We start from the raw sequence: 72,089 nt of genomic DNA on the forward strand, positions 1-72,089 counted from the left end.
GCCCCCTTCCAACTGTAGTCGTGCAGGCTTCAAAACCTGTCTGTGTAGCGCATACAACATGAACTCCATCTCCAAAGTAGACGGCCTTGTGAAGACATGAGGAATGAACCTGCAAATTCAGAAGGAGACATGGAAGCAGAAGCATACATAATTCCAACATGCAGTGTACAATACAACAACAATATACACAAGTAATGTCTACACAGTATTGACTACAGACTGCCCACACAGCTCATGGGAGCCCAACATCACTGTGTACATCACTGTCACTTGGTCACACCCTTTGCAAGCCCATGAAAACGGGAAGCAGGAGGGGTGTGTGTCTCACGAACCCAAGCATCGAACCCAAACTCAGGACAAGCCTGCATGTGCCCAGCCGGAATACAGTGGATGCCCACGGGAGCTACACAAGGCAACAAACTGTTAAAAAATAATCAAAAATCAAAAAAGCAAAAATCAAAAATCAAAAATGGCCATGTGGGGGCCGGGTGGGTGGTGGGGAGGCCCCCCAGGAGGTCCGAGGACAGGGTGCGCACCAACAGCCGCCTGTGTGGATGTTGGGAAAAAAAAAACACCTCCATGGGCTCATGGCCTGCACGGCTATGCCAATGTGGGAGAACTGCTGCTGTTGCTCTCATTACGCTCGGCTGCTGCCACAGGAGGTGGTGGTGATATGGGAGGCAGCCCACGCAAAGCCCTGGTATGGTCCTCCATGGCAGCAAGCATGCGGGTGTGGAAGGTCTTGTTCTGGAGGATTATAGTGCGGAGATCCCCATTCAGCACCTGACGTGATGCCCAGATCTCCTCCCGAGTTGCCTGCATCTCAGCTGAGAGCGAACGTGTGAGCCGCTCCAGCTGATGTTCTGTCCTCAAGTTAGTGGAAGTCTCAAGGTCAACAAGAGTCGCCCTGAGGTGATGGAGTTCTACCCCCAGGGCTTCCCTGTGGCCCTGGAACTCTATTGATATCAATTGGCGTAGAGTCTCCAGTGCCGCCCGTCTGTCCCTGTTGGACGCCAACATGTCCTCCCTGTGTGATTGGCAAATGCAGTCTGTTGCCTGCTGTAGTAGCTCCATCTGCCTTTCAGGGGGGACAATGGAAGTGGCCACCCTCTCCATTGCTTGAGCCATCATCTCAACTGATGCTGCCTGTTGGGTTGCCATACCGTAAATGGATTGTTCCCATGCGGTATTGCCTGGTGGCGTACGGCCACCGCGTCGGCGGGCACCACACCTGTTTGCGGCAAGGCGATCTGCGCCTTGCTCTGCCGGCACTGCCTGAGGCTGCAGGACTGCATTCCCCCTCTGATCTGCTGGCCCAGGAACAGGATCAGATGTTGTGGAGTGTGACCCTGCACCCGTAACCACCAAAGGCTGACTAACCAACACTGACATCCCCATAGAGGGTTCTACCCCTGGTGCAGGTGGGTTGGACAGAACAGAACCCCTTCCAGAAACACTTACCTGCAGCGCCACATAGATCTCATCATCCGAATCAACACCTGAATAGAGGTGTGGGGAGGTGCACCCAGAGACACCCCTTGACAGAATCGTCTGCAGCAAGAGTGGGTTCTCACCCACCACCACACCACGTCCCCCACTGGTGGCCGGTTGTGCCTCAGGTTCCTCCTGGGTCTGCACCATCTCCTCAACCTCACCAGCATCAAGTGCATCATCCCCTGCAAAAACATGAAAGACAAAAAATGGAAACAGGCTTTAGCACCATAGCACACAAATAGGCCTGACAAGCTACAGAACCAGTGCATGATTTACACATGTCCCACATGACTATAACCCTCCCATGCATGCACTGTCACAGAGTTGGAAGGGGAGGCAAAAGTCTGACACTGATGACACCAAGATCGAAGAGGAACACATTTGCTGCATACTGGGTAGCACTGCCATCACATATTGGCCTTCGAGTGGCATGTCCTATACACATAAATGACACATGCCATCACGCAGATGGCATGTACCATAGCCATAGTACATTCCACAAGTACATCCATATGTCAGTGAATGAGTACTGTCACCCATCCATGCGAGATGTACATGAAGAGATGAAAAATGCCACATAGTGTGAAAATTTACGCCATGTGCCACACACTGGAACACATCCAGTGTACAAAAATAAAGTGATTGCAGGGCCATGTACACATCAATGTTTGTGCACTTCAACATGACAGGAAACAACTAGCATGTTCCACATTCAAACAGGCCCCAAAACATCATGTGATCAGGACAATACTCATTCAGCCTGAATGCTCAAATCATTCATCTACCAAGGTGACACATGTGGGCCTATGTGGGGTTCTTCACTGAAAGAAGCATGTCACATATGTCAAAATAGGGCTGAGGAATGTGTTGCAAAAGTGGGAGAATCGAAACAATCAGCCTGAAAGAACACTGAAAAATACAAACAATGTTGTTGCATGATGCCACCTCAAGGGCAACTGCCGTAATGTTGCGCTAAATTACTACTGTGGGCAGAAGGGATAGTGTCACATCCAAATTCAAGGCCGCAGAATGTTTTGGATGAATCACATGGGCGACCCATACTACTCAGTCACACACACCCTCACCTGGCACTCAATCAGAACCCGTCACCCAAACAACGTACACATGCATTACACACACGCATGGGCACTCACCGGACAATGTGTCATAATCGGGTAGTTCTCCCACACCTCGGATCTGTTCCTCTGTGACGAAGGTCCCAGCAACAGACTCACGTTCAGTGAGTTCGTTGTCCTCTTGTGGAGACCCACCGCCAGTCACCAGAGTAGCGGCATGACTTGAAGTCAGCTTGTCTTTTGCTCTGCGTTTCAGGTCGTTCCACCGCTTGTAGCAATCATCAGCTGAGAGCCTCACAAATCCAAGGGCACTTATGTGGTTGGCGATGGTCTGCCAGTGTGCTTTACGTTGACCAGGTGTGGTCTTGGACCCTGCAGTCACCAACATTTCGTGGCTATGTTGCAACACATAGCTCACAAGTGCATTAAGCTCTGCATAATTAAAGCAAGGCTTCCCTGACGTGCCGGAGTGTGTAGCCGTGCCTGGGGTCTCAGCCTGTCGTGCCAGAGCACCCTTCTTCCTCTTTTTAGAAGGTGGAGCGGAGCCAGAGTGGCTAACGCTGCTCTGGTCAGTAGGGGCAGAATCACCGGTGGACTGGGTTGTTGGAGTGTGCAAATGCACATTCACCATAGGACTTGGTGCAGGCATTGTCTGAAGTGTGATGTTGGCAGGGGGAACATCAGTATGATGGACCAGGACCAACACTGTCCTGGCTGGGAGAGTCAGAGCTGGGGCGGATGGAGCTGCAGCTGCCCCTGCAGCCTCACCACCCTGCATACTTGGGGCAGCAGATGACATAGCTGCCCCAGATCCACATGGCTTGGTGACAACTTGCACCGCCACACGTGGCATAGACTTGCTGACCTGGAAGTCAGCCAGGGAGTCATCCTGTGCCAGGTCAGGTGCCACAATGGGCTGGTCCAACAAGGGCTGAGCTGGAATGGTCTCAGCCACGTTTCCCTCAACCATGGGGCGGGGGAGCATGGGTGTCCCTGATTGGTCCTCCACACATGGGAGTCTAGGGGCACCTTGCAAATCCTGGCCACATCCCCTACCACGCCCACTACGCCCACCTTTTGAAGGTCGGCCACCTTTGCTTCCCTTACCGCTTGGTCGCCTCCCAACCATGGCACTGATGTTGTTGTGCGTATGGGAGGAGCAGTAAACTATTGTCCTGGGCAATTGGGGGTCAAAGGGGTAGGGTACTGGATGGAATTCGTACCCTAGTGCTCTAACAAGGCTGTCTGTGACCCCTGGGGGAAGATGACGGGTCACGCAACGCACAGGCAGCCCAAAAACAAAAATAAACGTGCACGCAACCCCTCGTAGACCACGTGCGTGGAAAAATGAACCCGCACTACGCTGTGGCACCCAGAAACACAAAAATAAGCGTACGCGTAATACACGCAGACTACAATGACCTCTGAAGGGGTACGCGACACATGGGGCAAGCACAGTTGCTAAGTACGTGCGGAACTCACCGTCTGCCTGGAAAAAGAACGTGAAAAATACGCACATGTGCGCATTGGCAAAACCCCTGCCAAAAGAAGAATTGTACGCTGTCTGAGGAGACAGGACAAAAGGAGAAGTGAATACTGTTTGAGGAAACAGGCCCAAAAAAAGTAGAAAAATGAAAGCTGTCAGAGGTAACAGGGAGTACGAACTTGAAACGCTGTGAAGTAATCGCGTGTGAACCGACAAGAAGTACAGAATCCACCCACTCGCTCTCCACAAAAAGTATGTACAAGGAAATGGCGTTCTACACGTACCTTTTAAACCGGCCCACACGTACACATCACTTTCGCGTATACGCCCCCTTTCCTCCAATTACATGCGCTGACACTCGGACGTGCAGCTTTTCCACGTGTGCCCTGTCATCACGTGCTATGAGGGAAACACCCGCGCGCATCACGTCACAGACGCGCTTACACACTAAGGGCCTTTGGTCCAATGAAATCGCGTACGTGCGCTGACACGCTTACGCGCTAAGGGCCTTTCCTCGATTTACACGCTGACGTGCAAGATTTTCACGTGCCAAATCACTCCGTATCAAGCTGGCCACGCGTTCACACACGGAAGACCACGCTCCTGCCCAGAAGGCCGAATTACTGCCCCCCAGAGCCCTGAGCATGCTTCCACCTGCCATCTGCTGCTGCCTGATTGCCTGCTGCCCCACGTGCCCTGCCATTTGCTGCCTGCACGTCAGCCAGGGGTGCTGTTGCTGTGACCACCCCTGCTGGAACCGAAGACTCCTGACTGGGATTCCATCGCTCCACAGCCCAGCCCCAGGACCCAGTTGCCCACCCACTCCTGCCTCTGGGGTTGCCATGTCCAGCTCTACACCATCTGGTGGCACTGGCAAACCCCAGCCAGAGAGGCAGAGGGCCACCAGCTTCACTACCACCGAAGTTGGTGTCCTGGTGGAGCAAGTCCTGGGGCAGTATGATGCGCTCTTCCGAAGGTCGCGCGCCAACAAGGAAGGATGGACCAGGATCTGGACGGACATCGTGACTGCCATCTACGCGGAGGGGGTGGCAATCCGCGAATTCCATCATGTCAAGAAGCGCTGGGAGGACTTCAGGTCCAGGACCCTCAACAAGGCCCAGCGCCTGTTGAAGGCAGCGGATGCTAAGGGGCGCTGGGCCACCTGTCGGAAGACCAAATGAGGGTCCTGGAACACATATGCCCAGTGCTCCACGTCCAGGTCCTTGAGAGGCACACCTGTCTGGAGTCGAGCGGTAAGTGTACATACATACTGATTGGAAGCTGTGCGTGTGGTGGTGTGCCAGTAGTGTGCAGGTTGCACATGTGGTTTTGTAGGGCCATGTATGGATGTGTATGTACAGGGCCGTGAGGCTGACACATTCAAGTCCTTTCATGTGTGAGACACATGGATGGTGTATTTGTGGGTAAGCATGCAAGCCAAATTCAGATGTGTGAGCACACATGTTTGAATGACTGTGTATGTCAGTTGTCAAGGTTGTGGTGTCACACATGGATGTTGGTTCCAGCTGCATGTATCTGCACTGTGTACATGTGCATGCATGTGTATCTGACAAGTGTGCAACTGTCATGCAACATGGATGCATGTGAGACTGATATGTAGAAGACTGATTGCCAGATGTGACATGGATGGCGATCTCATCACTGCGACACTTGGTGGAGGTGTACACATGCATGTGAGTGTGGTGGCGTGTGTGCATGTCTAGTGCACTCCCTGTGTCTCATGTGATGTCTGGCTCACCTTTGCCTGCTCATGCTGTTGTATGTGTGTGGATGGTGCTGGCTGTTGCGATATGGCTGTGGAATAGCTCATGTGTGTGAGTTGAAATGACATGTGTGTTGGGGATTGCGATGCCATGTCTGAAGTTTGATCCTGCCACTCATGTGGAACTGTCATGTGTGTATCAGTCCATTGTACAGTGACCTGATGCCTGTCTCCTATCTCTCCCTGTCTGCAGCGTCGACTGATGAAGAGGGCGGAGAGGGTGCTGTGGAGCACAGCGGCAGGGATCGCACCGCCAGCCGGAGACGCAAGGCCCGGCTCCCCTCCTAGGTTGTCATCTCGTCGGGGAGTGAAGAGTCTGGTGCTGCGTCCCAGGTCGCAGCTGCCGAGGGGAGGTCCAAGAGGCAGAGGTTGGAGTTGGACTCCTCTGCAGCCTAAGGGGCAGCTGAGACCCCACAGGGCCCGACGGAGGAAGATGGCACAGAGTCATCCAGGTTGGTGGGGGGTTTGGTGGAGGAGGAGGCCGTGCAAGGGACAGAGACGGGTCTGGAGGTGGGGATTCCACTGGTGCTAGTGGTGCAGTGCAGGGGTAGGAACAGGAGGCAGCACAGGCCGCCACGGAGGTGCCTGTGTGTAATCGAGTCCCCGATCCTGTGATTGCATCATCTTGCACCAGCAGGGATACCTACGTCCAGACCCGTTCTCAGGGAGGGGATAGGTTTACACCAACTGGCCTTCCTCACCCTGTGGATGTGGCTATCTGGCACTGGGTTGAGCCTGTCCTGGGTGGGGTGGCGTTGCGTCAACATGCCATGCGAGCTGACCTGCAGTCTTTTCATGAGGAGACTGCACGTATTCTCGCATGGCTCGTTGACCGCGTTGACCCACTGGGACAGCTCACCAGGGCCGGATTCCTCTGTTTTCTGGACCTTGTTCCGACCCCCTCCTCAACTGAACCCCATATGCGCCAGTCGTCCTCCGTGCCATCTTCCCACCCATGTGTCACCTGGGTGCCCTGTGGAGCTGCCTCTGACCCTGCGGCCAGGCTGGTGGAGGACACATCCCTGCCACAGTCGGGAGTCGGATGTCCAGCAGGGGTGGCCACATCAACAACTGCACCCCAGCCGGAGGAGGATGTGCAGGCAGCAGGAGCCAGGGCACAGGCAGAGGCACAGCAGCAACAGGGTGGGAGCCATGATGGCTTGGGGCCTTCAACATCGGAGGGACAGGAATAGGCCAGAGGGCAGGAGGACCCAGGATGGGAAGTGTCTTCCGTGTGGCAGCGGTTGGGCCATGCTATAGATGCGGAGAGGCAGCGGGCGGAAGAGGCGCAGCTCACGATGGTCAGGGCAGAGAACTCCATGCATAGGGCCCTGAGGCGGGCCGAGTGCCTCGAGGCCATTCGCAGGGACCTGGAGGTCCAGATGTCATCGTCCCTGCGAACCCTCGGGGCCTTGTAAGAGGAACGCCTCTGGGACATCGAGCAGGAGTTCGATGATTCCCTAGCCCGGGAAATCAGAGAGTGAGCCGTTGGACTAGCCCGCTGCCATTGTAAATAGTTATAGAGTGTTAGGTTTCCTTTTGTTTTTCTTTTCATTTGGGGTGCTTGGACAATGCCCCACCTTTTTGTATATAGTTGTTCATTAGGAGGGGTTTTTGTAGATTTCCTTTCAATGGTTGGGCTCATGAACCCTGGATTTGTACTTTGTATATAGTTCCACAATGGATTTCACTTCATTTGCCATTTTTTTTAACCATGGATCAATAGATTTTTCTTTTTTTTCACTTTGGATTTGATTTGACGGACAGACTCTTTGGACCCATTTGCTTTTGGATTGATTTTTATTCTGGTTTTACACATCTTCTTTTTCATATTTTGGACATGCAGCTTTTTATTTATTATTTACATTATTGTGTGATTTCATTTCATTCCCTTGCTTTTGTGTCTAATACATTTTTATTTGATACTTCATTGTGTGGTATGCTTTCCTTGGTTTCCTGCATGTCACGATGCATGTTTTGTCATTCACTTGCACCCATTGTGTGTGTGTGATGGACATGTATTGTGTGTTTCGACTGGGGTGGCGTGGGTTGGGATTTGGGTGGCCATTAGGCCCATGATTGTGGATCGTGATGACTTGTTGTGGGGGACATGAGTGGAGGCCTGCTGGCAGGTGCCCAGCACTGCTGGGGGATGGGGGTGCAAGGGGACATGAGTGGGACATGAGTGGGGGCCTGCTGGCAGGTGCCCTGCACTGCTGGGGGGTGGTGGTGCAATGGCACATGAGTGGGGGCCTGCTGGCAGGTGCCCCGCACTGCTGGGTGGTGGGGGTGCAAGGGGACATGAGTGGGGGCCTTCTGGCAGGTGCCCCACACTGCTGGGAGGTGGGGGTGCAAGGGGACATGAGTGGGGGCCTGCTGGCAGTGCCCCGCACTGCTGGGGGGTGTGGGTGCAAGGGGACATGAGTGGGGGCCTGCTGGCAGGTGCCCCGCACTGCTGGGGGGTGGTGGTGCAAGGAAACATGAGTGGGGGCCTGCTGGCAGGTGCCCTGCACTGCTGGGGGGTGGGGGTGCAAGGGGACATGAGTGGGGGCCTGCTGGCAGGTGCCCCGCACTGCTGGGGAGTGGGGGTGCAAGGGGACATGAGTGGGGACCTGCTGGCAGGTGCCCCGCACTGCTGGGGGGTGGGGATGGAAGGAGACATGAGTGGGACATGAGTGGGGGCCTGCTGGCAGGTGCCCCGCACTGCTGGGGGGTGGGGGTACAAGGGGACATGAGTGGGGGCCTGCTGGCAGGTGCCCCACACTGCTGGGGGGTGGGGGTGCAAGGGGACATGAGTGGGGGCCTGCTGGCAAGTGCCCAGCACTGCTGGGGGCTGCGGGTGCAAGGGGACTTGAGTGGGGGCCTGCTGGCAGGTGCCCCGCACTGCTGGGGAGTCGGGGTGCAAGGGGACATGAGTGGGGGCCTGCTGGCAGGTGCCCCGCACTGCTGGGGGGTGGAGGTGCAAGGGGACATGAGTGGGACCTGAGTGGGGGCCTGCTGGCAGGTGGCCCGCACTGCTGCGGGGTGGGGGTACAAGGGGACATGAGTGGGGGCCTGCTGGCAGGTGCCCCGCACTGCTGGGGGGTGGGGGTGCAAGGGGACATGAATGGGGGCCTGCTGGCAAGTGCCCTGCACTGCTGGGGGGTGGAGGTGCAGGGGACATGAGTTGGTGATCAGTGGTGCAAGCGGACAGGTGGCTTGGCTGGGGTGCATGCCCATGGTGGATGGGCTGCCTGCGGGACATGACCAGGGGTGCAGGGTAGTCCCCTGTGCTGTGGTCTGCCTGCAGGGGCCGTGGAGGGTGTAGAGGGAATACCTTGGAGGACCCACACTGCCAATTCACGTGTAGGACTCCCCGCGCACCCCCGAAATTCACGTACCCCGCTCTGACAGATAAATCGCGTGTGAAACTTCCCGCGAATCCCTGAAATACACGTCCCCACTCCCACAGTGCCTATCGCGTGTGAAACTTCCCGCGAACCCCAGTAATGCACGTACCCCACTCGTACAGGGCCTATCGCGTGTGAAACTTCCCACGAACCCCAGTAATACATGTACCCCACTCGCACAGGGCCTATCGCTTGTGAAACTTCCCGCGAACCCCAGTAATACATGTACCCCACTCGCACAGGGCCAATCGCATGTGAAACTTCATGCAAACCCCAGTAATATTGGCCCTGTGCGAGCGAGCGGGGTACGTGTAGTTCTGGGGTACAGCGTGAAGTTTTACATGCGAAAGGGCCCTGTTGAGCGGAGTACGTGTATTCCTGGGGTTCGCATGAAGTTTCACCCGCGATTTCAGCAGGGTACGTGTATTACGGGGTTCGCGTGAAGTTTCACCCGCGATTTCAGCAGGGTACGTGTATTACGGGGTTCGCGTGAAGTTTCACACACGAAAGGGCCCTGTTCGAGGGAGTACGTGTATTTCAGGGGTGCGCTGCAAGTTTTTCATGCAAAAGGGCAACGCCCGTGCACAATACGTCACAGACGCGCTTACGCGCTAAGGGCCTTTGGTCCAATGATATTGCGTACGTGTGCTGACGCGCTTACGCGCTAAGGGCCTTTCCTCGAATTACACACTAACGTGCAAGATTTTCACATGCCAAATCACTCCGTATCAAGCTGGCCACGCGTTCACACACGGAAGACCACGCTCTTGCCCTGAAGGCCATTTTCCTGCCCCCAACAGCCCCGAGCACGCTCCCACCAGCCATCTGCTGCTGCCTGTCTGCCTGCTGCCCACGTGCCCTGCTATTAGGCGCCTGCACGTCAGCCATCTGCAGGGGTCCAGTTGCTGTGTCCACCCCTGCTGGAACAGAAGACTCCTGACTGGGATTCCATCGCTCCACAGCCCAGCCCCAGGACCCAGTTGCCCACCCACTCCTGCCTCTGGGGTTGCCATGTCGGGCAAATCTCCATCTGGCACCACTGGCAACCCCCAGCCAGAGAGGCAGAGGGCCACCAGCTTCACTGCCACCGAAGTTGGTGACCTAGTGGAGCATGTCCTGGGGCATTATGATGCCCTCTTCGGAACAAGACGCACCAACAAGGAAGGACAGGAGAGGATCTGGGTTGACGCAGTGGTTGCCATCAACGCGGAGGGGGTGGCAACCCGCAACTACCAACATGTCAAGAAGCGCTGGGAGGACTTCAGGTCCAGGACCCTCAACAAGGCCTGGCGACTCGCGGTGGGGGGCCGGGTCAGCCTGAGCAACATCCAGATGAGGGTCCTGGAACGCGTAGGCCCAGCGCTTCACGTCCAGATCCTTCGGAGGCAGACCCGTCTGGAGTTGAGCGGTAAGTGGCCAAGCATTGCTGAGTGAGACAGGGCATGTTGCAGTGTTCTGGTAGTCTGATACTTGCCTGTATGTGTGACATAGGCCATGTATGGATGTGTCTGTGCAGGGACATCATGGTCATGCATGTGGGACCAGTTATGTGTGAACCACATGGTAGGTGCATGTGTTTTCATGCAACATGGGGACCTCTATGTAGAATGCACACCTGAAAGCATGCCAGTCTCTGTTCCTGGACATGGAGGGGGGGTGAGGAATGGGTGCTGATGTCATATACATGTATGGTGTACGTGTGTGTGTGTGTGTGTGTGTGTGTGTGCGCGCCAGAGAAGTGTGTGTTTGACTTTGAAACGCCACGGATGCATGTGACTTTGAAGGCAACATCTTGGTTTACAGGGGCCCTTGTACATGGGTGTTGATGTTGATTGCAGGCGCCGGGAGTGTTTCTGCATGTGTGTTGCATGCATTGACCCATGTGTTGTGGAAGGTCAGGATGGAAGTGACATTTGACAGTGCCACTCATGTGTTATTGCTTCCTGTTCTATGTCTCCCTCTTCTCAGCGTCAAGTGAAGAAGAGGGCGGAGATGGCAGTGTGGAGCCAAGCGGTGGGGATGCCTCCACCGGGCGGCGACGCAAGGCCCAGCCACCCTCCCAGGAATTACCATCATCCGGGAGTGAGGGGGCTGGTGCCGCGTCTGCCACAACGGCTGTGGCAGAAGGGCCGGGTGAGCCCCCACAGGGGCTTCCAATGACGGAAGACGGTGTGGAGACATCCAGGTTGGTGGTCTCCACAGAGGAGGAGGAGCCTGCTACTGAGCTGCACATGGGGCCTGGTGGGGGTAGTACCACTGGTGCAAGTGGTGCAGTCCAGGGCCAGGGTCAGGAGGCAGAACATGTCACCACAGAGGGGCCTGTGCATGTTGCTGTCCTTGACCCTGTGACTGCACCATCATGCACCAGCAGGGAGGCCCTGTCCCAGGCCCGTCCACAGGTAGGGGAGAGTGCCATATCACCTGCCTCTCCACTACCTGCGGCGAGGGGTCCGGCGACTGTATGGGATCCGTCCTGGTGGGTGTCGCGTTGTGCACACGTGACATTCGTGATGACGTGCGTTGTTCCTGTGCGGAGAACGCACGCCATCACGAAGAGCAGCGTTGTGACGTGGCACTGCTGGGAGGGGCCCTGGTCGGTGGGTTCCTACATGTGACGCGCACTCTGGCGGACCTCTCCTCGTCTGTGGAGGCTATGCGCCGGTCGTTTTCCACATCGTCTTCCGGTCCAGATTCCACCAGGGCCCCCTGTGGACCTGGCCTGTCCAACACAGCCAGCTTGGTGGAGATCCCACCCCTGCCACAGTCGGGAGTTGGCGGTCCAGCATGGGTGGACACCACAACTGGAGATCAGCAGATGGAGGATGTGCAGGCACCATCCGACAGGGCACATGGACAGCAGCAGCAGGAGCAGGCTGTAGGTGGGAGCAATGATGGCTCGGGGCCATCAACTTCGGAGGGGCAGGCATCGGCCATAGGGCAGGAGGACCCAGGAATGGGAGTGTCTTCCGTGTGGCTGTGGTTGGGCCAGCAGATAGGTGCAGAGCGGCGGCGGGCGGAAGAGGCGCGGCTCACGATGGTCAGGGCAGAGAACTCCATGCATAGGGCCTTGAGGTGGGCCGAGTGCCTCGAGGCCATTCGCAGGGACCTGGAGATCCTGATGTCATCGTCCCTGCGAACCCTTGGGGCCATGAAAGAGGACCGCCTCCGGGACATCGAGCAGGAGTTCGATGATGCCCTGGCCCGGGACATCAACAAGCGAGCCGTTGGACTTGCCTGCTGCCCTTGTAAATAGTTAGTTAGTATTAGGTTTCCTTTTGTTTTTTCTTTATTTTGGACCGCTTGGACAATGCACCACATTTTTGTATATAGTTTTTTTATTAGGTAGTAGTTTTTGGTAGGTTTCATTTCTTAAGTTGGGCTCACGGACCCTGGATTCTTCAATTGTACATAGTTCTACATTGGATTAATCTTTTTTAATATTTTTTTTGTGTTCACCATGGAGCAATGGTTTTTACTTTTTATTTTCCCTTGGATTTGCTTTTTTGGACTGTGACTTTGGACAACATTTCTTTTTGGATTTCTTTTGCTTATGTTTTCTTGATTTTCATTATTTATCGGACATGGACCATTTCTTTTGTTATTCCCATTGTTGTGTGTTTAATTTGATTTACGTTCATGTTATCTTTAATATATATTTTTTTATACTTGCATTTGTGGTATTATCTCATTGGTTTCATGCATGTCATGATATGGGTTTGACATTCACTTGCACCCATTGTGTGTGTGTGACGGACATGTGCTCATTTACATACTTGCCATTGGGGTTGTATCATGTAATTGGCATTTCTATGTGGGTGGATGCAATACTTGGGTGGGTCTTTGGCCTGTGGAGGCTGGCCATAAGGGCCCTGGATCTAGATTGTGATGACGTGTTGGCTGGGGGACATGTGTCGGGGACTGCTGGCAGGTGCCTTGCACAGCTTGGGGTTGGGGGTGCAGGGGACATGTGTGGGGGCCTGCTGGCAGGTGCCTTGCACTGCTGGGGGTGGGGGTGCAAGGGGACATGAGTGGGACATGAGTGGGGGCCTGCTGGCAGGTGCCCTGCACTGCTGGGGGGTGGGGGTGCTGGGGGACATGTGTCGGGGCCTGCTGGCAGGTGCCCTGCACTGCTTGGTGTGGGGGTGCAGGGAACATGTCTGGGGGCCTGTTGGCAGGTGCCCTGCACTGCTGGGGGGTGGGTGTGCAAGGGGACATGAGTGGGGGCCTGTTGGCAGGTGCCCTGCACTGCTGGGGGGTGGGTGTGCAAGGGGACATGAGTGGGGGCCTGCTGGCAGGTGCCCTGCACTGCTGGGGGGTGGGGGTGCAAGGGGACATGAGTGGGGGCCTGCTGGCAGGTGCCCTGCACTGCTTGGGGGTGGGGGTGCAGGGGACATGTGTGGGGGCCTGCTGGCAGGTGCCCTGCACTGCTGGGGGTGGGGGTGCAAGGGGACATGAGTGGGACATGATTGGGGGCCTGCTGGCAGGTGCCCTGCACTGCTGGGGGGTGGGGGTGCTGGGGGACATGTGTCGGGGCCTGCTGGCAGGTGCCCTGCACTGCTTGGTGTGGGGGTGCAGGGAACATGTGTGGGGGCCTGTTGGCAGGTGCCCTGCACTGCTGGGGGGTGGGTGTGCAAGGGGACATGAGTGGGGGCCTGCTGGCAGGTGCCCAGCACTGCTTGGGGGTGGGTGTGCAAGGGGACATGAGTGGGACATGAGTGGGGGCCTGCTAGCAGGTGCCCCTGACTGCTGGGGGGTAGGGGTGCTGGGAGACATGAATGTGGCCCTGCTGGCAGGTGCCCTGCACTGCTTGGGGGGTGGTGGTGCAAGGGGACATGAGTGGTACATGAGTTGGGGCCTGCTGGCAGGTGCCCTGCACTGCTGGGGGGTGGGGGTTCAAGGGGGTAATGCATTGGTGATCACTAGTGCAAGGTGACATGTGGCTTGGCTGGGGGAGCATGCCCATGGTGGATGGGCTGGCTGCGGGACATGACCAGGGGTGTAGGGTAGTCCCCTGTGGTGTGGGCTGCCTGCAGGGGCTGTGGAGGTTGTAGAGGGAACACCTGGGAGGACCCACACTGGCAATTCACGTGTAGGACTCCCCTGCACCCCCGAAATACATGTACCCCACTCGCACAGGGCCTATCACGTGTGAAACTTCCCCGCTCCCCAGAAATACACGTACCCTGCTGAAATTGCGTGTGGAACTTCCCACGAACCCCAGAAATACACGTACCCTGCTGAAATTGCATGTTAAACTTCCCCCCACCCCAGAAATACACGTACCATGCTGAAATCGCGTGTGGAACTTCCCGCGCACCCCAGTAATACACGTACCCTGCTGAAATCGCGTGTTAAACTTCCCCGCACCCCAGAAATACACGTACCCTGCTGAAATCCCGTGTGGAACTTCCCGCGCACCCCAGTAATACACGTACCCTGCTGAAATCGCGTGTTAAACTTCCCCGCACCCCAGAAATACACGTACCCTGCTGAAATCGTGTGTGGAACTTCCTGCGTACCCCAGTAATACACGTACCCTGCTGAAATTGCGTGTTAAACTTCCCCGCACCCCAGAAATACACGTACCCTGCTGAAATCGCGTGTTAAACTTCCCCGCACCCCAGAAATACACGTACCCTGCTGAAATTGCGTGTGGAACTTCCCGCGCACCCCAGTAATACACATACCCTGCTGAAATTGCGTGTGGAACTTCCCGCGCACCCCAGAAATACACATACCCTGCTGAAATCGTGTGTTAAACTTCCCCGCTCCCCAGAAATACACGTACCCTGCTGAAATCGCGTGTGGAACTTCCCACGCACCCCAGAAATACACGTACCCTGCTGAAATCGCGTGTTAAACTTCCCCGCACCCCAGAAATACCTGTACCCTGCTGAAATCACGTGTGGAACTTCCCACGCACCCCAGTAATACACGTTCCCCGCTTGGCGTTTGCTGTTTGGCAGCACTGTATACTGGTCCAGGGTTAGCGCAGCCCTTTGTGCTGAATTGGGAATTTTGATGGCTTTTCCTTGCGCGAGGGCGTTCTTGGGGGCGTAACTGGCGCTGCTGCAGGGGCGCTGCGCCACTCTGCGCCACGGCTGGTTTTGGAGGCTAAAATCCATGAATACGCTGTGTGCGGAAATCGATTTTAGTGCACGCGGCTGGCGCAGTCATTCGCACGCGCACACTGTGCGCCAGCCGCGTGTGCCACTTTTGTGCGAAATTCTATGAATTACCCTGATGGTGTTTTCTACTTCTGTCATAGCTAATTCAGCTTCATTTTCTATTAGTGGCTGTCCCAGTGGTTCTTGGCTTCCTGTTTCAGAAGGTTGACTACTGTCGGGAGTGTCTTTATCTAGTTAAGCCTGGCGTTCTTCTTCGTGTTGCTGTTCATTGTGCAGCATTGTTTTGTACTGTGTAAAGTTTACATAGGTTATAGTGCTTTCATTTGCTTTGAAAGCGTCTTCATAAGAGTCATAGATACCTAGTATCTCTTCTTCTTTTCTCCATGGTTTAAAAAGTTGTAGCAGGGACATGTAATATAGTTCTTTATGTTGAGGAGTTTTTAATGACAATTATCTACCTTTGTTTTCATCAGGTTTTATATTATTTTTGTACGTGAAGTTTTGGGCTATGTGCTATAGACACATGGTTTCCAAAGTGATACTTCTGTATGGCTAGTGCGTGTCTAGTGAATTATTTTTCAAAATGTGTTGTCTGTTGGGATCATTTTTGGCTATTGTTTCTATGTTGGCATATGATTTTAGAACTCTTTTTCTAGATTTAGCAGGATCAAGACTTAGCCATACTATATTTTCAGATTTTCCATACAAAGCAGTACCGGTTAAATGATCTGCAGCTTCATAGCAGCCACATTCTCTATGTGAGAAAATTTTTATGCCTAAGCTGTACAATTTCTGAGACAGTGTTTTGTCCTATGATAGGTCATTCCAGAGGTCTTGCAACTCTGTTTTTTCTGCTTTGGTTAAGTAGGCTGTAACATATCGTGCAACTGCAGTGGAATTGTCTGCAATGTACTGCACATCTATTTTTGCATTCCATAAGAGGGCATTGATTGCATTGTAATCATTGATATATTTTGCTTCTTCTATTCTTTTTATGTAATATGTTTTCTTAGGTGATTTACCTTTAACACTATGTCTAACTGAAGGCATGAAGTTGTTTACGTCACCTATTTCTGTAACTGGTCTAGGGAAACCAAATCAGCATTTGGTGTAGTATTTCCCTTTGTTTTTGTATTTGCGGTGACAATATTTCCCACATTTGTGTCTTTGAAATTGTACAATTTGTGCATGAAGATCACTATTTGTTGCTTCTGATGGAATTTCACAAGTGACATATTTTTCGAAAAACTTAAAAACAGTGGCATCACTGTCTTGACCAAATTTAGGAGCATCTTTAATCCATAAAAGCATGTGGATATGTGGTGCTCCCCTGGCTTGGTATTCTTTACGAGTGGGACGGGTATGCCCAGACGTGGGTCCCGTGCCTGCTGGGCCTAGAGACCCAAGCTACTCCTCACTGATGAGCCCCAACAAGGGCGAAACATGTTTGGGGATGCTTGTGGTCTCGTGCAGAAGGGATGTAACCTAGCAGTTCGGGCTGACTGCCCCTTTTGGGGTGGGGCCAAGCCTGATTTGCGTATGGTCTTTCCCCTTCTGTAATGGTTTGGCAGGTGAAGAACGATGGTCTGGAGGGTTGCCCCGAGCAATGCCAGTGGTTAAGATTCAGTCTAAACCTTCCAGCCATCACCTCTTTGTTTTTGCTTGGTATTCGTTTCTCCAAAAGAAGTGTTGCACTTCTCCAAGGGGAGGAACAGTTTTATTACAAATAAAGTGTAGCATAGCAATGAAGCGATGATGGAAATATCTTGAAACATTAACAGGATCTAGAGAGCAAAGTTGTCCAGGTGTTAGTATATCTATGTTTGTTTTGTTTTTGTTTGCTATGCGTAGAAAATCATGTAAATCTTCCATGAATATTCTGCACAACTTAATGTAACAAATGGGTGGGCCAAGGTTTCTTATCATACAATGTACATCTCCGTGACATCTGAACCAGTACTCTTTAGTACCACGCACATTTGCTAACAGATTTGTTATGCTTGAATGTAGAACCTCATCTTTTTTCTTGTACTTTTTGTAGTAATTGCGTAGTTGACATATTTTGAAATTGGGTACCTGATTTTAATGTGTGTGCAACTCCGTAGCATAGAGTTGCTAGTTCACTTTCAAAGAGTAGGTGGAATATGTATTCCACATTTTGTCTAAATCTGGGATCTTCAGAATACAATCGTAACGAGCGGTATTCTGATGCTGTTATCTGAATGGGTCTATCATCGTACCTTCATCCTTTTCCAGTAGGAAAGAGTAAAGGAAAAGCACATGCTTCTATATTTTTTTCCCATATGCTGATTGGTGATCCTTTGGTTTGTCTCATTTGGTACGTTTCTAGTGCATCATCTGTGGTGTCACTAGAGTGTAATGGATGAATTGTATAATGATCTAAAATATTGGATACTGTAGCAGGATCTAGAAGTTCAAATTGACCACTTTCTGGTGACTCTTGAATTATTTTAGTGGTTTCCTTCAAGTTTTCTTCAATATGAATTTCTCTTTAGTATTCATTATTGTCTTTTAGATATTTCAAGGCTTGTCCAAATATATGTAAGTCTACGAGTTGTTGCCAAATGTTTTTGTCTTTTGTAGGTACACCATTTACTAAGACAATTAAAGATTGCTCTATTGGATGTTGTAGTCCCAGAGTGTTTACATTTTCTTTAAGATCTAATGGTAACTAAACAACTTTGCCACGAATGCCTTTCACTAATTCAGAGGGAGGTAATTTTGCTGTTTTTGGTTGAAGGCGTATTGTTGCTTGAAATGGGTGCACTGTTTGAATTATAATGCTCTCATATAAATTGAGTTGTTGCAGAGGTTTTGGTAGTGGGAATAATTCCAAGTTATTTGTGATAGCACATGAAGGAGTTTGGTTGTTGTCAAGTTTTGTAGTGGAGTAAGTGAAAAGTATTAAGGGGTCATTTATCTCATATTTGTTTTCTGCTTTAAGGTACAGAGCTAATTCAAACCATTTGGAGTCTTCATTGTCTTCTATTCCGTATGTTATGGCTACAGTTTTTGTGTTACTTTTATACAAAGTTCTGCAGCAAAACACACACACATGGTTTGGTATTTTAGCAGATGTACCAAATTTTAGCATTCTTTTTTTGTATGTGTGTAGTAGAAGGTTGCCATCTGTACAATTGTTGCTAGTTTATTGTAAAGGTATTGCATTTTGTAAGTGCCTTTCACTTCCAAAATATTTTCTCTGGATATGCTCTATTTGTTCAAGTAGATCTTTGGCTGTACCATGTCGAAGATTGTTATTTAAATTGGCTAGTGCTAAAGCAGGACTCTTAGCATAGTACAGTTTATAGACTAGATTTCTTATAGTTGAATGATGTGTTGACATCATTTTGATATGATGGAAGCTGCTTTTGCAAATAGGTCCTGAAATGCAGACTAATGAATGTCCTTGTAGTCCTGTGTGTTTGCGCACTGGACAGGTATCCATATTTTGTAATAGTTTCATTTTGATTTTGTCTTTTCCTTTCACATACTGATTGAGGAACTGGCGTAAACATTTGAAGAATTTTTTGGCAATATTACACATTGACGTGCACAGCCATTTGTATACTGGATGTTCTGGTTCAGTTGAATGGAGAGGTGATACTGAATTTTCTGGGGATATTTTTGTAAGCAGTATTTCTTGTTCCATCATGGTATTATTAAGTTTTTCAGACCCTCTTCCACTGCTATGCATGGCAATTATGTTTGTTTGCTTTTGTTTGTAAGCTTCTTCATTGAAATATGGTTCTGTGCTGGTGGTGTGACTCCATTCACCTCCACAGATATTTAAGAAGTTATTTATGTTGACATTCCGTTTATTTAGAAGTCTTATTTGTAATTTAGTAGTTAGTTTTGTTAGTGGTTTCATTCTGTTTAACACTAAAATAAATAACTTCCTTTTGAGAAGGATTGCACTGTCTATCAAAGCTTCTAAAATTAATTTTCTACTGTAGGTTTTAAGGGTTGTGCATGATTTCTCTCCTGTGTTTATAAGATTTTGAAGGACTCTGTGGCGGAACATTTTTTCTAATATCCTTTTTTTGGTATGGTTACTTGCCACTACATCAAGATTTATAGGAGCAGTGTTAGCAGTAGTGGTAGCTGAATTGTTGTAAATCAATTTTGGTTTTATTTTACATTTTGAAAGAGGAGGGAAAGTTTTTGTACTGGAATCTTGTTATGTTTCGCTTAATGACTGTATTAGATCTTTTGTTTTAACTTTTTGTACAAATTCTGCTAGAGATGGATGCTTATTTTGGAAACTTTATTTTCATTTACTCTACTTCTGCATTGCTTTCTACAGACTTGGTTCTTGGTAGGCATTCATTGGGGTCTGTTGAAAATAAAAGAAGGTATGGGTTGGGCTGTTGTGGAATGTATGTGTGCTGTGTGCATGAGTGTGTGAGTATGATGGTAAAGATGTATGTGGTGGTGTGTGATTGTACATTGGGCAGCTACAACTAGTTGGAAGTATATTCTTGTACTTGTGTGTTACTATACTTGGGGTCACATGACAGTACAAAGTAACCTAGTGGTAAGCAGAAGTACTAATACTAAATCTAATGGTATAGAATTAAAACAGTTCTTTGTTCTGTAATATTACCATTCTAGGGGCTGAGTTATGTGTATCGAAAAATGGGGATTTGTGTGCTATTCTGCCTGTGTATCCCTGTTTAAGAAATGGGGATTTGTGGGCAGAATGGTGTACAAATCTCTGTTTTTTGGTGCACAAATTCAATGAATCAACTGCACAGTGAGTTTGATTAACAGTAAGAATATTATGGTAGTATTGTACTTCCCTTTTTTGTTTGGTATGAGCAGGTTTCTTCTAAGTTCTAGTTTGTACTTCAGATGTTGCTGCTTTTCAGGATAGTGGTCTTCACTGCAATTGTAAAAGAAAGAAGTTAGTAATTTTGGGGGTTTATAGCATTGACGTTAATTTAGACGTTTATTCATATTTTTCTGTAGTAGTATTCCTGTTCGATAAGAGAACATAGTGTGTGAATGCAGTTTCCTTTGACTATGTACAGCCTTTATATTTTACTTACACTATGTTACTTCAATATGCTTTGCAAATGAGTAGAATACTAAGTGTATGAAACTCACTTGGTTTTTAAGGCTGTGTTATTGGATGTTGGAAGATATAAACAATAATGATATACTTATGTTGCACTTTTTATAAGGTAAATGGTAGAAATTGTATAGAGAAGCATGGAATATATGCATTTGTGAAGGTATGGGTAATAGAATAGAAGAATTTGATTTATAGGAAGTGGTGTTATTTCAGCTGGGAGCTTTTCAATGATACTGTATATCCGTGTGAGTGTATGAAGATACATAATCTTATCCTGACTGTGTGTAATTTTATAACACACTATTAAGTGTTTTTCTATAATTATACTGTTATTTCTCCCATCTTTTACTATTATAATTTTTTAGGTAGCTGTGTGTCTCAAAAAAAAAAATAGATAGCAGACAGATTTGGAAGTTAGAGATGATTATAGCAGATGGGAAAATTGACAGTAAGATTTTTTTTATAGGTTACACAGGTAAAGTGGACGTTACTCTGTTTATATGCATTCATTAGAGTTGTTCATGTACTGTGCAGAAAATATGCATACCTGTAGTTTGTATTCTTGCATGTGGATATGCTTGTAGCTGCTTGTAGCTGCAAGTAGAAATCTTGGAGACTTGTACAGTAGTTTTTTGTAGTAGCTGCTTTCCAATGATATGAGACTTGTACTCAGAGTGATCAACAGTACATTTGAGTGCTGAACTCTGATGATGGCGTTAGATGTAGAGGTCTTGGATGTGATTGGTGGATGGTTGTGTGACTGCTTAGCTGTATCCAGTGAGGGAATGGCACAGAGGGTGAAGTGGAAAGGGTCGAAGGGCTGTCAAGGTGTTTGTCAAGCATCTGTAAAAAAAAAAAACAAAAAAAACAAGCTCTTTTCAGAGCCAATCTCAAAGGGGAAATGGGGCACACTATTTACATTTAAATACACCATGCTCATATTTTACGATATGTCCGCGGACATGGTGGTAGTCCACGGAAATCACGTATCACATACAGGGATTTTAGGGTGGAAAGGCACGCAAATGAGAATGAGAAAAGCAAGGGATTGGTCAGTAAAGTTTGCTGGGTGTGTTGGTTAAGGAGAGAGTTTGTCAGAAAGTTTTTTTTCTGAGAGAAGAACAGATAGCTATGGCTGTGTGTTTCAGAAAACAGATTATATGGATTTTGGGAGACTCATGGATACATTGGTTGGAGGTGCATGCAGAACGGTGTGGAGTAACTTTAGATCTTGGATTCCCTCATGTGGAAGTGCACTGGCATGGAGTGGGTGGAATGAAGTGGTTGGACTTGGTACCTCTCTGTGCTAGTTTGGAGACAGTTCATCATCCAGACATAATTATAATTCATTGTTGAGGGAACAGTTTAGGATATGTCTATGGAATTTCTTTGCAATTTGCAATGAAAAAAGGACTTGGGAAGGTGATCGATATGTTTCCAAATTCCCAAGTATTTTTTTCCGTATTGCGCAGAGACAAATGTGGTTACGTTCTTCTTCATTTGCTCTACAAATGGAGAAAGTGAGGCGCAATGTAAATAAGGCTGTTTGTGCCTTTCTAAGAGATGTTGGCATGTTCTCTTTTCACAATGAAAATATTATGTTTTGTAGCACATACATTTTTCGCAGAGATGGAGTTCATCTTACTCATGCTGGCAATCAGATTTTTCTGAGAAAAGTGCAAAATGCATTATGACCTTTTACAGCCATCCATTCTGCAGTAGGTGTTGACCATTTGAAATTTTTCAAACACAAACACCACCAAACGGCTCTAGAGCCACCACTTCCTCCAAGAGAAAACTGCAATGGTTATAATAGGGCAGCCCCCCAACATTTTAGATGTCCACAAACTGTCTGCAGACTTCTAAAAAATGCACTATTTATTTGTCATTTTCTATTTTTGGACTATGAAAGGCGGCTCTGAAAAGAGCCTTATTTTCTTTAGATTTTTGTTGTTTTATATTTGTTTTGGTTTTTTACACACAACACACTAGGAGAGGAGGGGAAAGGAAGGTAAGGAAGGGACACCAACCACAGGGATAAGAAAGGGCAGGTGGAGAGAGGAAGATGTAGGGTGGGCCTTATTTAGGTAGGTAGCAGACCTTCTCATGCTCCTTGACCGCAGTCTCGAAAGCACTCCGAAGACTCTCCCCCCTGCAGAGTACTGCATCGCAGTACATACACAAAACTCTGACCCTCGAAAGGTAACGGTCAAAAGCATCGTGGATGGCCTGTGAGGCAGCTGGAGGGATGCACTGTCCCAGAGGAGTGTCTTTTATGGTGATAGGAGCGGAAACGGAGGATGTGGTAGAGGAACTCAACCTACTACGTTGATTACAAGGTACAACCTTGTGAATGGCCCATCATGGAACGACCTTAGGTGTCGCTTCATAGATGTCGTACCAAAGCTGTACGAACCAGGCCTCCTACGACTCAGCACCATGTGGCACTGATTGCAGGTGACCTTGTTCGCATGCGCTTTTGGCACTCCACCCTGAATGGTAAACAACCGCCACACCCAAGACTCACGGCGGGTGCTGGTAGTAGGGACTTCCACTACCTCATCCTCTTCATCCTCTTCATCCTCCTCTACATCCTCACGCCTGTTCCCCTCTTCAGGCGCTTGGATATGGTGGTGGTTGTTGCGGGTGTGGGGGTGGTGCTGAGGCATATGTAGCACCAGCTGGAACAACAGCAGCCATGGATGCCATCAGGTTTCAGCAAAGGCAGCACAGCAAAAGCAGGTAATCATCAATAGTGGGAAGACAGAATACAGATCAGCTCTGGGGTGTGGCCTTTTATAGGGGTGCTGGTGTGCGCTCCGCAGACAGCCGCGCTCTCCGCGGATAGATCAAACACCCCAAAAAGGCTTAAAAAGTTCCAAAAAGTATATAGAAAGTCAGGGTCATTGCCTGGGACATGTGCAATTGTGAATATTTACTGTAAAATACTTTGGATTGCCCAAAAAAGTACTTTGAAAATGTTTGTGGTTCAGAACAGTGTCCGTAATTCAGGAAACACGCTCAGCGTGGGTGCGGTCACATGATGACATCTCGAACACGTCCGCAAAGGGAACCAGTGTCCGCAGGACACCAAATGCACATGAACGGACGTGCGCATGAGCGCCAATGTTCTATGGACAGTGTTCAGGTCCTCAAACTAATTAAAAGTGCGACACAAGTAATACAGACAGTTACGGACTGGCGCGATGTTCATAGGACTTATGGGTGTGGTGCGCATGTGCGTAGATGTTCTAAAGATGGTACGGACAGGTATAGTGTCCTTACGAACCATCCATTTTGGGTTAATTGAGAACATTTCGGACACCCAATGTGTTCTAAGAACAGTTCCATGTTGCTTGCGGACAGTACGGACAGGTATAGTGTTCTTTGGACACCTCCATTTTGGTTAATAGCACACATTCCGGCCACCGAAAGAGTTCTAAGACCCGTTCCATGTTGATTGCAGACAGTATGGACACGTATATTGTTCTTAGGACACCTCAATTTTGGTTATTTGAGGACATTCCGGACAGGCGCGATGTTTGTAGGATTTATGGGTGTGGTGCGCATGTGCGTAGATGTTCTATAGACACTAGGGACAGTTAAAGTGTCCTGAGGACACCCCCATTTTGATTAATTATGGACATGTCGGACACATAGTGTGTTCTAAGAACAGTTCAATTTTGATTGCGGACAATACGGACAGGTATAGTGTCCTGAGGACACCCCCATTTTGGTTAATTATGGACAATCCGGACAGGCGTGATGTTCGTAGGACTTATGGGTGTGGTGCGCATGTGCGTAGATGTTCTAAAGACAGTACGGTCAGGTGTAGTGTCCTTAGGACACAACCATTTTGGGTTAATTGCAAACATATCGGACACCCAATGTGTTCTAAGAACAGTTGCATGTTGTTTGCGGACAGTACGGACAGGTATAGTGTTCTTAGGACACCTCCATTTTGGTTAATTGCAGACATTCCAGACAACAAAAGAGTTCTAAGAACAGTTCCATGTTGCTTGCGGATAGTACGGACAGGTATAGTGTCCTTAGGACACCTCCATTTTGGTTAATTGCGGACATTCTGAAAATGTTTGTGGTTCAGAACAGAGTACGCAATTCAGGACACACGTTCAGCGTGGGTGCGGTCACATGATGACGTTGCGAACACGTCCGCAAAGGGAATCGGTGTCCGCAGGACACCAAATGCACATGAACGGATGTGCGCATGCACGCGAATGTTCTACGGACAGGGTTCGGGTCCTCAAACTAATTAAAAGTGCGACACAAGTAATACAGACAGTTACAGACAGGCGCGATGTTCGTAGGACTTATGGGTGTGGTGCGCATGTGCGTAGATGTTCTAAAGATAGTACGGACAGGTATAGTGTCCTTAGGAACCATCCATTTTGGGTTAAATGCGAACATTTCGGACACTAATGTGTTCTAAGAACAGTTCCATGTTGCTTGCGGACAGTACGGACAGGTATAATGTTCTTAGGACACCTCCATTTTGGTTAATTGCAGACATTCCGGACACCGAAAGAATTCTAAGAACAGTTCCATGTTGCTTGCGGATAGTACGGACAGGTATAGTGTCCTTAGGACACCTCCATTTTGGTTAATTCCGGACATGGAGTGTGTTCTAAGAACAATTCCATGTTGCTTGCGGACAGTACGGATAGGTATAGTGTTCTTAGGACACCTCCATTTTGGTTAATGGCAGACAATCCGGACACCAAGTGTGTTCTAAGAACAGTTCCATTTAGATTGCGGACAGTACGGACAGGTATAGTGTCCTGAGGACACCCCCATTTTGGTTAATTACGGACAATCTGGACAGGCGCGATGTTCGTAGGACTTATGGGTGTGGTGCGCATGTGCGTAGATGTTCTAAAGATAGTACGGACAGATATAGTGTCCTTAGGACACCTCCATTTTGGGTTAATTGCAAACATTTCGGACACCCAATGTGTTCTAAGAACAGTTGCATGCTGCTTGCGGACAGTACAGACAGGTATAGTGTCCTTAGGACACCTCCATTTTGGTTAGTTGCGGACATTCTGAAAATGTTTGTGGTTCAGAACAGTATCCGCAATTCAGGACACACGCTCAGCGTGGGTGCGGTCACATGATGACGTGGCAAACACATCCGCAAAGGGAACCGGTGTCCACAGGACACCAAATGCACATGAACAGACGTGCGCATGCGGGCGAATGTTCTACGGACAGTGTTCGGGTCCTCAAACTAATTAAAAGTGCGACACAAGTAATACAGACAGTTACGGACAGGCGCGATGTTCGTAGGACTTATGGGTGTGGTGCGCATGTGCGTAGATGTTCTAAAGATAGTACGGACAGGTATAGTGTCCTTAGGAACCATCCATTTTGGGTTAATTGCGAACATTTCGGACACCCAATGTGTTCTAAGAACAGTTCCATGTTGCTTGTGGACAGTACGGACAGGTATAATGTTCTTAGGACACCTCCATTTTGGTTCATTGCGGTCATTCTGGACACCGAAAGAGTTCTAAGAACAGTTCCATGTTGCTTGCGGATAGTACAGACAAGTATAGTGTCCTTAGCACACCTCATTCTGGTTAATTGCGGACATTCCGGACACCGAGTGTGTTCTAAGAACAGTTCCATGTTGCTTGCGGACAGTACGGATAGGTATAGTGTTCTTAGGACACCTCCATTTTGGTTAATTGTGGACAATCCGGACACAGAGTGTGTTCTAAGAACAGTTCCAGTTAGATTGCGGGCAGTACAGACAGGTATAGTGTCCTGAGGACACCCCCATTTTGGTTAATTACGGACAATCTGGACAGGCGCGATGTTCGTAGGACTTATGGGTGTGGTGCGCATGTGCGTAGATGTTCTAAAGATAGTACGGACAGGTATAGCATCCTTAGGACACCTCCATTTTGGGTTAATTGTGAACATTTCGGACAACCAATGTGTTCTAAGAACAGTTCCATGTTGCTTGTGGATAGTACCGACAGGTATAGTGTTCTTAGGACACCTCCATTTTGGTTAATAGCGGACATTCTGGACACCGAAAGAATTCTAAGAACAGTTCCATGTTGCTTGCGGATAGTACGGACAGGTATAGTGTCCGTAGGACACCTCCATTTTGGTTATTTGCAGACATTCCGGACACCAAGTGTGTTCTAAGAACAGTTCCATGTTGCTTGCGTACAGTACGAACAGGTATAGTGTTCTTAGGACATCTCAATGTTGGTTAATTGCAGACATTCTGGACACTAAGTGTGTTCTAAGAACAGTTACATTTTGATTGCGGACAGTATGGACAGGTATAGTGTCCTGAGGACACCCCTATTTTGGTTAATTACGGACAATCCAGACAGGCGCGATGTTCATAGGACTTATGGGTGTGGTGCGCATGTGCGTAGATGTTCTATAGACAGTACGGACAGTTACAGTGTCCTGAGGTGACCCCCATTTTGGCTAATTATTGACATTCCGGACACAGAGTGTGTTCTAAGAACAGTTCCATTTTGATTGCGGACAGTACGGACAGGTATAGTGTCCTGAGGACACCTCCATTTTGGTTAATTATGGACAATCCGGACAGACGTGATGTTCGTAGGACTTATGGGTGTGGTGTGCATGTGTGTACATGTTCTAAAGACAGTACGGACAGGTATAGTGTCCTTAGGACACCACCATTTTGGGTTAATTGCAAACATTTCGGACACCCAATGTGTTCTAAGAACCATTGCATGTTGCTTGCGGACAGTACGGACAGGTGTAGTGTTCTTAGGACACCTCCATTTTGGTTAATTGCAGACATTCCGGACACCGAAAGAGTTCTAAGAACAGTTCCATGTTGCTTGCAGATTGTACGGACAGTATAGTGTCCTTAGGACACCTCCATTTTGGTTAATTGCGGACATTCTGGACAACGAGTGTGTTTGAAGAACAGTTCCATGTTGTTTGCGGACAGTACGGACAGGTATAGTGTTCTTAGGATACCTCCATTTTGGAATAATTACGGACATTCCTGACAGCGAGTGTGTTCTAAGACCAGTTCCATTTTGATTGCGGACAGTACGGGCAGGTATAGTGTCCCGAGGACACCTCCATTTTGGTTAATTATGGACAATCCGGACAGGTGCGATGTTCGTAGGATTTATGGGTGTGGTGTGCATGGGCGTAGATGTTCTAAAGACAGTACGGACAGTTATAGTGTCCTGAGGACACCCCCATTTTGGTTAATTACGGACATTCCGGACACCGAGTGTGTTCTAAGAACAGTTCCATTTTAAATGCGGACAGTACGGACAGGTATAATGTCCTTAGGACACCTCCATTTTGAGTTAATTGGGAACATTTCAGACACCCAATGTGTTCTAAGAACAATTCCATTGTGTTTGCGGACAGTACGGACAGGTATAGTGTTCTTAGGATACCTACTTTTTGGTTAATTGCGGACATTCCGGACACCCAAAGAGTTCTAAGAACACTTCCATGTTGCTTGCGGATAGTACTGACAGGTATAGTGTCCTTAGGACACCTCCATTTTGGTTAATTGCGGACATTTCGGACACCGAGTGTGTTCTAAGAACAGTTCCATTTTGATTGCGGACAGAACGGGCAGGTATAGTGTCCTGAGGACACCTCCATTTTGGTTAATAATGGACAATCTGGACACCCCCGGAGTCCGCAGACACCCTAACTGCCTTTTTAAAAAAAAGAAGACACAAAGGACTAAATTAAAACACACATATTTTTTTTATTATATACAGATACAATTTATGAAAGATACGGGGAAGCAGAAACTGACACAAACACAGGGGAATTAGGGGTTTGGAGAGGATGGATGGGAGGGGATGAAGGGATGGATATCTCATCAAAACATTTTTCTTGGTGTTGAGGGTTTGGGGATAGTTGACTGGGACATGTAGAGGGGCAATAGGTGTATGTGGGACCATGAAATTTATTTTTTTCTTTTATGTGGTCCTCCACAAAATGTTTCAAAACATTGAAATGTTCCATTAGCATGCCCATTTTCTGTTCCATGCGCTGTAGAGTATTTTCTAAAGTTTCTTTTGGGGTAGTATTTTCAATCTTTGTATGGTCTGTTAAAAAATATATATATATATATATGTTAAATACACATAAAGTAATGGTTATTAATTGGCTTATATAGAGAAGTGTCTACCATTAGTATCACTGTCTTCAGACATTTCCCCACGTGGTAAATTTTCCTCAAGCCATTCCAAAGTACTGCACATTTCTGTGTAAAAAAAAAAAAACATATTACTTTTACTGTACCAAATACAGAAAGTTTTGAAATATATAAGAAAAATTAAGTTTACTTACTAGTTTCTGGTGAATTGTGTTCATACTGTTGTTTAGGTCTGCTTTTGCTCTTAGCTATGCAGTTTCTGTCAGGTAATTATGTTGGAGGAATATCTTTTTTGTTGTGGTATATTCCATTTGAGTACATATGGTAATTAAATGGATGGTTTATGTGTTACATGTATAGGTTCCATTTTTTATTTATTATTACATATAATGTGTTTATGTGCTGCTTTTTGAACTTTTTTAGAGTTTATATAGCATGATAAAACAATCTAAGATACCCACTGAGTTTTTGGGTAATGTTGATGTTGTCCGCGGACATCAAAATCACTAGCAGGGGGTTCAGCATTTTATATATATATATATAAAGTAAGGGAATCCTAGTAAACATCTATCAATTTCACACTATGTATATGTGTATTCAGGAAAAAAAAAACGTTGGTAAAGGGACATTATGGTTAAGTTGAGTTAGTAAAACCCTATGAAATTCAGTAAAAAAAAAGCGTTGTTAAAGGGACGTTTTGGTTAAGTTGCGCTACTAAAAACCTATGAAATTCAGTTAAAAAGCTTTGTTAAAGGGACGTTATGGTTCCAAGTAAAACCGAAAACCCCCTGAAATTCACCGGTTATGGTAAGCTATGCACCCATAACTCACGCCACCACTGTGTATTGCTAAGACTAACACCCAGGACATCAAAGATGACATCACAAATGTCATTGATGACATCACTGACAACATCACATGTCTGGCTCCCTCTTTTTTTGTTCACTGACATATCTAGGCCAGGTGGTTTTCTTCACTGGCAGTCCTGGAGTAAGAATTCAAAAGATACTACATTTGCAGACCTTACCCTTCTCATATGTTCTTACACTACTTTCCATAGGGTTCAGGCACATCATATGATACATATACATAGGGGAAGAAGGCAGCATGAAATACAACAATCACTTCTGTGCATGAAGATAATCAGGTTATGAACACTTTCTGTGTGTACTGCAATTTTTTTTGCTTACATTACTTTCCCTGTTTATGCTCATATTTGTATGCGTTGTGGTCTCTTTATGTTTTGTGTATAGTAGTACAATTATGTAGTGAGTGAGGCATTCTTAGCGACTTATTACATGTTTCACAGTACACAACACTGTGAAACAAAGCAATCATCATTTTGCTATCCAACATGGGAAGATTTCGAATATTGCACCTCTACGATGCATGCTGCAGACAATGCCTTTGTTTCTACTTGAGGTGGTTCATGAACTGGAAAGAACTTTGTAATGCAAAGGTGTTTATAGCAATGCATTGGTTAATGAACTATTTGTGTAATTATAGTTCTTCCCATGATCTCTGATAGTTTTCTGCCAACATTACAATGAAAATCCCTTGTGGAGGCTTTTAATGAAAACTAAATACACATGTGATGTCATCAGTGATGTCATCAATGACACTTGTGATGTCATCTTGGATGTTGTGGATGTTAGTCCTTGCAGTGCACAGTGGTAGCACGAGTTATGGTTGCTTAGCTAACCATAACTAGTGAATTTCTGTTTTTTTTAGTTTTACCTGTAACCATAACATCCCTGTAACAACGTATTCCATTGAATTTCATAGGTTTTTACTAGTGCAACCTAACTATAACGTCCCTTTAACAACTTTTTTTCACTGAATTCTGTATGTTTTTACCAGGATACCCTTAGTTTGTAAAGATATACTGTAAAACATACTGAACCTGCTGGCACCATGTTAATGTGCACAGCAGTCATGGACTATGCATCTAATTGCGGACTTCGGGTGGCATCCAACCTGCTGAGAAAGGCAGTTGCTCTCTTACAAAATGGTACCATTCAGCAAACACAAGGAACATATACAAACAACACCATGTACATGAAATGCAAGGTGAAATAGAGGAGGTCTGCAAACTGTGTACTTATGAAACAAACTTCACAAGGGGCTTAGGAAGTACACCATAATGGAATGCACCAACAAGAGAAGTGATGTCTGCCTTCAACAATCTTACTGCACTGCTACTTTACATGGTAACAAAGAATGAACGGCCAGAGTAAGGACTGGAATGTACTAAGACCAGAACGTCACTAGAACATAGTAAGCACACTGAAGTTTGTCTGATAATTGCACAGGTGGTGCACTATACAATAGTTGAGAAGCATAATGTTTATTTTTTTACGCAGCAATGGCAAGCACCTTAGAGTGGCTGGAAGGAAATTTCTCCCATGAAGCAATGACTTACGATAGTAAGCCCATTGGTACGCACCACAGTCTGAAATGTGAAATATTTAATATCTATTGCTTCATGTACATCTAACAGATGTTTCTTTCTTTAAGAGAACATATTGGAAAGGAAAGCAAGGAAGCACAGCGGCACCCCTACCACAACAGCATACGGGCACAGGAAAGGAAAGAAACTCTGTAAATAGAAAACTGGACAGCCTGGAAGCCAAAATGGAAGAATTGGTGAACAATTTTGCCACCTTAAAAGATGACGTACAAGGACATATTATGGTCAAAATAAAATACCACTGCCTGACCTGCACGTGTACCCATTACCCATTTCACAGCCCGCCTTCCCCTCAAAAAATGTGTGCTTTGAGACGTTAAGCTGATACCTCAATCCCTTTCTCTCCTCACAACTGCAAATCCCCAATTCCTCACAATAAGTATCCACTTCTGCTAGCCCCTCCCTTTCCTAATGGTATGCATGAATCTGTGGAAGTAAACGTTGATATGCAAATTGGGGCTGAATGTATATGTAGCTTTTCCTTTGGTTTTAAAATGCTTTTATGACTCAGCGGTGCACAGTAGTGGTGGGAATGACCGCAATTAGGCAAAAGGGAGGTGTCCTATTGACACCGCACATACCGGTCCTATCCGCAATCACAATGGAGACATCCGTACCACGCCAGTATGAACCGCATGTCCGCACCTATGACTAGTTGTGGGAGCGGACGTTTGTCTGTTGCAGAAGTACAAGCATGCATATCTCTTCCTCTATCGCCTGGTAACACTGCCCATGTCCAGCATATGCAAAGAAACTTGTGACAAACTTTAAGTAGTTCGAGGCACCCACCCACGTCCTACAGGTATCTGTACACATAAAGATGCCACCTACTGTTCCCTACAAACACCCAGCGTGTCCCAAAATGGTCAGCGCACGTGTGTCACATTATTAATCAGTGCAGAGATCCCAAAGGTGTGCATAGGACACCTATGCACATGCGCACAAAGTATTCCACCCAAAACATGCCCTGCGGACAACCATCTCAATTGAGAACATGCGCGACATCCCCATGGGACCGCACCCATGCTGTGCGTGGGCCCTTATGTCGTGGGCACGATCCGGACCATCAAACAGTGGAAAAGTGCAATGTTCTGCAATCTACAGAATGTTATTGGGAAATTACATGCTTACAAACTCCCCACAATGTGCCATTGCACATGTATGTACTTGGTTCATCGATGTAGGCCGGTTGCTAGGTCTCCGCAGCAACCCTACAAAAGGCCACACCCCAGAACTGCTCCACATTCTGTTTGTAGCTTTTCAGAACAGAGTAGCGGCCCACATAGCCGTCAGCCGTAACTGAGTTTGGAACAATTTCTGCTATGCTACAATACCTTTGCAAGTAATGGCAACCATGTCAGCCCGACTCACTACACACAGTAATGGAGAGAAGTATTAACACCCCTTTCTGCGAACCACACCTCAGTATCAATAATAGCCACTATCCCATTCCCATGAACAGCATGCTGACAAAGGTAGTATGTGGCACGTGTGCTTCCCCAAGTACCGCAAGGGCTACACCCCAGTAAAGCAATAACAGCCCTTCTTCCATTTCCACTATCTTCTTTCCAGCACCCCATCATTTGGTACTGAAAAATAGTCACACATGCATCCACCAATCACAGGAAAGAACTCTCCATGTAACACTATCAAACTGAACAACATTCCTCTGCGTAGACACCACACCCAGAAATGTTATTGCGCAATCCCTTAGCCTCCACAGTCCCAATTCCATGCCTGCCATCCCCAAAAGCCCCAGTGTGCGTGCATGGGGGAATAAATTGCAACCAGGGTAGAGGATCTCGTCTTCAGTGGTAGCTCTGAAATAAGCCTTTTTAAAAAACATGTTTTAGAGATGCTTCTAGAGAAACACCTTTATTTTCGGTTTTTATAGGGTTTTATGCTTTCTTCTTACATTCTTACAGTACACTTTTCAATGCCTCCTGTATATGGGCAAACAAACGAGCATCACCAATGCTGGACAAAGAAATGCCATTTTCATGGAAACACACCACATTTCGAGAATGAAGGCTGTAATTGTTGCAGAAGAACATCTCACGAGCGGACAAAAAATCAAACACGCGTCTGTTGATGAGACCTCTGGCTGGGAACAACATACATTAGGATAGTCCCATACTCTTTCTGGTGGTTTGGCAGAGAAAATAATCTGCATCACTGCTTTCATCAACTTCTTCAGGTGACAGAGCAAACATCCACACAACCCCAAAACGTTGACCTCCATAATGCACCACACCAACATCAACAGTACCGACAGAGGCCACACATCTGCAAAGGTCCAACATAAAGCCATCATTGCACTCATAGACAGTGCCCCAAAAAGCCACCACTCTTTCCAACTCAAAATTAACAGCAATGCCTCTTTGCACGGCATACCTGTGCAGATCTTGCACAAAGGTATCACCCACAATCAGTACTTTGCATCTCTCCATCTCTCCATCTCTGCCAACCTCACCTCACTACAGAGTATTGGGAACAAATAGTACCACCCCTTCCTGTGAAGCACACCCTCGACACCTAATTGGATAATTCCCACAGTTCCATTTCCATGCCCCCCATGTTGAAAAGGGCAGAATGTGGCATGTGCGCTTTCCCAGCTACAGTAAGGGCCACAACCCAGTTAAGCAGGACAGGCCTTCTTCCTTTTCCACATTTGTTTTTGCAGCTCTCCCTCGTTAGGTTACCATCAAATAGTCACACAGGCATGCAGCAATCACATCCAAGACCTCTGCATCGAACACTATAATTTCTGTACAACATTCCATATGTACTGTTAGACACTCACAGTACATGTCTTTTGTGCTTTCAAACCACCTCTAGTTAAAAGTTTGCCACAAGTATCAACGCTTTTAGCCTCCAGATACACGCAGAGCGGCACCCACCACCACTAAGTACAGGTAGCAATATTTTTTTTCCTCCCAGCACTCCCGTGCAAAATACCAATACTACAGTGCATTACATTACAGTAGTCAGTAATCTGCGCAATGCACACTACCCAAGCACATAAAATATCCAATTCACCCCTATCCACGTCTGTACACACAATATTTCAACACAGCACTCACTGGACACACTGCAGGAGTGTTCACACCGTAAGCCCCAGCCATGGACTTAAAACTGTAGGATATTCTAACAACCACCACACCCATGGGACCAACAATGTATGCAATGCTCACAAACCACACACAGAACGCAACAATGGCAAACCTACTTGCAAGCAGGCCACATAGTTGTCGGTGCAAGGGCTCCAGCCATGCATCCAAGATGCCAGGGCCTCACCACAGACAGCACACCATAGTACACCCTATGTTTAAATGCTCATGTCATCTGCAATCCACTCCCCAGCTTCAATTGAGCCTGACAACTTTCACACTGGCCACTTGTTTGCTTGCATGGCTGTATGACGCTGCGTTGGGTGTGGTGAACGGTATGTGGGTGGCTGTGTACATTGTCCATATTTGAAATTTGTGTTGCTGAGGACTTCCTTTCATGGCGCAATATCTTAAAGAACTTCCTACAGCAAGGGTCTTATAAGAGGCACACCATAGCAAATGCAAGTGCTCACATGTGGCTCCCAAATGTGCAACACGTGCAATGACCTACACCATTTCATAATGTACGCATAGTACCTCACTTCAAGTGTTCTACCAAGTCTAAAATGTCCTCCACAACCATTCTTTAAAGGTCACCACAATCAGAGAGATGCAGAGTTAAACCTGCATGGCTGCATTATGTTGTGGTGGCTAACGTCAAGGCCTAGGCTCTTGGGTGCATGGCCTACGGACTACTGCCTTTGGCCATGCACCCAAGAGTGTAGGGCTTGCCCACACCCACCACAACATAATAAAGCCACGATTGTGGCCATGTACCACAATCCACAAAGGAAGGGTGTTATAAATGGCAACCCATAGCAAACGCAAATGGTCACATGTGGCTCCCTAATGTGCAACACATGCAGTAGCATACACCATATGGTAATGTGCGCTTATCAGCTAACTTCTGCTGTTCTACCACGCCTAAAATGTCCTCCACAACCATTCTTTGAAGGTCACTACCCTTGTAGAGATGCAGAGGTAAAACTGTATGGCTGCATTATGTTGTGGTGGCTGTGGTGAAGGCCTAGGTTCTTGGTTGCATGGCCTATGGCCTATGGCCTTTCGCCATGCACCCAACAGTGTAGGCCTTGCCCACACCCAGCATAACATAACAGAGCCATGCAGGTGAACATGTGGCCAGGTGCCACAATCCATGAACGTAACATGGGCAGTGACATTTCTACCCAACCCCCGCACCATAATACAGCGATGCATGCACATATGTAAAAGCAGAATCCACAAACATACCATAGGGTCCGGTACCCCTACCCACCTCTATTCACATAGCATTGTATTACTGCCAACCCAACTACAACATCTTCACAACAGTGGCCTTGCTCCCAGCACTCTAATAGGTGCAGAAAACCAATACTTCATAGTGCAGTACAGTAGTTAGCACTCTGCGCAATGGACAGTACCGAAGCCGATAAAATATGCAGTTCAACCCTATCCACTTCTATGCACACAGTACTTCAACATTGCACCCAGTGGACACACTACAGGACTGTTCACTCCATCTGGTCCAGCCATACACACTGTAGGATGCGCTAACAATCCGCACGCCCACTCAATCAACAGTGTTTGCAATGTTGACAAACCACACAGCCAAGGCAGCAGTGTGAAACCTACTTGTAACCAGGGCACATAGTTGTCGGTGCAAGGCCTCCACCCAAGCATTGAAGGGCCAAAGGGCCTACCTCACGCAACACACCATAGTACACTGTATGTTCAAATGTTCATGTCATGTGCAATGCACTCCCCTTCTGCCATTGATCTGCCATCAGTCACCATGGAAAAGGTCGCCGCACCAGCTTTAAAAAAAATAAAAAATAAATGTGCCATCAGTCACCACGGAAAGAGGTTGCCTGTGGAGGTACACGCGAATTGGCGCAATACGCACGGATACTGCCGGCACACCACCGTCTTCTTCCACCTAATGAGATATATCAGATGAACCAATTGTCACTCCGCCACCCTTTCGGTCCCTTCTTCCTACCACCACATGGCGTAAAGTATGTTTTCCAGGCCCTCCCGGTGCCGCACTATCCTCTGATGCACCGTGGCAGCGTTTCCCAAAAATGTTGATGCACAGCACGCTTCCCTCCAGCCAACCACCGGCTGCGTCCAATGTTCGCCGACATCACGGCGTACTGCAAGCCAATGAGGCTACTGACCGCAGAGCGAACAGGAAAATGGGTCCACAAAGAGGAGCCAGATATCACACATTTTTTGAGAAGCACATTTCCGTTCTTTGCAACACAAGTACTGGTCAGATGTCCACCAAACATACAAAAGCATGCTTTCGGAATCAATCCCCTGCTCCTGCCGCACATTTGGTTAAATTCTGTCCAGCCATTCGATCTGTAGAAATGCACAACATTTTTGCCTGTTCAGTCTGCGAAAAAAAGAAAATTGGGACCCCCTATAACTTTGCTCCCCTCCACGAAACCTCACCCAACTTCCTGAATAAATTCAGCAGGACCCATATACTTTTTTGCAAAATTTTAGTCAAATTCGTCCACGGGGAGAACAGTTATAAGCCGGCCAAAAAGTGGTCTTCCTATGGGTTTAGCAACTTAACCATAACTACACAGCTGCTACCGCGGGCCGTATAATATATATATTTTTTTGTATACATAAATAGGTCATGGCAATCCTGGCCAACACTAGAAGGGCTCTTCGGGAAAAAACTCTTGAGGCTCCCTAAATCTACCCCAATTCATGTTATAAGATTGAAGTTGGGCTTAATTTTATTCTATGCAGTGGTAACTTGGAAGAGTCTTGCATTATATAGGAAATGTATTTAACCACAGCCCCTACAGGCATTTGGCATGTCAAAGGTGCACTGGAAAAAACTCTGAGCTGTTGCTGGTAGAATGGAAATCAATTTACGGTGCAATACTGATGGATCTGAACACCACAGAAGATACTTTAATAATGTATCCAATGCCAGTTAAGTATAAACTGTGGTGTTAAGATTGGATTTTGACACAGCAACAAAGACAATCGTACAAATGGTACTCCCAGGTCATGCCGGATAACAGAAAGCTTGGCAATATACGAAATTTCCGAGCCAGGAATTTGGAGCATTATATATGCATTTTAGATTCAACTTGTATCCAACTAAATAAATAATGGTTACCTGTAGCAGAACAACATCGACTGATGTTACGTGTAGGTTATGTACAAAGGAGAATTTCATCGAATCCTAACAACATTTGGTTCTCTTTTGTACGGGCAAGAAAGATTTAGGAACAAAGCTGTTGGGCAAACATATTGATGAGCGAGGAACACTGTGTGCAGAGAGGTGGTGGCTTGCTTTTATGCCAGGAGAAAAATTAATCTGGACTTTTACTTTGGTAAGGTTTTTAAAATAAATATTTATATTAATTGAATCAATGAAATGAATGCTTTCTCTGTTCTTTTCTCTATACGTTCTGGGGATCCTTACAAGCCATGCTTCTAAAGGACCAACATGTAACACATTACTGATTTGGACTGTATGTTTTGTGTTGTGTCTTTTTCTTTTAATGTGCTGGTTTTATTACACAAATGTGTTTGGGTAAACGTTTCTTTTGTAAAAGCTAAATACCAAAAATAAAAAAAAGATATAATATATATATATATATATATACATATTTTTTTTTAAAATACATTTTTATAGCCACTGTTACACAATGCATGATGTGCCGGTGGCTGTTTATCATCCGTGGCTGAACAGTGCGTCACCTATACCCACATGTAACAACCCGTGGTGGCGGACGGGTTTGAAATAGCCGTGGCTTAACACCACCAGTCGGTGCTCTTCCTAAGCGTGATCCTCAATACACTAATGATGCCCCCTTTGTAAGTAGCTATGGCTATAGGATTGTTTATTTTTTTTAAACTGGCTATGGAATATGAATAACAAAAGAGACAGTAGTAATACAATGATAGCTAAAAGGACTTATGTAAGGTACATGATGATAAAAAGAGCACACCAAATGTGCTAAAATACTACACTCAGTGTAACCCAAAACAGTCATTTTAAGGACTACTTTTCACATAGAAATATACAAATACAATGAAATAACAGCAAAAAACATTTTCTAAAATAAATCACCACTCATAGCCGCAGCTAGAGTTAATTGACTTTTTTTCTAGCCGCTGCTACAATATTATACTGTGGGGAGAAGCCACATAGGTTTTCATACATATATATATTTTAACGAAATATATCATTCTTAAAAAGTGGTTCAACAAACCCACAGCTACGGCCCTCCCCAGTTGTTGCTGTGTTTAAGCATGCCTCCGAAATGCAACGCCCCATTGGCCGATACCGTAGCCGCACTTGTTCATCTATGTAAAAATGTAAAAAAAATATATATCCTTCTTTCTGTAGACAAATAAAACATAATTAATTAAAGAACAAACACACTTTAAGAAACACAATTTAATACAGAAGTTTTTATGACCCTCATATATTGTATGCATTGCATCGCAATCACTATAAGATACAACTATTGTGCATAAAACATTGTTGTTCCCTTTGCACATACTAATCATTGGGCCATTGGAAAACAAATCCAACTTGGATTAAAAACACCATACAATAATATAAAAAAGTCTTAAAACAGTAACTACAATAAATCAACAGCAATATATAAACTGAGTAAGAATAAACAGGGGAGAATATACTGGGTGGTTAATGTACACAGGATGTGTGAGGTTAAGTAAACTTGAAGAACAAGACAGAATAGGGTCGGATAAGTGAACTTGGAGAACAAGGGATGGAAGACAATCACACAGGTACACATACAAGTACTTTAAAAAATCTTTTTGTTTGCATTCTATTTTTGACCCTACAGAAAACAAACCTCTGAGAATTCCACTGCAGATAATTGGAAAATTTCAAGGTAAAAGAACCCTGTTGACATAAAAAATTGAGAAACTCATATGCACAATGTGCAAAAAGACACTAAGACGTCAACCTTCAAATGTTCCATTTCAAAGCTTGGAAACATTCCGTTTCAGTGGGACACCACTGACAGCGAATGAACCCTCAACTTCTGCAGCATTGTCAATTACACCTGTTCCAATGATCTGCTCCCAATGTTTCAGTTATGAGAGAAATGCATTGCCTACGCCACAATTGGTACATCTACTTTTTACCCAATCCTCTTTTCCCTTGAAAAGTTATTTCTTCGGTTTTTCTCCATCCACTCTTACATTTTGAATACAGGTTGACCTTACACTGAGGTTAACTGACCAACTTCGTCAGTAGCCAGAGAGCACCTGAGGTACTTGACATCCTATCAGCATCTGCCAACCATAGAAACAATAAATACCCAATCAGGTCCACAAAGAAGGCTTATCATAAACTGTCTACAGATGTGCTCCCCCCATCTCCACCACTACCACTGTGTTTTGAATATGGGTTGACCTTTCACAGGAGTTAACTGTACAACATCCGGTGCAAGTCCACTGGGATGATGAGAATGATGCAGCTACAAGAAAATAAAAAAATAAAAAGACAAAGATGAACTTGCAAAACACCATCAATTGTACTACCTCACAGAAAACTCAAAACAGCTAAGAGTACTGCACAGCTGAAAGTGCATTAAAATTACAACATATACAATCAAAGAAACCTTCAACCTCACTAACATGAAAACAAAAACGAGATGCCTGCATATGCATGCCATTAATTGACAAATCTAATTCTGTAGGTCCATGTTGGCTAAAGTAAATTAATAAAAAATAATACCTGCCACACAATCGGAGCAGATGAACAAAATTATAACAAACACCATCTGATAGCATTGATTAATATAACTGTCACTCACAACACTGCAAATAAACCTTCAAATATATGAACATGTATTAACACTTACTTTCACATCAGACACACTCCTGCCTTGTGCACAGTGAGAGTTCTGCAATCAAAAGGATGAAACTGCAGAAAATAGAGGCTTTTATACTTCCCAAAATGAATACCAAAATAAGAGAAGTATATACAAATAAAACTACTACAATGAATGACACATTTTTACCACAACCTATCACAGACACCTACACAAATAGAAAGGTAAAATCAACCAATAAAAATAAAATGAAACTCACAAAATCTATTTTTTCCCTGTCCCGCATCTTTCATTGCTGTGGCTGTTCAACGCAGCTGCAGATTTTGCTTTGTACCCCCATCTACACATCATTTCTTTGCTAGCCCAAAATCAAACTAAGCTGGCCTTCAAAACTTCAAACAAAATAAGAGAACGCCGAAGCAGATAAAATAGCACACAAATAAAATTATGTGCTGTATCATCCAAGAAACAATATGATTTTTGTGAAGAAAATGTATGTTTTTTTACACGCGGCTATAAATATGGAGATAACCAATAAAATAACATAAAGCGTTGATGCGCCAAAGCACATGCTTTTTTTTATAGACACGCATATAGAAAAGCCATACATGGCAGTTTGCTGTTAGCTGCGGCTATACGAAAAAACGACAAATACAAAAATGTATTTCCACTCCCCGAAAATCCAAACAAATGTCCCAAACACGCCTAACAGCCCCCTGCACTCTCAATGGTCCTCCAACACTTCCCTGGTCTCTCCCAATCCCCCAAAACACTAAATTTAAATATGATGCTACCCCACCCAAAATATCGGATAGCCGTGGCTACCACACGTCCACAACACACTCCGTGCCATTTGCCAGAATAGCCGTGGGTAACAATGCCGCACACTGAATGGATAGCCGCGGGTAAATACTCCAGTTGTTTTTGTTGCTGGGCGCAATCCTAAGTACACCAATCACCCTCCCTTTTTGTATATCCCTGGCTATCACAATTCTTTAAAAAAAATCTGAACATGGAATATAAATGATAAAAGAGACAGTACTGCTACAATGGTCCTTAAAAGGTGTCAATGCAATAATTAACTACTCATGACATTATTTAAAGTGGATGATGATAAAGTATGCATAGTAGTTAGGATATACAAGATCGGAGTTAAGTACGGTGGATAAAGTTCAAAAACAGGTACATGGGTTGGACACAAACAGTGAGAGTACAGTGCATAGACAGTTCTACAATCAGAAGAACAAAACTATATGAAGTGTTAGCGTTTATACTTTCCAAAATCAAAATCACAAAAAGAGGGCTATTTAGTAACCAAAATACAAAAATGGGTAACACATTTTGAGTACAACCTATCACAGACAAACACAGAATTACAATAGTAACATCAACCAATTACAAACACCAAACTACACAAAACATACATACCCTATTCATAGAAATAGTCATTTCCATGGAAACAGAGAAAGACTGCAGATATCATCACTGGTTTGAAAACTGTGTGGCTGATCGGACATAGTTGGCTGTTTTGGTTATTGGCTTTTTGTGAGAAACTAAATATTAACATGGACCTTGTTTTGAGAAATGTTACAATTAAATGGTTTGGATTGCTGGGAATGCGTTGGTTCCAAGATTTTCCAAAATTGTTCAGTCTGAAAAGTATGGTGCACCAAGACATCATACTAATTCACGGGGCAACCAGGCATGGACTCCCTGCTCACTGTGCTCAGAGAGGCACAGCTTCACCTCACTGATGAGGCCCAAAAAGGCTGAAACATGTGTATGGGGTTGCTGTTGGTACTCTTGTTCAGAGAGGAATTGCCATAACATTTCGGTGCTGGACTGCCCATGTGGGCGGAACAAAGATTGATATGCAAATGGGTATTTCCCATCTGTGAAGGGTACAGTGAGCAAAAAGCGTGTCCTGCAAACTCTCATCTCAGAACAGGTTATCATGCCATGTTCTTTCTGGAGAGGAGCGCCTGCTACCTTTTTTGAAATATTTGCAAGGAACGTGGGGTTGGTCACCCTGAGTTACCTGGGGGCAACCAGGGATGGACTCCCTGCTCACTGTGCTAAGAGAGGCACAGCTTCACCTCAATGATGAGGCCCAACAAGGCTGAAACACATGTATGGGGTTGCTGTTGGTACTCTTGTTCAGAGAGGAATTGCCATAGCATTTCAGTGCTTGACTGCCCATGTGGGCGGGACAAAGACTGATATGCAAATGGATATTTCCCATCTGTGAAATGTACAGTGAGCAAAAAGTGTGTGCTGCAAACTCTCATCTCAGAACAGGTCAACATGCCATATTCTTTCTGAAGAGGATCGCCTGCTACCTTTTTTGAAATAGCATACTAATTCATTTTGGAGGCAACAATTTAGGGAATGTAAGAGGTGTATCCCTTACTTTAATGATGAAAAAAGACTTGGAAATACTAATAGAACTTTTTCATCACACCCTCTTTATCTTTTCCAATCTGACTCAGAGCCAAAAATGGAGATGGACCACAAAATGTAATGGTAAATTTGAAATATCACGGTGAAATTTTAATAAAGTAGTTTTAGCATTCATGAGAGCCCACAACCAATTATGGACTTCAAACAACAACATACAATTCTACATGGCCTATTTCTACAGGCATGATCGAGTACACCTAACCGATGAAGGAAATAAGGTGTTCCTTCATAACATCAGAGCAGTACTCCAAATGTGCTAAAATACTACACTCAGTGTACCCCAGAACAGTTCTTTTAAGGACTACCTATGACTCTCTCCCTTCCCAAACATCAGAAACAGCCCGCCACACCTCTCCCCCAACCTTTGCCAGAAGCGCAGGCCTACTCACCAATGAAATACTTGTCCCACATCTACGAGTCCCAGCCCTGAGTGCCCAGTTTTCTAACAAGCCGAATGCACTGGCCCTCACTTTCAACTCTACTTTAACTAATGCAGTGGAGGACATTGCCCCACTAGCTGCCTGGAAACACTCTAACACATGGTTCTCCCTGGAACCTTTTGAGCTATGCTCCAAGAAATGGGCAGCTCTATCCACCTGGCAATCCAATCACTTGGAGACAGCCAAACTGGTGTTTAATCAACTCTCTAAGGAATACAAAAAAGCTATAATCCAGGCCAAAGCCAACTCTCGCAACACAAGAATTGCCAACGCCAACTCCGACACAAAAGAAATATTTGCCATCTTTAGGGAACTGGAAACCCCTGCCCCCCCTCCTCAGACCATTTCCAGGGATGAAGCCTGGTGCTCAGAGATACAAACAGCCATGCTCAATAAGCAAGGCACCCTCCACAACAGAATTCTTGCCAACCAGCACCCCCCTACCCTCCCAAACTCTCCCACATGCACACTCCTAACCTTGGGCCCCCACTCACACCACCCTTCTCATTCAAGGACATCAGTGAAACGGAAGACATCTCGCTCATAAAGAATATCAAACGTGCCATGTGCAAATAGGATATCTGCCCTGCTACCCTCATGAAAGAATGTACTGACACACTTGCACCCTTCCTCAGAGCATTCATTAATGCCTCCTTTGCCTCAGAATCTGTCCCACCCTGTCTTAGCGAAGGGTGGGTCCGCCCCCTCCTAAAGAGAAATCACTCGACCGAACAACCCCAATAACTACAGACCCATAACCATTGTCCCCTTCCTACTAAAAATCTTAGACAAATCAGCCTACTTACAAGACCAACACTTCTTGGAATCAAACAACATCGCAGTCTCACAACAATCTGGCTTCCACTCTGGTCACAGAACCGAAACAGCCCTGCTTGACCTTAAGAACCAAATTGATAACATCATAGACACAGGCAAACCTGCCCTATTCCTCCTCATAGATATTTCAGCCGCATTTGATCTGGTAGACCACAAGCTACTCTGTCAACACCTCTGCTCCTCAGCACACTTCTCCACCACTGCCATCGCCTGGAGATGGATCTCTTTCTTCCACCAAGGAAGAGCTATGCAAGTCTTCTCTGACCCAGCATCTGCAAAACTTGCCATCATCCAATTCAGAGTATCACAAGGCTCCTGCATTTCCCCAACATTATATAACATTTTCACTAGACCTCTCTTCAACACTCTTGACTCACTTAGCATCATGTACACCAACTATGCTGACAATACTCAATTCCTCCTCCCTCTGTCCGGTGGCTATGAGGAGGACACCAAGACCTCTAATGCCACTTATGCTACCATCCACACATGGATGGCTGAAAACTGGCTTTGCCTAAATGGTGAAAAGATAGAACTTCTTCTGCTAGGATCCACTGACACTCTGAAAAACTCAACATCTGATATTCCCCCTTCTACATTGATAACACAGCTATCCCAGTCTCCCAGGCAGTAACAACACTTGGAGTCTACCTAGACGACAGCCTATCCATGTACAGACAGGTTAGCACCATTGCCTCATCTGCAGCCTACTACACTAAACTCCTAAACGTGGCTAGGCCATTCCTCAGCACTACTAACTGCCTGGCTATTGCTAGAGCCCTAGTCGGGTCCATATTGTACTACTGTAATGTCTTCTTCACGAGTACCTCTGCAAAAAACCTTGACAAATGCCAAATCATCCGAAATGACGCCCTGCGTGCTGCTATAGGCATCCCTAGAAGGGAACAAATCTCTGCAGCCGACCGACAAGCGCACTGGGTGCCTGTCCATGAACGTGTCCTTTTCAAAATACTTGCCTCTGCCCACAAGTGCATCCATCACACTGCTCTGCCCTACCTCTCCAAGAGAGTTAATATACCCCCTCCTCCAGACCTACAAGAACACCTTACACCAACTTGCTGATGATTGTACCCAGAGGCAAGCGCGCCAAAGGGGGTGGTGTTACCTTCCCCTTCATCGCTGCCAGGCAATGGACCTCCCTCCCACTAGCCCTCAGATTGGAACCCTCACACCTGGCATTCGGCAATGCTATCAAACCAAGGCTATTCTCTTAAACTACCCACCAAAGCCAGCAGTGTCCTTACTCCATGCCACAATGTGTACACAGATAATATCAACTTTATGTAACATGCTCCAATGCGATAGGCCATACACTATGTTGTCTCTGTGTAGCCATATTGCCCTTATGTAACATGTACCCTGTACCCCACATTCTACATTTATTTGTAAATGTAACTAAGTTTTCCATGTAACAGCATCACGATGCTGGAGGGATGCCTGTGTGCTTTATACATGTAAATAAATAATAATAAATAAAAAATATAAAAAATATAAATACACAAATACAATAAAATAATACCCAAAAGCATTTTATTTTAAAATAACTGCAATTAGATTTCATTGACTTTTTTTTATAACCACGGTTACACATTGTTAGTTAAAGGGGGGCAGGCTCACTTCGGGTTTTATAAAACAATAGTAGTTCAAAGACCAATACAGTAAAACACTGCTCATGTACTTATGTAATGTAGATGAAGAAAAAGAAAGCACAATATAATACATGACAGTAATCTAGGTGGGGATATATTTATTAGGTACAAATACCCAAAATAAAATAGCATGGGTGACAACGCACAGGCTAAAATACAGTGTATGGGCATCTAAAACTAGAGTAGGTTGCCTCCTTTTTCTACTGATTTTTCCAAAACATTTTCTTCTGATTTTCTCCACAGTCTCACATGTAAGAAAGTCTGAAAACACACAGCCAAAATAAATGAGACTCCCAAATACCTACTGTGTCACTGACCATGGCCTTCAGCCAGCGCTACTGATTTTTCACCACTGACATCACTATACCCATGAAAAAGCCTTTAAAAAAGAAATAAAAAACACAGACACCCCAAAGTTTATAGCATCAAACTACTCTTACCCATGGGTATCTGTAGTCCTTCATAGCTTCGGATATAGCCGTGAATATCGGGAAAACGGCCAATTCCAGCCCCCAGGCTCTCACCAAGTGGCCCCTCATCTATGCCAGTTCCCCCCACTCTGCAGATGGCCTCCTCACCTCCCTTGCCCTCTCCCTTCCCCCCACAACACACACTGTTTCTCTGACACAGTTTGATTTGAGATGTCGGCTATTTGACACAATAGTCGTGGCTACAGAAAGATTTTTGTGAATGACATTTGTGATGTCATCTTTGAGTATTAGTCTTAGCAGTGCATGGCGGAGGCGTGAGTTGTGGTTGCTTACATTGCCATAACTGGTGAATTTCAGGGGTTTTTCGGATTTACTTGTAACCATAATAACCCTTAAACAAAGTATTTTGACTGAATTTGATAGGTTTTTAGTAGCACAGTTTAACCATAACGTCCCTTTAACAAAGTTTTTTCACTGAATTTGATAGGTTTTTAGTAGCACAACTGAACCATAACGTCCCTTTAAGAAAGGTTTTTCACTGAATTTGATAGGTTTTTAATAGCGCAACCTAACCATAACGTCCCTTTAACAAAATTTTTTCACTGAATATAGATATAGATATCAGGAATTTCATAGGTTTTTACAAGGATACCCTTATTTTATATAGATATACAATACAACATACTGAACCCTCTGGCCCCTGCTAATTGCTACAATGTCCGCGGACTGGGCGAATGTCTGTAGACTCGGGCACCATCACCACCGTCCAAAAGCTCAGGGGGTATCTTACATTGTTGTATTATACAACAAAAACACTGAACATGTTCAAAGAGCAGCATATAAATGAATTACATTCAAAAATAAATAAGAAGTACAAACTGTATATGTAAGACACCAAAAGTGCAATTACATAGGATTGAAACATAATCGAACACACCTAAAAAAAAATAACATATGCCTCCAGCAGAATTATCTCACTGATGCTTTAAACAGAAACTGCAAACCAACTATCAACGACACACCTACAAAGCAGTAACAGCAAAAGTGAAAAACAAACTGGTAAGTACACTACATTAATTCCTATAGTTATAAACTTTCTTTAGCAGGATACACTAAAAAATAATGTATCTTTTTTACACAGAAATGGCTAGTACTCTGGAGTGGCTTGAAGAACATTTCACCCGGGATGAAATGAGTGAAGACAGTGATACTACTCGTAGACACTGCAGTTTTCAAAGTAAGCCAAATAATACACATTATATCAGATGCAACTAACACATTCTTTTTTCTTTAACAGTACATACAGAAAATAAGAATAATACTCCAAACGCAGTACATCATGCTGTAATGGAACAACAAACAGACACTGTGGAAAATCATCTAATGCACTTAGAAGAAAAAAATGGGTTAATTAATGGCCAATTTCATTATTTTGAAGAACTTTGTAGAAAACCATATCATGGAAAAAGTTTAATATCACTGTCCCACGTGCACCTGTACCCCTTCTCCATTTCCCATTCAACCATCCCTGAAATTCCCCATCACCAAAAACATTATTATTATTATTATTATTATTATTATGATGAGACCTCAATCACTTCCTCCCCTACCACCCTACATGTAGAAAACCCTAATTCCCCTTTATATGTCTCCATTTCCACTTTCCCCTCTCTTTCATAATTTCTATATTTTCTATATTAATAAAGTGATATGTATACTGTTCCTGTATGGGTCTGCATTTAAAGAAAAAAAAGGCTGTTTGGGAGTCCGCGGACAGACCGACTAGCCGGAATGTCCTCAATTAACCAACTATGAATCCATTCAATTTCAGCAGCTTGTACAAAATGCAAACCATGGCCGACTATGTACTACTTGCAATTCCAATAATCATTCCACCTTACAAATACAGTCACATAGTGACTACGTAATAGTGATGCTTTTGCATTACAATGCAGATGGTACCAAAAACAACTGCAAGCTGACTGGATTCACACATGGACAAGTATCACTTGGCAATTTCACCTTCACAACAGTAGGCATAATCTACCACGCAGGAGCCACAACCAATGCAGGTCACTAAACTGCATACATAAAAATGAAATGTGGATGGATCGAATGTAATGATACTTCCATTACTCTAAAACAGAGATTACCAGCAAATCTTATAAACACTTCCTTAATATTCTTAAAACAAAATGTATGCACTAATCTCATTATGAACATCTACAAAATGTCTTCAATAACCTTTAAATCCATAAACCAATACAATAAGTAACATCTATCTGACAGTAAAAAACTATAAACAGTTAGAATACGCCAACTGGTATCTAACTACAACCAGAAAACTGCAATACATATTTTTCTAAGGAAACCCTGCAACACTTATTACGTATAAAAATACCCTCAACAACCTCAAAACTATCAACAGTTAGAATATGCCAACAGGTAGCTAACTGCCCCAAAATTCTGCAACAACCAAACAGATAAATGAATACTGCTAGAATGCAACAAAAAATAAACAATTAGAATATGCCAACTAGTATCTAATTGCAACAATAGCACCACTACTTCCAAACCAAAAACCATAGACCTATTCAATTCCTCCAATTGAATTCAACCACCCAAAAATATATTACCATAACATTGAAGGTTTTTTTTTAATCCTGCATGGATTTCTTTTTCGCACAGACCCAGTGATTATATGAACAAACACAGGAACTGAGCAAATTGCACAGTACACTGGTTTGAAGCATATTACTTGTAAAGTACTAACTATGAGGGTCGACAGAGTACAGAAATGTCTGCTATACAATTCAATAACTAATTATAAACTACCTACACTAACTTGTGATCTTTTCTATTATCACAGAGAATGACAATAAAATGTCTGCTCCATTTTCCCATACCATGCAAAAAACTGCAAACAGCAAGTATACAATGATTTGAGTCACAACCACCTCAACATAACACACCCATGCAACCAAATACCTGACCACTAACCACAACCCAAAATGTTTGCTTGCATGGATGTGTTATGCTGCGGTGGTTGTGGCCAGAGCCTAGAGTCTTGGTTGCATGGCCTGGCCAGAAAACTGCATACAGCCTCAACAAACCAAACAATAAGTTTTACAGCCTCAACGAACCAAACAATAAGTGTACAATGATTTGAGTCACAACCACCGCAACATAACACGCCCATGCAAGCAAACACCTAACCACTTGCCACAACCCAAATTGTTTGTTTGTATGGGTGTGTTATGCTGCAGTGGTTATGGCCAGGGCCTAGAGTCTTCGGTGCATGGCGTCCGACCAACGGCCTTCGGCCATGTACCCAAGACTCTAGGCCCTGGCCACAACCACTGCACCATAACACACCCATGCAAGCAAACACCTGCCCAGTAACCACAACCCAAAAACATAACACAACCACCTCAAGACCTATCCACTTCAATTAACATCCTAAAACTAAAATTACAGCCAATGCACAAACTCTTCAATACATACCCTCTTCACCCAGTACTCTACTGACTACCCAAAACCAAAACATCAAGCATAGTAAAATACCCAGTACTGTGGCCAGTGTTTAGTATGTCCACAGACAACCACTGCGACCATATCACAGCCTTCTTCCACCTAAAAAAATACAATAATTCACCCATCTCTCACTTCCCCACCCTCTCCAGCCACTCTTCCACACCAACACATTCCTCAAAATTAGATTTCTGCTCTTTTCTATGCCGCGCTGTCTGCAGATATCCACAGATCCAACATGGCGGGTTCATTGGGAAAATATGACGCACCTCACGCTTCACTCCAACCAATCAGCGAACACGTTGCTTGTCGCAGACAAGATGTTGACCCACTAGCCAATCGGTGTCCTGTCCGCGTAGCGAACAGGGAAATGTGTCCACGGAGCAGACCCACATATCACTAATTTGTTTGGACCTAATTTTGGTTGTTTTAAAAAATGAAAATACTAGATGGATGTCCACCAAATTTACAAACGCACGCTTTCGAGACCAAGCCACTAATCCTGCCACACATTTGGTGAATATCCGTCCAGCGGTTTCAGCTGTATGCATGCGCAAAGTTTTTCTCCATTCAGTCTATGGGAAAACATTTATTTGGGACCCCCCCAATAACTTTGCCCTCCTTGACAAAACCTCACCAAACTTTGCAAAACAATTCAGAGCAGGTCAAAAGAGGGTACGAGCCTGTTGCAAATTGAATTTGTACCATTCATAGCATGTGCACCTATAGGCTCTCATAGTGCTAACAGTGGTTTCATACACTAAACATGGCTGCCGCTAGGTCCATTGATAACTTAAAGCACACTCTATACATCTTGCAGAGGGAGCTACTTAAGCCCCGCCTCCACTGGAGTCCTCGCTTCGCATCTGCTCCGCTGCTCCGCTGACAGTGGTTAACGCTACCGGCATCTCTCCTCACAAAACCTGTCAAAGGAGAATAAAAGAGACATTTGTTTTCATAGAAAAACAACAGAATTCCATAGTTATTAAAAAGACTTACCGAACCAAAGTATCTCTGGAGCGTTTCTTCAGTCAGCTGTTTTTGTTCGTAGCCGCAGCATCTTCTTTCAGAAGTTCCCTCACAGCCGTAGCATCTTCTTCACAGCAGTCTTCGTTCGCGGTCGCAGTACCTACATTCAGAAGTTTTCCTCAGCAGACTCTGCATCTTCCGAAGGACTTTCTTCTTCAGCTTTCCCAAAACCTGCAAACAAAAGGTATTTTCATTAACAAACAAACTTTAAAAAAATATAAAAGATGAAGTTTAAATAAGTTAAGTACCTGAAGTTTCTTCAAGTTTTCACCACTTCGTTATTACTGCGCTCTTCCCTGAAGGCAGCAATTACTACGTATAGATGAACTTACATTTGTTAAATGTTTCTTCATTTCGAGTAATGTCACAGTCATTCCACAGCCATTCTTCTTTCCGAATTCTAAGAACCTGCCGAACTTAAGAGACAATCTTAGAAAGAGAGATCTCTCCAACATAGGGCCTATTCAAAATCTGACAATCTACAATATTTTCATCAAATACTTACCCAAGACAATTCTAGAAAAGCAAGGACATTAAGAACAAGAGTCTATTGAACACCACAGCCTTCCAAGTTTAAAGTTCTTCATTCCAACGCGCCCCTGTAGCGAGGGATTACCAAAGGCACACAGTTATAAAGTAATTTCCCAGAAAATAGATATTAAAGTAGTTGTATTGTTATTATTGTCATTTACACAGAAAAGGAATCCTAAAAGTGCCCAAGTAAAAGATCCACTGGCTGAGAAGGATTTATGCTTCCGAGGAGTCCAGATAGGCATTACACATATACTTTTTTGCAAAGTTTGGTGAGGGTTTGTCCAGGGGGAGCGAAGTTATAAGCCGCCAAAAAGTGCTCTTCCTATGGGTTTAGCAACTTAACCATAACTACACGCCCAATATATATATATATATATATATATATATATATATATATATATATATATATATATATATATATATATATATATATATATATTTTGTTTTTCAAGGAACATACTTTAGTTGCAGGGACGTTAAGGTGGAAACTTAATGCAAAAAACCCTGGAAATTCAGCTAGAGCCACCTTAACTTCGCGCCCTCTGTTGCGCAGACTATGACCACAATGTTGACATCACAGATCACATCACTGATGACATCACTAATTACAATACAACAGTAGCTGGCATCATTGTAGCATACTGGTTCTCTGTTCATAGTGCTGCACCTCAAACGCCTTAAGAATTGTGTTCTGTGATTGCAGTGTTCAACATAAATGTGATTTTTAAAATTTCATTGGTTCTGTTTTATAAAAATGCTTATGCCGTGTGGTATGAGATATTTAAAATTAAGAAAACACCTTGCATTCAGGATTGTGGACTGTCTGCCATCCACGCAGTAACCAGGAACAACCCTGCTTAGTTTCAAAGCGAGGAAGGATCCAGACCCGTTAGTCCATGTTTCTCTAAGTGTTCTTCTAAGGGGAGGGCCCGTAAATTAGGCAACATAGCCTTAGTGAGCTGACCCCTTCCTCACTTACTGCAGGGATGAGAGACCCACTGTTGCTGTAAAAACATCTATTTTATGTATTTTTTTATGATTGAGTGGGAGATCACAAATACCAGAATGCAATTCAGCAAAATGCAAAAACATCGTCTCTGAGTGCAAAACCTTCAAGGACTGACAGCAGCACGCTTTAAAAAAAAAGCAAAATAATTCAGATGCCAATTGAGTTACCCATCCATGCAGTAACCGGGACTGACTCTGCTTAGCTCCAAAGTGGGGCTGACCCAGATTAACTTTAAGGCAAGGAAAAGGCAGGCCCATTCCTCTAACTGGTCTTGTAAGTTTGGCTGATTTATCAGCATGGCCTGAGGAGGCTGGCCCCTTCCTCACTTTGAAGCTAAGCAAAGTCTGTCTTGGTTACTGCATGAATGGGAGACCTGGATGGCAATTGACCATAGCCAGTGTTTTTTTACCCCGACGACACTATAGTTATGAAAATATCTTTAAAAAAGACATTTAAAAAAAATGTAACCGCGGTACTGAACTGCACAAACCAGTGGTTATCTGTAGTCCTTTGTAACCTCGGATATAGCTGTAAATATCGGCAAAACTGCTGGTAACAGAAATGCTTCCAGGCCATCACCAACTGCCTCCCTCATCTGTGCCAGCTTCCCCCACTCCCCAGATGGCCCCCTTACCTCCCCTGCCCTCTCCCTCTCACCCCAGAGCACACGCTGCTTCTGCGACGCAGTTTGCTTTCAGATGTTGGCTATTCGCAGCTATAGCCGAGGCTAATGAAAGCTTTGCGTTGCAAACTCAGTCCCTGGACCCCCTGTAACTCCCAGATTTCACTCTGTGCTTTCTAGCTACCCCTACACCTCTACCCTGATGTATTGTATGTTTGGCGAACACCAGCGCTATCCAAGAAACGCCACCTGTCTGGAACAAGCCCAATGTCACAGAAGGTGTTTGGGTTATCCAGGGCATATTGAGGCAGTGAAAGGGGAGAACCAAAAGGGAGGGAGGAAGAGTTGCCAGGATAGAGAGAAGGAACAGAGGATTACAGGAGCTCAAGAAACCTGAGGATTATAATCTACCAGACTGCTCAGAGAAACTCCCAAGAGATAAGAGAGCCACATAATGAGAGGGGTGACCAATACTCCAGAGAGATAAGAGAGACATTCGGAAAGAGGATCCCAGGGGACTAAAGAGGCACTATAAACTCAGTGAAGAACAAATAGCAGGGGGAAACAGAGGCTCCCAGATCTTGAAGGAAGTGAGAAAGGGTCAGTACAGGTTTTGGGGAAGGATGGGGAAATATCGCTCCAATTAAAGAAAGCAAGCCATTTTGTTTAATCAGGAAATTAAGGCTTTCTCTGCGGAACCTAATGAAACTTTTGAACATTGAGAGACTGCAAAGATTGTTAAAAAGAACCAGAAATTGTGCTTTCTACAGACATTTATTGAACCCAGAACCAGGAGAGGCTCCTGACAAGCCAGAGGAAGATCGGGGATAAATCATTCAGCATGCAGGGCACTCTGCCTATTTTTTCTTTTATATTTTTCTAAGTGGCAGGGACAGTTCAGCAGATAGGTTTGGCCTGAGGACTATTTTTTTTGTTTTCACTATCAACAATCACCTTAGTTATAGTCTTGATTGGAAGGGAACTCCCTTTTAGGTATAGGGCTAGAAAGGCATTTTCTTTTTAAGTTAAATGAAGCATCTTTACATCATGTCCTCTGATCTAAGTTCTTCTTCTGGCTTGCCACACAGCATTGTGGTTGGAGCACTGGGGAATGTATACACAACACCAAGAAAGTTATGGTGGGTTTAAAAAGGCTTGATAAAAGTCCTTTCACCTGAAATTTGAAAGTAAGATAGTCCATTATAGCCACATCACACATTCCACAATGTCAACTAGTAGTGATCACTGGAAGTTCACCTCCAGTTCTGAGCCACATCAGCCAGGCATTGTGAATAGCTCAAATGCAAACCATTTCACTCCACAAAATTGTATTTGTCTGACAGGGTTGTGCTATTTTATATATAGCATTATATATATACTACAGGGCCTGCAGTAGCAGCCCTGTAGTTCTGGTTAAGTTGCTCAACCGATAGAAATAACTTTGCCTTATAACTTTGCTACCCCTAGACGAATCCTTACCAAACTTTGCAAAAAAAGTATATGGCCACGTCAGATTGATTCTGCAAAGTTTGGTGAGGTTTCATCATGGAGGGGGTAAAGTTATAGGGCGATCCCAAAATGTATGTTTTTTTAATAGACGCAATGCAACATTTTTTTGCTCATGTCTATTGCCCAAACCGTTCGACGGAATTTCACCAAATGTGTAGCAGGAGCAGCAGCTTGGTCCTGAAATTGTGCTTTTGTAAATTGGGTGTAAATCTGTCAAGTCGTTTTTTTTTTTTTACATTTTAAACAGTCTAAAAGTCAGTAAAAAATAATTTAAGATATCTGGGTTCGGTCCGCGGACTCACTTCTCTGTTCGGTCCGCAGACGGTCATCCAATTGGCCTAGAGGGCGATGTGATGTCTGCGGATATCGGACGCACCCACTGATTGGATGGTGAAAAGCGTGAAGTGCGTGAGATTTTTGGAAATGCCCACCATGTTGGATTTGCTGACATCCGCTGGTGTCCGTAAACATTGTGGTAAAAACATATTAAAAAACACAACATTGCACTTGCCAAACTTATCAAACAATCTCTGGGGAGGTGAGGGATGATGAGGATGGGATAAGATATGGCAGTAAAAAGCCAAAAAACAGGTGTTTTTCATCTGTGAAGTCCGCACACAGTACAGATGTTCGGGTATAGTCATGTAATGTTCGCGAACACCTCAGATGCTCGGGGACGTCTATGCCTATTTTTGCATTGCAGGGTTGGTGAAAAGCAGTTTTAGGACGGCTTATAACTTTGGCACCACTCAATGAAACGGTGTGACATTTTTGAATTGTATTCTAGACCTGATTCTGAATGGTTTTGGAAAGGGTGGTGTGGTTTTGTGAAGAGGGAACACAAGAAGAGGGGGCTCCCAAAATATTGTAAAGGTTTACAAATGTGGTGCAATTTGAAGAATCTGCACAAAAGTTTAGAAAACGATTTTAAATCTAGATGTAAATCATGTTGCAAAGTTTGGTAGGATCTTGTCAAGAGAGGGCACAATTAGAGGGGGGCAAAATATTGTAAAGGCTTATAAATGTGGTGCCATTTGACAAATCTCCACAATGGATTGCAAAAAGATTTTAGATCTAGATATAAATTTTTTAATCAAATTTGGTGGGATTTTGTCAATGGTGGGCTAAATTAGATGGGGTCTCAACATTTTTAGATGGCTTATAACTTTGTTGCCGTTTGACGAATGTGGACAAAAGTTTTCAGAAAGATTTTAGACCCAACCTTGAATGTTTGGACAACATCTGAATGGATTTTGTCAAGTGGGGGCTAAGTTATATGACTATTGTATGTACATACATTTTGACACTTTTGAAAAAATAAAACATGGCTGGATTTCCAGCAAACTCCTGTAAGGAGCATTGGCAAGGACCTTACAACATGGTTTTGCAAATGTGCCCGCATTTTATTTTTTGACAAGTGTCATAATGTAGGTACAAAAAATAGTGATATAACTTTGGTGACTGAGGTATAGCCTGTGGCCATGGGCAGTAGCCAGATTGTACGAGTCATGGCATAAGGGGATGACCCAGACAATCTGGCTACTGGCTATAACCACGAGGGATGACCAATGGGATTAAAGTGGCCATGTCCACCAGGGACCAGCTATGTGGTAAAGCTTTTCAATATTGGGATAGGTTTGAAGGGGAAAAAAATCTGCTTGTGGGTAGAGGTTGAAGTGCTGGATGGGATTGCCGATATATGCACAAAGAGGGTTAGCAAGAACTTGAAAGACTAGTTTTTCAAAACTGTAAAATTTTATTACACAACACAGTGATATAACATTGGTGTCTGGGCAAAGGGCCTGGCAGTTAGCAGGGAGAAATGAGTACTGTAATTTGCTTATTGGGGCATGCAGCATGGCCAAAGCGGTAAATTTGAATGGGAAAAAATAATCTGCTTGGGGTTACAGCCTGAAGTGGTGGACTAGATTACAACAAACTTGCGCGACAAGCATTTGCAAGGACCTGAAAGCATGTTTTTAGAAATATGTCTTGTGTTTTGTTTTTCAAAAGTGTAAGAATATAAGTAGAACGACTAGTGATATACATTTGGTGTGTGGGTAGTGGACCTGGCCCTTGGAAAATGCAAATGTGTACTCTGATTTGCTTATTGGGGAATGCAGCATGGCTGAAGCCTATGCCCCATGGATTTGGAGACTGGCCATGGCGGTAAGCCATGAGCACCAGCCATTGGTTACATTATTAGGGTATATGGACACTGAGCTAGGATGCAGGGTAGGTGCAGTGAATAATAGGGGTGGTTTGGTTTGTCTGGGGTAATGTTGGAACCTCATGCCATAAGCAATATAAAGATGATTTCCATCCCCAGCATGCGCTGCTCACGATGACAGCTATAAGTATGTGTTGCAAAAAATATGTTTCTTAAACAAGGTTTATAGTTCTTTTATACATATGAAAAGAGGAATAATTAATAACGTATATTCAGTGATGTAATATTATGAAACATTATGACTTCTAAAACTAAATTGACAGAAAAAAGAGATGTTAGGGTTAAGATGCATCCCACCCTTGGGACTCCTCTGCTCCAGTAGTTAGCCAGTGGCATCCCACCTTGACATCCCTTGGCATTTCCTTGTTGGGTTCTCATAAGCACTTGCCCATGCGAACTGCCCTTCTATGTATGCACTTCTCTCAGTGCACAATGCATATGTGTATTTATAAGAGCATTGGGTACAATGTGTTTGTATAAGTAATGGAAATGCTTATGCAAAAGATTTATAGAAGATTGTTAAGTGGCAGTTGGTGGGCAGAAGCTTAGTATGGTCAAAGGTTATATGTACAGTTTTTGGAAGTGATTGGTGGATGGATGTGTGATTGTTTGAAAGCAGGCATTCATCGAGTATTACAAATTTAAAATTAAAAAGGGTAGAAGGGCTGCCCTGTGCAATGGTGTGCAAGTGCCATTTGGGTCTTTTAATGATCCATGGCCTGGAAAGGGTACAGTGGAGACCATGGATAGTTATAAAGGTCCATCGATTATGGTCCTTATTGTATGCTAGAGAAAAGTATTAGGAACAGAAAATTGTTTCTGTCCTTCTATATTTTTCTGTAGCATACAATTGTCCGTTAGGGCGCTGGGCAGGGGAGCCAGCCAATGAGGTGTCTAGGATTGCGAGCTTGAACCACTGTTACAAGCCCAAGTTTAAAGCCGCCTGATGGCCGGCTCTCCCCACCGACATCTTCCCTAACTCCCCCCTTAATTTGCCCCTCTTGATAAAAATCCCACTAACCCTTGAAAAAACGGTCGTATCTAGGTCTACAATCTTTTTGCAAACTGATGTGCAGATTTGTCAAATGGCACCACATTTATAAGCCTTTAAAAAATGTTGGGACCCCCTCTAATTGTGTTCCCTCTTCACAAAACAGCACCGCACTTTGTAGATTCAGAGCCAGGTCTGGAAATGAAATCCATTATAAGCCATCTAAAAACGGATTTTCACCAACCCTGTAATGCACAAATAAGCATAGATGCCCCAAACATCTCTAATGTTCGCGAACATCACAGGACTGCCCCAGACATCTGGACTGTTCACGGATGTCGGAGTTGAAAAAACACACATTTGTGGGGCTTTTTAAGGCCATATCCCATCCCATCCTCATCACCCGTCACCTCTCCAGAGATTGTTTCATTAGTTTGACGGTTCCATGTCATTTCATCGCGGGATATTTTTTCACAGGTTTTTTTTACTGCAAATCTTTTAAGGAAAAAACCCATCAAATTTTTTCAAAATTATTTTTGGGGGTTTCCCCTCATACCCCCTTTTCCCTTAAATGTGTTATCAATTCCCAAACACCCACATCCCATATATATATAATTTTCTAACCCCCCCAAAAAATGAGATTTTTTTTTCATTAAAACATTTGTGGTAAAAAACCATGTGAAAAAACATCCCGCAATAAAAGGACGCTGTACCAGTTTGACAAGTGCAATGTTGTGTTTTTTGTATGTTTTCACTGCAGTGTTTGTGGACAGCAGGCGCTGTCCGTGAATCCAACATGGCAGGCGTTTCCAAAAATTTGACTCACTTCATGCTTTTCACCACCCAACCAGTGGGCGCGCCCAATGTCCGCGGACATCACGTTGCCTGCCCCGTCCGCAGACCGAACAGGGAATTGAGTCTGCAGACCGAACCCAGATATTACTAATTCTTTGCACCTACTTTTTGGCCATTTAAAAAAAAAAAAAAACTACTGCATGGATTTAAACCAAATTTACAAAAGCACGTTATTGGGACCAAGCTGCCTCTCCTGCCACAAATTTGGTGAAAATCCATCCAGCGGTTTGGGCTTTAGGCATGAGCAAATTTTGTTTTCATTGTGTCAATGAGAAAAACCACACATTTTGGGACCCCCTATAACTTTTCCCCCCTTGCATTAAACCTCACCCCTTCACACAATCAATCTGATGGGGCCATATACTTTTCTTGCAAAGTTGTTTGAGGTTTCATCCAGGGAGGGCAAAGTTATAAGCCGCCCAAAGTGCTCGGCATAGGTAAAAGTTAGCCAAATTTCCTATGGCGTTTCGAAAATAAAATGCATTAATAACCTTTGAACACTTCCATGAACAATTCTGAAAAAATAACACAGTAAGGTTTACATTTACACCATGTACTCTACACCACGTAATCTTACACCACACGTGCTTCTACAATACATGCTCTAATGACACAAGCTCTTACAAGACATACTTAGAACTCACACATAAAACACATGTGTATATCATACATTTATGACACACACTTACAACACACTCTTACGAAACACACTCTTACAACACACACTGAAATATCACACATTGTTATGCCACCTGCTCATATGCCACAACCCTTGTATGCCATATAATATTATGCTGTGTACTCTTATGCCCCACAGTCTTATGGCACATGCTCTTACAGCACATGCTCTTACGCCACACACACTCACGCCAATGCTCTCTTAGAATATTAGCTCTTATGCCACACACTTGTAGGCCATGCATTCCATGCCACACCCTTATGCCACATGGCCAAATTGTTCGCACATATGTAGAAGATGTAATTTCATACACACACAGTACTATATGTATGGAAATTATATCAAATTGGACTGATATAGGTATATGAAACAGATAGGAGATACAAATTGCATACAAGTATGACATGTAAAACTCCTATAAACTAAATATACAAATAGAAATCAACACCAAGGTTAGCCTCACTTTATTGTGAGCTTTCATACATACAGAAGGCACACAAGAGATCAACAGAAATGAATGCGCATCTACATAAACTGTACAGTTCCATGTAGGAGATGTATATTTAGTACATGCACACTAATAAACATGTGAAAACTCACTGCAAAGCGAAGACTATTTTTGATGTCAGTTTTCAAATGTATGTGAGACATATTGGAGATGTAAATTGTGAACATGTACGAAATATAAACCTCTTATATGCCTCCTAAACGCATATAAATTCACATGATATTCAAACCCCACTTTAATGTCTGTGTTCGTTTGTATGAAAGACCTACAAGACATGTATTTCATTACTTTAAAGCAGTCATACCTTTCTTAATGCCATACACTTACAAGTGACACACTCATTGGGCATTCACTCAAAAGCCATAGGACATGTGCCGTAAACCCAATGCTTATACGTCACATACTCATAGGCCAGGCACTCACCTACAAAACATTCATGTGCCAGAAAAACACCATGCACTCATATGCCATAACCCATCCACCATAGAATCACACACCATACACAGATAGACCATACACTCATATTTTATATGCCATACTTCCTGCCCGAAAAAAATCCCAACTCAAATAAAATATAAACAACCTTTTCAAACACAGACTTAAGGTTCGTCAAGTAAAAAATAAGGTTTATAAACAGTTGTAATGGCAACATTTAGGCACAAACACTCACTGTATACCAATACAAATCAAACCTTAACACTCACTTTGAATATTAGTCAGGCTACAGCAATACCATAGTTGAAGTGAGTGTTAAACTTGGATGTGTAAGTATGGAGATGGTGTTTAAACTTCCAATGCTATGGCCACTGAAAGAGTTAATAGCTATTTCAGGAGCTGTAAATTCACTGATTCACTAACTGAGGCTACTGCTTTATGTATGTGCCTCAATTGGTCTTTCATTCCCTTTCTGAAAGCAGTTAAGTTGTCCGCTGGGTCCACAGTGAGCGTGAACAGCTACCCTTGATATACGATAATCCACAGCCGGCCCTCGCTTCCTTGATGTTGTTGTGCAACTACATCAGAATGTAATATACTGCTGCATGAGGCACCGGCCGCAGCTTCTCTGCGTTCCCCTGGAAGTGATAAAGCAGGAGCTCAGTGTCAGACGTCTTTGAGCTTTGCAGCTGAAGTTGCTGCACACAATAAACGGCATCCTTGAGGCATTCACTGTGGAAAGCAGAGATCACATCAAAAGCAGGGGCTGGACACCCAAATACCTGAATGTCAATCTTTTTCCTGGTGGTATTCAAGATCAAGTTCAAGATTCATTACACTATGAATACTTTGTGTTCTTATATAGTGCTTCATGCCAAGCTCTTCCTGCTTCTAGGCAGTTAAGTAACCATATCTAATGGTACTCAGTTTATTGACTCGGGACAGATGATGGGCTAAACTGGCCCTGTCACTGTAGTTGAATTTGTGCAGATGGCGTTATTGAGATGAGCACTTAACTTGTGAGCTATTCACCTTTACAGAAATCCTACTATGGGAAAGGATCAATATGTTTCCTAGGTACTCATCCCAACAAAAAAAAACAGGAACCTTAAGGGTGGGGGGGGGGTGTGCAAGGGGCAGTGCCCTGTGGGGGTACCTGAGCACCTTACTGGGTGGCTTTGCATTTTGAGAGAACCTGAGAATCATATGGTTCTGCTTTGCTCTGTGAGGGAAATTTAGAACCTTAGTGGGCGGCTTCATCCTGTGGAAGAACAGGATGACTTTTGAAAAGTGGTGTAATCATCATGAGACTATACCTATATTAAAAAAAGACAAAAAACATATTACTGCTACAATAAGCAACAGCATGTGTAAGACTGATCACCCGGTCACTACTACAACTATCTGTCAACTAACCACACAGCCCTGCTCCAGTTTCCAGTGTCTGCCACGAGCCTAACAAATCACCATGTTCCTCTGAGCCGATTCTTCGGCTATGTCTGGACATCATTCCATAGAGTACTGCAATAAAGTAAACGTTCACTTAAATACATATCAATTATTTATCATGCATGGCATCACTTGTGATTAAAGGCAATAGCCCTGGCAACACAAAAGCTCTTTCTGACTGCAAAATTGCAGAGGTAGCTAAGCGATTCAACAGTAACTAACACAGGTGCAGCTGGGTAGACAGATCACTTTCTATAGGAACACTGCAAAGGGGCATCATGCTTTCCATGGGCGAAATGTCCAGGAGATAATCAGCAAACATCTGCGCTGCTCATGGTGAGCTGTCTGTCCTACAGAATCACCTCCCTTTGGGCTGTGCCCCCAGTGCTCATAAACCTTTACTTAGTTGTCATTGATGTGCTCCCAATTGGAGCCATCAATCATGAGCTTGATTGTCCCAGTGTACTAGACAAAATGTGGGCTTTTGCATTCGTTTTCCATGTGATGATGTAAGTGCTGCAGCAAAGCATCCTTGCATATTTGTACAGTATCTTCTCCGTGTAGTACTCGCTATAAGGCTCCCAAATATGGGTCCATAAATGAAGCTGGTCTTCAATGGTTCCTTTAATTGTAAGTTTGAAAGCATCAGCGTTGCTTGGAAAGGCAGGGGTCCTCGCCATGTTGGACAGGTTAAACTCAAGCAATTATGCCCGAGCGAGTCCCACTCATCATATCAAGTAGTGGGCATTAGTCAGCAGCTGGCAAATTGTTAAACATGCCCCATGTGTATTTCGACCTTGAGTGCTGCAAATCTGAGATGGGACTGCACTGCTCGCATAGCCTGTCCAACATGTTCAATGTGAAGTTCCAAAGTGTGGCCACAGGGGAATGGCATGCGCCTAGAAAAGTATATGCATTGTTTTGTCTCCCAATTTCTAGGGCAGCAAAGACCTAAAATCCATTGGCTGCTGCAAGAAATCCAAAATACAAATTGTGAGAACTTAGCTACTGTGCCTCCAGCAATTTCTCCCAGATATGACCTCTCCTGTGGCTTCTGCCCTGAAACTCTTGCTTGCACACTGTTGCCTGGTGCCGTCCTGCATACACCTGGTACCCCCTTGAGTTACAGTGGACCCCACTTAGCATGTTGAGGAAGGAACAACCACCCAGCATACTGAGACAGCCATGTATTCAATTATCTGACCACTGGTCCATATGTCCATGGTGAAGTAGATTTATTTGTCTGGCATACTGCTGTAGTACCCAGTCCATTTTGCCGCCACCATCTTGTACAATTCTGATACATCTCTGGGGGAGAAAAATGACAACCAGGAACTTTCCAGTAATTATTAACTTTTTCCATAAGCCACTAAAATAGTAGGGCACAACATCTACTGGCAACATTATAACCAGGTTAGCATTGAGCAGATACAGTCTGTCATAGAGCTTTGGCTTTTTGGCCAAACTCAAACACTTCCACAACCTTGTCCTGATGCAGGGTGGGAACATTGCAATGCACAGTTAGGGTAAAGGGACTTAAGCTTGGTGCCCCATTCCCAAGTGTGAACACAGCTGCATTATATTCAGGGGCATCTGGGCAGTCTGTTGCAGGTTTTCTGCTTTTCTGACAGTTTGGGATGGATGCTCCTCAGATCTTTCAACTTCTTCACATGGCTGTGCATGGAGCCGTCAAACACATTGTGCTGCATAGATTGGAACCCACGTTGGTAAGTGACTTGCCTAGGCACACAATATTCTTGCAGTGTATAAATGGCCAGTTCAGGTGCTGTATTTTCTGTTTGACTTACTCCCAGATATCTGGCTTTTGGTGTTCACTAGCACGCCGGCTGTGATCGTGTCAGTGCAATGGTGCTGGTGGAGGTGGTACTGGTGGTTTTCTGGATGCCAAAAAGGGCTATTTCTAGAAGAGACTGTACACATGTGGGAGGGGAGCGTCTGTTTATACTATACCATCTTCATATGTGTTGGCATTCTCATTGTCATCCTTATTATTGCTGCATTCCGGCAGCAATGGTTGTTTCGGATCGACTCTGATGGATCATAATCTTTGTATTGATCATCATTCATCTCAGCATCATCATTATTGTCTGACTAATATTTGAATGGGAGTGGCAGAAATTGAGACCTGATATTTTGAGCTCTGTGTCAGTGTTCAACTACTCTGTTGTTGTTCTTGCCTGCCTGTTCTGTGGTAGGTAAGATCTGCACACTTCCCCCTTCTGATCCTGAGATGATGGATACAACTGAACAGTCAGTCTTGGTGGATGTTGATCGTTGTGGTACAATACCCATGTATTTTCTTGTACTGGTGGTTTTACTTCAGCGCTATATGTAATGGCGCTTGGAACCTGAGGAACATGATACCTTTAATTCATTGTTGCAATTAGGCCCTGTAGGGTATTTTGTGGAGATTTGGGGCCTGACAGTATTTTATTACCGCCGAAAAAAATAACTTAGCAACAATCACTCCTTGTATTCAGATTGGGCCATGTACAACAATAATACAGTGGACATGCATTATTTCAGCACCCAGACATGCATATTTGGTATGCGTGGTTGGTATGCGTGGTTGGTGGTATTTTGGTGAGCATAATTCCCTTGTTTTATTTGTGGCCCCAATGTCCAGAATCCCTTATCTTTGCTTAGATTTTTCGTGTAATCACTAGAGAGACCTCAGACCTACATTTTAGGAATACCACATTTTCAGTGTTAGTTTTAGTGTGCCACCATGGGCGATCCCACTGACTTATTTACGACAGAGAGCTATATGTGGTAATTTTGTGGTAATTTCCACTACCTTATATACGGTAGGGAACTATGTTCAGAGAGTCCCTCTTCCCGTTGGCTCATGTACCTCCAACGAGCTATGCTACAAACAGTCATTCACAACTGTCCATACTGAATATGATCATGCACACATCTGTCTTAAAATGACAATTGCACTGTTTAAAAATCTCCCCACATCATCAGCACTGTATTGGTAAATATAAAACACACCACCCGTCTGCTTTCAAATATTTTTCTGTATTATAAAAGTTGCATTTAAACACGATCTCACTCTTTACAGAAATAAATAAAATAGCACAGTAATAGCATTGTCTGTGATACACTGAAAAGAGAGTGGCGGAGAAAAGAACTCAATTGGCAACATTAACATCTGATTAAGGCACAGGAATCTCCTTTCCTACACTGACTGAATATTCTCGTACACACTCAGCTCCCACACTTATGTAATTACCTTATCTGTTCAGCCCGAGTTTTCTTCAGCTGTTCTCTTTCTGAATGTGGCTCCCTTGAAGATTAACCCCAGTGAAAACGAGCGCCTTTCATTCTCAAACCGGGGTCATTGCCTGGAACTCTCAGCTTTTTCAGCAGAAATGCTCCAACCAGGAAAAAACAGGTCCTTCTCCCAGCTCTCCAAATCTCCACTGTTCTCCCTCTCTCTTCAAACTCCCCCCAGCAAAACCCTAATCACTGCCTCTAGCATGATACTTGCTACGACACTGCTCCAATCAGAATCAATCATGCCATCTCCTCCCTCTCTACACAATGGCTCATTTTTATAGTAATACTTTGTAACCAACTGATTTCCTGTTCTTTCGAGCCCTTTTGCTTCCTGTAGCTTTGTGGACAGAGCAGCAGAGAAAACGAAAAAAAAATGAATGTGCGTTTAAAAGTTCACTTTCAGAGTAGGCCTATTTCTGCAGTGGAGACACATTTTTATTAGTGGGTTATGTTAAATTCAGTTTTATTAGTCAGGTTATTGATGAGTAATGTTAGTTATTAATTTTCAAATGTGTCTCTTGCACCATAGGCATTTCAGGTGAAAAATAGTGTGCATTTTTGAATGTGCACGTGTGCTTTTAACTGTAAAAATAGATTTGCATCTTATATGTTAAAATCGTTTTTGACTGAATAGCCTGTCTTTCCTTGTTAATCTGGTAACACATATAGCAATGCACCGCACCCTTGTGGTGGTGCTGCATAAAAAAAATTGCTACCTGTGCAGTAGTGCTGTACTCTGTGCTGTAACACGCCAAATATCCTTACATACCCTCCTTTGGTTTTTAGAACTTGGCTACAATCCAAGCCAGTTCCTAAAAACAACTTGTTCTTTCTCTTCTTTTCACAATATAGCAATCCAACAAAATCAATATTCATGTGCATCAATGAAAAAGTTGCAATCAACACAGTATTCATCTGGGTTCATTACTTTACAAAATGTTCTACATTTGCCTTCTCAGTGGAAGTGGCATTACTCTAAGTTTAGATTTTACAAGTCAATTAAAAACAATGAAATAAAACAACTAACCAAAACAAATAATTAATATAACAAATTAAAATAAATAATTAAAATAATAAATACGTGGAACTCCATATGTCAGGACTCTTGTCTGCCTCTGATATGTCCCGACCAGCGATGTTATTTGGTTCATTCGAGTACACTTTCATCTTGGCAATCTTAGATCCATAGGAGTCATCTTTTTTAGCATTCTGGTTATCTTGTCTTCACCTCCACCTGGAGGCAGGCATCTTTTGGTCTTCATCCAGGGGACTCCAGGACTCCATCGTCTCCCGTGGCCTCTGATCCCGGAACCTCCGACCGAATAATGTTAATTTTCTAAATCAAATAGAAAATAAACAAATTAAGTACATAGCACAATACTAACTGCACCCTTTTGCCAAAAATAAAACATGCTTGGTAAAAATATTTCGTTTTTTTTTTCTGAAATTAAACACAAGTTAAAAGAAAACAAGCACACATAAAACAGCATTCAATATTTAATACATTTTCTCTCTGCACACCAACCATGAGCTTCCATTATATATTTTTATTTATTTATTTATTTATTATTATATATTTTTACATATATTACAGTGTTTATGTGCCATTATAACAATCAACTTTTTAACTTCTTTGTCACTGCCTCCTGATTGCACCCATTTATTTTCTCTTTTTGTGTTCAGGGGACTTTATCTGTTTCTACATGCTCAAGCTGCCTGATCTCATGTCTGGGATGGCATGGTTTGATTTGATTTACATGGACAAACTGCTCTATTACAGTTTCACCTTCATTTTTCAAAATTTTAAAAAACTACAGGAGAGACCTTATCTATAATTCGAAATGGCCCCTGCCAGGCTGCTAGAAATTTAGAATTTTTCTGTTTACTTTTTCCAAAATGAAACTTGTACACCTGATCCCCTACACTGTAGTCCTTTACTGATGTCTTTTTGTCATAATAAGATTTTGCACTGTCAGCAGCTCTTTCCAGATTTCTCTGCACAAAAGCAAATGCATGTTGCAAATGCCTCCTCAGTTCATCAATATATTCATGAACTGTGGATGCACTCACAAGTGTCTGCTCCTGTGTTCTATATAGTAGGTGTTGTGGTAACACCATTTTCCTACCTGTCAAGACCTCATGGGGGCTAACACCTGTTGCTTTGGCAGGAGTTGACCTGATTGCCATCAAAACCAACGGTAAACGTAAATCCCAGCTGGAACCTGCTTCTGCCACAAATTTCTTTAAAATATCCACAACAGACCTATTGCTTCTTTCAACTGTACCTGAAGACGCCGCCCGATATGCGATATGTAGTTTCCTTTTCACACCTAATATTTGCCATACCTTACTCATTAGAGTACTTGTGAAATGACTTCCTCTGTCTGACTCAATTCTTTGTGGCAACCCAAACCTTGAGAACACATGGTTCACCAGCAATGTGGCTGCTGTTTGCGCACTACAATCTGGTGCAGTAATGCATTCAATCCACTTCGACATCAAACATACCACACTCAAAATATAACGGTGTCCCCTGCTCGACCTTTTTAAAGGACCTACATAGTCTATTTGCAAATCTGACCATTGGGAGAGTTAGGCCTCTTTTCATCAATGGTGCTCTATGCATTGGTGAAGCAGGTTTAAATTGGGCGCATACTAGACATCCTCTAGTATATAATTCCACATCTTGGGACATATGTGGCCAGTAAGCATAATCCTTTAGTATTTCTAATGTTTTTTGTGAACCTCTATGGCCTGCAGTTATGGCATCATGTGCATGGTGTAGCATTAGTCCTCTGAATGAAAGGGGTACTACCCACTGTATTTGTCGTGTTATGGACTCTCTAATCATGAGTCCATCCTGTAATCTAATTCGTGTTTTGTTCTTTAATAACACCCTCAACTCCTCTTTTCCCATACAATCATTTTCTGTCAAAGAATTTTGTTCGGGATCTATCAAATGATTATAATAGATTCCCAAAATTTGATCATTCTTTTGTGCCTCAATCAAATCTTGGTCTGGCGTGTCATGACTCCACTGCACCACCGGTTGACCTACCTCCTTTGGTGCTTTAGAACGTGTGACTGCATCAATTTGTATTTCACCCATTAAATAATCAATAGATAGCAATTCTCCCATCACAGCCCCAATCTTAGCCAGGTGGTCTGCCTTATCATTTCCCTCCTTATCCTCTCCTGGTGTTTTTAAATGCCCGCAAATTTTTCTCCAGTATATTGTTAACTTATTCTCTGACACCAATTTGTCTATGGCTTGTATCATTTTTCCATGCATAAGTGGCTTTTTGTTGTATGTAACCATGCCTCTTGCTTTCCAACCAGGCAAATATTCCACAAAGTTATTACGTGCATAGTCAGAATCAGTCACCAGGACAATTTCACTGAACTTTTTATCAACTGCAGTAGCAATTGCTTTATAAATGGCTGCCAATTCCGCCACCTGACTGCTCCTATCTCCAATCCTCATCCCTATACTGGGGACACCTTCACATTTCAACCAGACATTTCCTATTCCTGCCACTAACTGTTTATTACTGTCATTTTCAATGTGAAAAGCACAACCATCCACATATACAGTTGGCAAATCCTTGCATGTTTTTTCATCAAAAGCTTTGTGTGGTGATTGTTCAAATTCCTGCAAACTAGTTTCTACTTCCATTTCATTTGGTATTTGTTCAGCTGCACAGTCAGCTAACCCTTGAGCAATTGGGTTCTTTTTATTTTTTCCATATCTCACTTCTACGGGAAAACCTTGTAATGCCAGCGTCCATGAAGTGATTCTGGATTGCGCTAGATTACCTGATCTAATTCTTTTACTCTCTAAAAATTGCAAACGTTGGTGATTTGTTTCAATAATCACCTTTTCTCCCTGAACAATGGGGCGGAAATGTTGTAGCGCCCACACAGTGGTTAATAGGGCCTTTTCACATTCATTAAATTTCATTTCAACTTGGGAAAATGCCTTACTTGCATATGCAATGGTTTTGTGATTCAAATCGTGTTTTTGTGATAACACTGCTGACATACAATGTTCAGAAAAACCTATTTCTATAAAGAAATCCCTGTCCTTTATGGGGTATGCTAAGCATGGTGCCTTTACAAGACATTCCTTTAATCTAGCCACTGCATCAGACTGCTCTTTTTCCCATTTCCAGGGAGTATTCAGTTTAAGCAGTTTAGTCAATGGTTGAGTGATTTCTGCATAATTTTCAATGAACTTTCTGTTATAGCCTGTCACCCCTAATAAACTTTTTACTCCTTTCACATTTTTAGGATCTTTTAATCTTTGTATGGCCTCTATTTTCTTCTTTTGTGGATTTAGCCCATGTTCAGTCACTTCATGCCCTAGAAAGTTCACTTTTTTCTTGCACCATTGTGCTTTTTGCAAAGATACTTTGGCGCCTGCTTTCTGCAATTGGCCAAGTACATGTCTTATTTCATCAAAATGGCTTTTCAGGCTTTCATTTTTTATCAGGACATCGTCCACATAAACTATTGTTCCTCTTTCCGCTGCATCCGGCATGGCCTTTCTCAAAAATATGCCAAATTCACTCCCACTATTGATGTACCCGAACGGAGCTCTAAGCCAGGCATATTGAGTCCTGTCAAATGTAAAGGAAAATAAATGTTGTATCTCCTCTGCCAATGGCACGCACCAATATCCAGAGGTGAGATCTAATGTGGTAAATACATTTGAACCATGTATCTGAGCTAGGCCCTGATCGATGAATGGCAGTGGCCATCTAGATACTGGTACTCTTTTATTTAACTCTCTCAAGTCTGCACACAGCCGCCATTGACCATTTGGCTTTAACACACCTAAAATAGGTGTATTGGTTTTGCTATGAATGGGCCGGATGATTCCCCGCGATTCCAAATTTTTAATAATCTCTGCCAATGATTCTAAACATGCCAGCGGTAGTCTATACTGGCGTACAAACACTGGATTTCTGCTACACCCTTCTGGTAGTGTGGCCACATGTAAATCAGTTAAACCACAATCATAAGCATCTTTTGCAAATACATCCTTAAACTCCATAAATATCTCCCTCAGATTGTCCCTCTCTTCATTGCTTTCACACGCATTCGCTAAGGAGATCTGTTCTTCTACCATTTTGGAAAATTCTGGAAAATCTTCTGGTAAGGGAATCTCGGCGCTTTCCTCTAACTGTGTGGCTGTGTCTTTTTGTAAAGCTGCCACTTTTAAATATTTTGGCATATCAGCTTCCACTTCAATGGGCTTATTTTCTGTTTCATTTTCATTTAAATTAAATATTATGCAATCCTTTTGATGGCAGCACACTGTCTCATTTGAATCATAAGGATACACAGAGTGAATTTTAAATATTCCTTTGGGCTGAGAGTCCAGGTGTTCTGGTAACTCACCCTTGGCATCTACATACTTTTCAGGAATATTTCCAATCACCATGTTATTTAAATCTGCCGTATAATGTGATTTTTGTATGGCCATTCCTAATGGGGAGTTTTCCTCTAAATGAATATCCTGACAACCTTTATGATTTACCATAATTTTTACAGATCCTTCACCAATATCTACCAATGGAATGTATTCATAATCCAGGCCTTGCTGTTTTATGGATTCATTCAGGCATACAAATGCATCAGAGCCTTTCATCTGCTGTCCATTTTTGCATTTCAGTGTTATTGCAAACTGTTTTGTAAATGCAGGAATAATAGTATCTTTCCTCATTTGTAATTCGATTGCATAAGGAACCAGTTGTGCACAATGATAAGCCCTTCTTTTGTCTTCAAATTCAGGTGCCGGACCACCTAGGCGTGACCATATTTTTTGATTAAGGAAATCTAACACCATACACATTCTGTGCATGATGTCATTTCCCATGTAAAATTCATTTTGTGCTCCACTCACTATCCATACATTATGGTAAATTGTTTTCTGCCCAATGCTAATTTTAAGCATGCATCTGCCTGCAATTCGGTTTTCAAAGTCTGGACTGTCCAAGCCAGAAACATATTGGTTTTTAATCCTAAATCTCGGGATTTCTTCCCTTTCCATTATTTTTTGCAACAATTTCTCATTAATGAAACTCCTTTCATGTTCAAGCGCTAAAGTGGCATTTATTGTTTTAAAATAGTCATTTATACCAACATTAACCCATGGTTGCTCATCTCCCATGTGTATTTCTGCCAGAGTGGTAATGTGTTTTTCTGAATCTGTTTTAGGAGCAATATTCTGTTTGTATGTTTTCTCTTTTAAATAAAAACGTAATGTGTGCTCATCTATGGCAGTCTGCCAATTTTTCCTTGGGTCCAAGTATATTTGTACAGGTAGTTTTTCATTGTCGCTCTGCATTTTGTCTTGACACATTAATATAACAGTGACACTAGGTATGCAGCTATTCTGGAGATATACCTCCACAGCATCATTTGTTTTGGCAACGGTGTGACATTCATTTATATTGCTGTTTTGTGATTTTAGTTTCTTAGGCCTCAATGGTTTTTTGGTTAAGGACCACAGCACTCCATTCACCCCATCTATTAAAGGAGACAATCTTTTCAGACAATCTGTCCCCATCAGAAATGGAATTTCACAAATAGATGTGATCAATGCCTCTTGTTTCATTCTGTGCTTTCCTATTTTTATGTCAACCTCAGTTACACCTATGATGGGCACCTCCTCCCCATTAAAGTTATGCACTGGGCCTTGATTTTCCTTCACTGTGATCTGACTCTGTGGGGGTCTCCCTTCATTGATACTCTTTCCCAGCTCCTTGGACATAATTGTGGCCTGTGCGCCACTGTCAATCATAGCAAATGTGTGGCATTTTTCTTCTACAGTGATGGGTGCATAATATCTGTCCTCAACTTCCTCTAATACACATAAGAAATGTGAATTCTTACTGATTTCAGGGCTCACCTTTCTCAGGCCTTTTTCACTTTTGGCTAAACACATTGGTAAATGGAAAGACATTTTTCCCTCCTTTTTACCTATTTCTGCGCGAGAGATTTTATTCATTTCTCCATGATCAGAGGTTTTTTGGAGTGTGGCCACTGTTCGCCCATCCATCTGGGTAACATCAGAGACCACATTACAATCCTCCAACTGAACATGTGTAACAACATCATTCAGCAATTTGTCATTTTTTTAATTCTGTGCATTTGTGATCATTTAGTGTGATACCAGCCCTTTCAGCCTCTTCAAAAATATGTGGCTCAAAGAATTCTTCAGGAGATTGACTTGTACCCTCCTTGTGAGTATTTCCTTTTTCTGTCTGTGTTTGGTCATTGTTTTGCTTGCCCAGGGAAGGAGCTATAGCATCCCCACTTACTCCCTGTTCACTGGTATTCCCCATGCATGAGTCATTTTTCTTAAATATGTCCCTTTGTTCTTTTGAAATTCCTAATGTTTCTTTTTCATTTGTGCAAATCTTTACTGTTTTATTTAGCTCCAGGTTAAACCGTACCTCTTTTTTAGAAGTATTTGCACTTTCTGTCACAAGTTCATTTACTGGCACTTTCATTTTTAATCC

The sequence above is a fragment of the Ambystoma mexicanum genome, chromosome 7p (genome assembly GCF_040938575.1).
Source record: "Ambystoma mexicanum isolate Mex_15411 chromosome 7p, UKY_AmexF1_1, whole genome shotgun sequence".
NCBI classification, from domain to species: Eukaryota; Metazoa; Chordata; class Amphibia; order Caudata; family Ambystomatidae; genus Ambystoma; species Ambystoma mexicanum.